General features: G+C 34.8%; 3 protein-coding genes across 4 annotated transcripts; 1 reads left to right on the top strand and 2 right to left on the bottom strand.

Moving 5' to 3' along the window:
* Positions 1–20381: 20381 nt before the first annotated feature.
* Positions 20382–23253, bottom strand: LOC103495877 (metacaspase-9). Its single transcript, XM_008457556.3, has 2 exons — positions 21219–23253; positions 20382–21131 (listed from the first exon to the last, which is right to left on the bottom strand). Exons 1-2 carry the CDS (start codon positions 21568–21570, stop codon positions 20530–20532), a joined length of 954 nt encoding a protein of 317 aa, XP_008455778.1. The 5' UTR covers positions 21571–23253; the 3' UTR covers positions 20382–20529.
* A 154-nt stretch (positions 23254–23407) lies between these two features.
* Positions 23408–25006, bottom strand: LOC103495876 (uncharacterized). Its single transcript, XM_008457555.3, has 3 exons — positions 24487–25006; positions 24065–24189; positions 23408–23862 (listed from the first exon to the last, which is right to left on the bottom strand). The coding sequence occupies exons 1-3, from the start codon at positions 24878–24880 to the stop codon at positions 23656–23658; spliced, it is 726 nt and encodes a 241-aa protein (XP_008455777.1). The 5' UTR covers positions 24881–25006; the 3' UTR covers positions 23408–23655.
* A 2351-nt stretch (positions 25007–27357) lies between these two features.
* On the top strand, positions 27358–40956 carry LOC103495875 (L-2-hydroxyglutarate dehydrogenase, mitochondrial). 2 transcript variants are annotated; one of them, XM_008457552.3, is made up of 6 exons: positions 27358–27804; positions 28249–28530; positions 28894–29330; positions 30022–30181; positions 39305–39417; positions 39893–40240. In XM_008457552.3, the coding sequence occupies exons 1-5, from the start codon at positions 27535–27537 to the stop codon at positions 39413–39415; spliced, it is 1260 nt and encodes a 419-aa protein (XP_008455774.1). In that variant the 5' UTR covers positions 27358–27534; the 3' UTR covers positions 39416–39417; positions 39893–40240. The 2 variants fall into 2 exon arrangements, with proteins under 2 accessions (XP_008455774.1, XP_008455776.1); XM_008457554.3 differs by lacking the exon at positions 39893–40240 and adding an exon at positions 40603–40956 and having other exon boundaries at positions 27360–27804.
* The last annotated feature ends 31133 nt before the right edge of the window (positions 40957–72089 follow it).

The following is a 72089-nucleotide window of genomic DNA, read 5'->3' as shown; positions in this document are numbered from 1 at the left end:
AACTCAAATCCATTTGGTTACTTCAATCCAAAAGATTTTTTTCAAGATTTTTTATACATGATATTTTATTTTTTTTACATATATCGTTTACTTTTTTAAATGATCGTTTACTTTGGCTACTCCAATCTAAATGTTTCTACACAATCTTTTTTTTTTTTACACGATCGTTTACTTTGGCTATTCCAATCTAAATGATTTTTTTTTCAAGATTCTCTTATACACAGTCGTTTAGATTTTGTTACCCAACTGTAAACGCGTAAAAAAATGGAAAGATTAAACGATGTCAAAAAGAATCAGAAAAGAAGAAGATGTAAATATTAAATGATATAAAAAATAATAAAAAAAGAAGAAAGACGGTTGAAAGAAATCACAAAATCAGAAAAGAAGAAATACGATGGAAAGAAATCGCAGTGAAAAAAAAAAAGAAATACGATAGAAATATTTAACGACGTAAAAAAAAATTGAAAAATAAGAAAGATGATGGAAAGAAATCGCAGAAAAAAAAGAAGAGGAAAAGAAGAAAGACGATGAAAGAAATTGAAGAGGAAGACGATGAAAGAAATCGCATAGAAATCGCGAGGAAGAGAAAGGGCAAACCTGAAATATTTAAAAGCTGACTAATTTTTTCATTTTCAAAATTATTCTATACCGTGGAAATATTTTCTACGTGTTATATTTTTTGAAATACCCTTTTTATTTCATGTTTAATATATATGTCAATGATTTCTCCATTTTAAAAATTAATGAATTTAGCCTATACCAATTAAAAGCTTATGAATTTGTTTTAACATAAATATTATTTTTCTTTTCAAATGTACTAAGTTCATTTCTCATATCTTGAATATGTTAGAGATAATATAAGTGGAAACGAAATAGAAAGTTGAAGAATTCGCATTTGTATTTTTAAAGTACTATATACCGTTGTTAGACAAATGTATAGTAGAAGAATTTAATCGGAACTCTTGGATTTATGCTCAAATGGCCTTTATAGGGATTTGAGCCCATTCTATTTCTTTCTCTCTTCTTTCTCATGGTCATAGGGCATTTATAAATCTAAAAGACTATGAAATATTCAACGGTAAAATTTAATTTTAATCCTAATGTCTTTGAATTGGATCATATTTACCCTCTATCCGAGACATAATATAAAAAGTTGATCCATTTAGGACATTTGTTTTCAGATGCTTCGTAATTATAATGAGACATAATGGCTACTTTCAAGTATGTAATCAAAACTTTCAATATGATGAAATAGTGAATTGTGCTCCATTCGATTACAATAAAAGAAAATACTATGTCAGAATATCGTTATTGTTGTTACCGTTACTATTATTGATATCGTAACTGTTACGATGAAAAAGTTATGACACTAACGAGAACATTTTTGAAAATGTCACAATTATTATTTTTATCGTTACCATTACCAATTGATCCTTTAACAACATAGGAATATGAACAAAACACGTTCATCCAATCACTTAAAAAATGTCTGCCTATAGTATGGTATTGCCTTAATTAGCAAGAAGTTTTGAGGTATCGTTGCTGCTTAATCCCTCTTGATTCCCTCCCCCGACCCAAAAATAAATAAATAAATAAGAAGAGAGATGCTCGCCCCTTCTTTATGCACATCCATATATATAACCAAATACAAAGGAGTACAATCCGGTCAAAATCTGGGGTACTTGTTTTTCATTCACTTATTGTTCTCTTAGTACTTTTGCTCTAGTGGATTGACAAACAATACTTATTGGATCTCCTCTGTTGAGCCTTTTTTTATCTCTTTTGCAAGCCTCGTACTCCAAATTTAAGGCATCTTAACGTTCTTCTAGACGTTATCTGTCATGGTGCTCTCCCCCTTTAGTAAGTTTGTAAAATAAAAAGCAAACCCCACCCTAGGTTGTGGCAACTTTTTACTCCTCCAAATGTAATTTTCCCTTCGCTCCAGCGTAAAATCATTGTTAGTACTGGAATTGAATATGTTTTCGGAAGGGCTACTAAGAGGAAGACTCCATTGGCAGAGGGTTCCCTCTGTGGAGAATTGGATTCCCTATCACTAGGATATTATTTCGTATAGTTGTCAAAACCCAGAGCTAATTCAACGAATGAAAGATGAAAGGAATGAAAATGACCCCCTTATTGTATTGTATTTGTCGCACCCCCTCCCGGACTACCTGCTAGCTTAGACCGAAAGATGGCGTGAAGCCGACGGACAACACTTTTCTTTACCTGTATCTATCAACTCTGCTTAAAACTTTAATATGATGAACTTGTCAATCTAGTATATAAACTAATATACATGCACACAATGCAACGAATCCTAGACTAGTCATATACATGCATGAAATGTATCTCGAAAGTAACTAATTTCACAAGTAAACCTAGAGACACCTTAACCAAAATATAACCAACAAAGGTTTACACAACCGCAGCTCCTAAAGCTTACACAAACTGTGGAGTATTTATAACATACAAGGGTGTATATACATCATAACACAACAGACTCTATGCCCAACTCGAAACACGTACTGGCAATCGATAACGTAGCTTCAGCAAACGAAGGCAGTCTATCAGGCATCGGGAACTCGATCTCTACCTGGAAAGTGTGTAAAACATTTTGGAATGGTAAGTTATAAAGCTCAGTGAGTGACTCAGTTTAAAACTAGAAATTTAAAAGTAAGAGCACGTGAAAGCTTACACTTATAAATCTGTTTATACAAGTCATGAACATAGACGTATAATAGTAAGAATAGCTTCCTAAAATACTCAGTATATACGTCATTGAAATCTAGCAAGGCCTATCAAGTATATCAAAATATTTTAACTAACATGACAAATCTACGTTGTGTAGGGTACACCCAGTACAACAACGTTTACAAGCTCTACTATGTAGTGGGGTCCGCCTAACACTTCCTTCGTTTTTGTCGTAGTGGGACCTGCTCAGCACTCACGAGAGCGTCGTTGTTACGGAGTACACTTAACGTCAACAATGGAATCTAACCTGTGTACACACGGTACCATATAGCCTCGGACTCAACACCTCAGTCATGTAGTTAATAGGAACATCAGAGAAATCGTATGAAAACATTAAAACATGCTTGCTATCTTTTTCTTTCGTAAAGCTTAAACTTACTTAGATTATTCGTGAAAAGCTGTAGTTCTTAAAACAAAACTTGGTAACTCATACTTTGTTTGAAACACAGTGGTTCAAATAATTTCCAGACTTTCAATAATCATGTGCTAGCATAAACATTCAGTAAGAATTCTAGTCTCGAAACTCATACTTTGAAAATAATCATGGACTTCAAATGAGTTTCAATACTTTGTAAATAAACATGTAGATCAATCAACCATAGTTAATATTTAGGAGAAAGAAAATATTTTTAAAAATTGGTTTTGGTCACTCAGTCTTGGACTAGTTTCCCAATGTGTAAATCCGACCTATTTCCTCTTGACCTCTCAAACAACCAGAATCGAGTATTAGAAACCTAAATATTACGATCTTCAAATTTTATTTTTAACATGGCTCACTAAAGATAATGCTATAGAAGTCCATCTTTAAAACAATAAACCATACTCAACATATTTCTCAAAATTTTCCACATTCGCAACACGACATTCAAATGATCATAACTCTTCCAATACTTAACCACAATGAGATTTCTTTATATCAAAATATTCAATTTGAGGTCCTCTAAAACTTACCTCAAGACATATAAATCTGATTCCCTGTGAATAAACCCAAATAACCCTCGAAATAGAACAACTTCAATAATCGCTCGCACATAACCCCTTTAACTTCACCCTACAATTTAACTTATTTTTAATCATTTTTTGTTCATGATTTCTTCATGAAAGTTGTAGTAAATTAAATAAGATTTCCAACCATATCAAATAGAGATCCTAACTCCACCGGTACTCTCAGCAAAACAAGAAAAATCAGAGGCCTCCTAAAATCGCGTGAAAATCAGTTGCCCTGCTTTCTTCATCAAAAATCACCCAATGAACATTTGAATTTGGTCAAACTTTATCAACAGTAAAACAATTAAACAGTCACAACAACATTAAACAGTTACAACAATATATCAGTTACATTTTATTTGAATCTGCTTGTATTTTTCAGCTGTGAATTAGTTAAATAAACTAACAAGTTCTTCTATAAAAGGAACTTGAAATGTGTAAATACAATAAGTGAAAGTAATAAGAAAAACTTTCCATATATCTTTTTTCTCTATTTGTTATGGTATCAGAGCATTTCCGCAAGAGAGAAAGTTAAAAATCCCACACGAACGCCATTACCCTCGTGCAGTCTTATCCTGACGACACCAAAGAGTTCAACAGCCGGCAATTCCAATTCAGTTCCCAACTCAAATCCGATCACATCTTTGGAACTTGACGCCCAAATGAACCCTTTCACTCTTCATCACTCAATCATCCCAACCACCAATCTGGTATCTACACCACTTGCAGGATCAAGTAACTACTCCTCATAGAGCAGAGCAATGAAACTTGCATTATCAGGGAAAAATAAGATTGGTTTCATTACTGGAACAATTGATAAACCATCAGAAGGAAGCTTACTATCAGCATGGAGATGTAATAATGACATAATTGCCTCATGGATTATCATTCAATCTCAAAAGACATTACTGCCAGCTTAGTTTACAGCGGGAGCGTCAAAGAGATATGGGACGAATTAAAAGAGAGGTACCGTCAATCTAATGGGCCACATATATACCAGTTGAGAAAAGATCTCGTGACTACTACCCAAGGAAATCTTCCAATTGAAGTATATTACGCAAAAATCACTACATATGGCAGGAACTTGTTGAATACAGACCAATGGATGAATGCACTTGTCAAGGATCAAAGAAGATGATAGAATTCTTCAATGCAAAATTTGTAATGACATTCCTTATGGGATTGAATGAGTCATATGCACAAATCAACAAATTCTATTGATTGACCCTCTACCAGAAATAAACAAGGTATTCTCTCTTATCATTCAAGAAGAAATGCAGAGATCTATTGGATCTATATCTACAATTGAGAATATAAGTCTGATGGCTAACATTGAGAAAAAGTTTACAGTTGAGAAATTCAAGAAGAAAGATACCCAGCCAGTGTGCACCAACTGTGGATATAGAGGTCATATTGTTGATAAATATTATAGGTTACATGGTTATCCACCAGGACATAGACTAGCAAATAATAATTTAGTCCATCTACAAAGGTCGAAGAATTCTATGCAAACCAGCAATGAAATGCCATCAAAAATTGCAAAAGGCAATCAGTCAACCTTCTTCGCCAGTCTTAATAATGACCAATACTCACAGCTTTTGAATATGATGCAGACACACTTGAACTTTCAACAAATTGATGAGATCTCTAACAAAGAAACTACTCACATAGCAGGTACATGTCTTTCTAATTCACTCATAAATTCTTGTTGGATCATAGATTCTGGAGCCTCCTCCCACATATGCCATGATAAATCTATGTTTGAACAACTACACAACATTCAAAATATGTCAGTTATACTGCCAACTAAAGTTCGTTTGAAGGTTGAGTATGTAGGTGACATTCTAATAGCAAAATAACTTATATTGAAGGATGTTTTATACATTCCTGAGTTGAAATACAAACTGCTATTAGTAAGTGCCCTACTTAAGGATGGAAGATATTCTATATCCTTCACTAACACCAACTGTATGATTTAGGACAAGTCAGTTTCAAAAACGATTTGGAGGGTTGAGCTAATCAGTGACTTATATTTACTGAAAGTAAATGATGAAAAGAATAAAGACTACTCTATTGAATCTACTGTCCTTTTGTGTAAAGCTTCTACAACTACATGGCATAACCATATGGGATACCTCTCTATTAGTAGAATAAAAGAATTGTCAAAACTAATAGAGATTTCTGATTTCTCAAATTGTAAACAAGTGTGTCATATTTGTCCCTTAGCTAAACAGAAGCGTCTTTCATTTCCTGCCTTAAATAATGTTGTTGAGAATATTTTTGACCTAGTGTACTGTGATATATGGGGTCTCTTTAAAACCTAAACACATGCAGGTCATACCTACTTTGCCACCATTGTTGATGATAAATCAAGGTACACATGGATACATCTTTTGAAAAATAAAAGTGACATTTTACAAGTTATTCCCAATTTCTTCAAACTTGTTGAGACTCAATTTTCAAAGAAAATAAAAAATATTCATTCTGATAATGCATCTGAGTTGAACTTCAGAGAATTCTTTGCCAAAACAAAAACTACTCATCAGTTTTCCTGTGCATACACTCATCAATAGAATTCAGTGGTTACAAGAAAACACCAACACCTCCTCAACGTGGTAAGAGCCATAATGTTTCAATCTAATGTTCCTCTCACTTTTTGGGGAGAATGTGCTGACTGCAGCATACTTAATCAACAAAGCACCACTGGTTTTACTCTCCAACAACACCCCATATACTGTTCTGTTTAACAAAACTGTTGACTATGGGTTCATAAAGACATTTGGATGCCTTACCTATGCTTCTACACCAACGGTCAATAGGAACAAATTTGATCCAAGAGCAAGACCTTGTGTCTTCATGGGATATCCATTACGTATAAAAGGCTACAAGTTATATGATATGACTAATATGAAATTTTTTATCTCCAGGGATGTCTTGTTCTTTGAAGAAAGATTCCCATTCCAATCGATCAAAGAAGACAACAAGCACATTTCACATGACTTTATTGATCAGTTTGTCATACCAAGCCCACTATTTGATCACTTGGAAAACAAAGGTATTACTAAAAATCTTGTTGATAATACCTTAGAAAGCCTATATGAGGATTGTTGGGTTTAATGTCCTAAAACTCGTAGATAGTAAATATAATCAAATTGACTGCCACTAATAAAGTGTTTTATTTTTATAATTTCAATAAGTGTTATTATTATATTATTAGTTTTGTCTTAATAACCTAAATCCAATAAACTAACATCCTAAGTTGTTTGATGAGTCTTGAACAGTATGTAAAGACATACGGGGATCAATGTTCAAGATCAGCTTAAAGGGTCTATAGTATAGGGTTAAGGTTGGGTATCTTATCCTGTTAACACTATGGATACGACTCATTTTGTATTTGATACAAATACATTGATCCAATGTGTTCATGTATACGAAATGCGAGTGAGGGTATCCTATGCAATGAGTTTGCATAAGATTAGACTTTATTATATAAATTTAATTTTGGATATGATTCAAAATTAAATTACGAGAGAATAAAATATTTGAAGTTCAAATATTAGTTTAATTTGAATTAGATTCATATTAAAACTATAAGTTAAAATTTAATGTGTATATGATACATATTAAAACTATAGGTTATGAGAGAAATTTATATTTGAATATGATTCAAATTATGGATTAAATTAAGTATAAGATATTTAATTTACAAATTAATTAATTGGAGAATTAATTAATAGTTTAGTTTAATTTGATTTAATTAAATTTGATTTAATTAAATTAATTAAATTAAAACTATAGGTAAATATGATTTAAATGAAAATATTAATTAAATATGATTTAATTAATTATTTAATTAAATTAATTAATTAGTTTAATATATATTAATTTAATAATTATTATTAAGTTAATAGGGAACGTGGGTAGTTTTCCCACGTTTCCATTTATTATCTCCAACTTCCCACTTCTTCCGTCTGAAGAAGTGGGAATTCTTTGCGTAACAATCACAACGGGTGAGTTCTACGAAGAAGAAGACTCTCCATTCTCTCTGAAAAAAATTCTCTCCTAGAGAAAAATTCCCTTCTTTCAATTTTTGATTCCCACAAACCATCTCAATCAGAGAATCGGAAAGTTTTCAAGTGGTGGTGCCCAAATTGGTGATTGGTAGATTCAGAGTCGTCAACGAGCGTAAGTTTTCTTCTTTGTATATTTTTTCAAAGCATGTTTAACCATAAAAAATTGTTTTTGTATTTTTTTTGTCAATGTATTGGTATTTTTAAGGTTTCAATTAAAATTGAGTTTCTGTAATTATTCTGCTGTAAAAGGTTTTCATCCCTTCAAGGATAACCACGGTATTGTTGATCCACAACCTCATATTGAAACCTCCAAAGAAACCAATCATCTCATCCAAACAACCATTCCCACAGCTTCAAGAAGATCATCAAGACCACATTGCCCACCTTCTTACCTAAAAGACTTTCATTGTAACCTCACATCCCATAGAAAATCCCCCTTTCCTCTTGAAAAATACCTCTCATATAACAGTTACAACCAAAACCACAAGAAATACACCCTAAATGTCACCTCCATCTATGAGCCCACCTATTACCACCAAGCTATGAATCACCAAAATTGGAAGAAAGCTATGGCAGAGGAAATAGAAGCCATGGAAAGAACTAATACATGGACTATTGTCTCCCTTCCAAAGAATTATCATACCGTAGGCAGTAAATGGGTCTACAAAGTTAAGTATAAACAACATGGAACAGTTGACAGATATAAAGCGAGACTTATAGCAAAAGGCTACAATCAACAAGAAGGAATAGACTTCTCAGATACCTTCTCACTTGTCGCGAAAATTGTCACTGTTAAAATCTTCTTAGCCCTTGTTGCATCCTACAATTGGTCTTTCACTCAAATGGACATCAATAATGCCTTCCTAAATGGTGATTTATTCGAGGAAGTGCGTATGTCTTTACCATTGGGCTATCAAACCTCACAAGTACCACGGAACGGTGAGAAACTAGCTTACAAACTTAACAAATCAATATACGGGCCCAAACAAGCCTCAAGACAATGGTTTCTCAAGTTTGCAGCAGCTTTATCCTTACATGGCTTCCATCAATCCAAGTCTGATTACTCTCTCTTTACCCAAGGACATGGACATGATTTTGTAGCATTGTTAGTATATGTCGATGACATATTACTAACCGGACCATCCCCCAAATAATCAACTTAGTTAAAGAAGTCCTCAATGGACATTTCAAACTCAAGGACCTAGGACAAGCAAAATATTTTTTGGGGTTAGAATTATCCAGATCTCAACAAGGGATCATGATTTCCCAAAGAAAATATTGCCTTCAAATACTTGAAGATACTAGATTTCTTGAAGCTAAACCAGTTATAACTCCTATGGATCCCAATTTAAAACTATCAAAGAATGGAGGAGAACTTCTAAAGGAAGATGATATCACTTATTATAGAAGATTAATTGGTAGGTTTATATATTTACAAATATCTCGGCCAGACATATGCTTCGTTGTTCATCGGCTAAGCCAATTCATCCAAAGTCCAACTAAAGATGACTTAAATGTCGCTCATCACTTACTAAAGTACCTAAAAATGTCTCCTGGACAAGGCATTCTAATTAGTCCTATCACTTCCTTTCACTTAAAAGCTTTTGTGGATACTGATTGGGGGTCATGTCTTGACACGAGAAGGTCCATTACGAGTTTCTACATATTCCTAGGGGAATCTATCATATCATGAAAATCAAAGAAACAAGCCACAGTTTCTAGATCTTCTACAGAAGCAGAGTACAAAGCACTAGCTTCAGTTGCAAGTGAGTTAATGTGGATTTCTCAGCTCCTAAAAGATCTTCAAATTAAGATCCTACTGCCCACTACTGTGTTTTGTGACAATCAAGCTACCATTGAAATTGCCTCTAATCCAATATTTCATGAGAGAACAAAACATATAAAAATCGATTGTCATTTTGTTCGAGACAAGATAGTTGATGGATTCCTTAATGTTCTTCCTATCAAGTCAAGTCTACAACTCGCAGACATGTCCACTAAAGCATTGCCTACATCTACTTTGTCTAAGCTAATATGAAAGTTGGGAATCATTGACATTCATCGTCCAACTTGAGGGGAAGTATCAATAGTAAAACAGTTAAACAGTTACAACAATATATCAGTTACATTCTGTTTGAATTTGTTTGTATTTCTCAACTGTAAATTAGTTAAACAAACTAACAAGTTCTTCTATAAAAGGAACTTGAAATGTGTAAATACAATAAGTGAAAGTAATAAGAAAAACTTTCCATGTATCTTTTCTCTCTATTTGTTAAACTTTCTTCTTAAATTTTTTTTTGAAAATGAATTAGCTTTTAGTAAATGTAAACCTCATCTCTTAATTCTTTTTGTGTAGCTCGGAATCAACAGAACGTTAGAGGTGTGCTGTGTGAATCAATTTCTGCAAAGGCTGAAACTTTGCTTACAATTCTCTTGTCTTTTTTCAACAAAACTTCTTAAACTTCTTCTTCTTCCTTCCTCAGTCTCCTTGCCTTTGAAATTCCTCTGAAAGTTGGTGCAGAAATGGTGAAGAAAGTGGGGGAAATGGATGGAGAAAACCTTGGCGGTGGAGGGAAGAGAAGAAGAAAAGTAAAATGAAAATTTTATTCTTCTTTTCCTTCCTTTTATCCTTTCTTTTTTTTCTTTATTTTACTTATTAAAAACATATATATATATATATATATATATATATATATATATATATATATATATATATATATATATATATACTTAATTTCCATTTTTCTTTTATTCATTTCACATAAATAAAATAAAATAAAATAAAATAGACCAAGAAAATATCAGGTTTACAACTTACCTTTCCCTCAGAAAATTTCGTCCTCGAAATTTAGAATGTCCTTAACTTAAAAGTACCGGGTATCTCTTCTTCATTTGATCTTCCGGTTTTCAAGTTGCCTCCTCCACTCTGTGATGTCTCCACAAAACTTTTATGAGTGGAGTCGTCTTGTTTCTCAAAACTTGTTCCTTTCTGTCGAGAATCTGAACTGGTTCTTCAACATAACTCAAATCTTCTTTCAATTCAACTGGTTTGTCTTACAACACATGTGATGGATCTGGTATATATTTCCTTAACATGGATACATGAAAAACATCATGTATTCGTGCCAGTTCTATAGGCAACTCAAGTCTATACGTTGCTGGTCCCACTCGTTCTGTTATCTAATACGGCCCAATATATCTAGGACTTAACTTACCTTTCCTTCCGAAACGAATAACACCTCGTCATGGAGATAACTTCAAGAAAACTTGATCTCCAACTGGAATTCTAAGTTTCTTCATCGGTTATCCACATAACTTTTATGCCGATCTTGGGCTATCCTCAGGTTTTCTCTAATTAACTTAATATTGTTTGTCGTAATCTGAACAACCTCAGGATCTACTAACTTCCGCTCTCCCACTTCATTCCAGCACACAAGAGTTTTGTATGGTCTGGCGTATAAGGCCTCATATGGTGTCATACCGATACTAGACTGATAGCTATTATTATAAGAAAACTCTATAAGTGGCAAGAGGGTATCCCAACTTCCTTTAAGTTGAAGGACACATGCTCTCAACATGTCCTCTAAAGTTTGGATGGTCTTCTCAGACTGATCATCTGTTTGGGGATGAAATGATGTACTAAGCTTTAGCCCTGTTCCCATTGCTTTCTGCAAACTAGGCCAAAATTTAAAAGTAAACCTCGAATCCCTATCTGAAACTATGGACATTGGTACTCCATACTGACTCACAATCTTATTGACATATAATCTAGCTAGCTGGTCTTACGTAGATGTCGCTTTAACCGGTATAAATCGTGTCGTCTTGGTGAGTCTGTCTACTATTACCCATATGCCATCATGTCCAATGGATGTACGAGGTAATCTAAACAGGAAATCCATAGTAATATGCTCTCATTTCCACTCTGGCATTGGTAAAGGATTAAGAAATCCTCCTGGCCTCTATTTCACTGGTTTAACCTGTTACAAACCAAACATCTATCAACTTATTCAACTATCTCTTGCTTTATATCAGGCCACTAATAAGTCTTTTTTAAAGTTCTGTACATCTTGGTGCTACCTGGATGCATAGCGTAAGCTGAACTGTGAGCTTCTTCTAGAATAGCATTCTTAAGCTCACTAGTATTCGGAACACATAATCTTCCTTGTTTAACAATAGCTACATCTGTTCTTAGTTCAAACTCCACCTCTAAGCCTTTCTTGGATTTCTCAAGCTTCTTCTGTAAATTACTATCCTCTGACTGTCTTCTTACAATCTCAGCTACTAGAGAAGATCGAACCTGAAATTAAGCTAAGAGACTTCCTGAATCCTCTATAGTCACTACTGCCTTGGAAACTATTAACTCACTCAACAAAGCTACTCGAATTCCACACAAGGCACTCTTCGGAAGTCTTGACTCCTACTTAATGCATCTGCTACTACGTTAGCCTTACCTGGATGGTACTCTATAGTACAGTTATAATCTTTAATCAATTCTAGTCATCCCCTTTGTCTCAGACTTAGCTCTTTCTGATCAAAAATATACTTCATGCTCGTATGATCTGTGAAAATATGACACTTTTCCCCGAACAAATAGTGTCTCCAGATTTTTAATGCTAAAACAACTGCTGCTAGTTCAAGATCATGGGTAGGGTAATTACACTCATGCTTCTTCAACTGCCTTGAAGCATAAACTATTACATTCTCATCTTGCATAAGCACACAACCTAATCCTAGCCTTGAAGCGTCACAAGAAATCACATAGTCCTTCCCTGTTACAGGAAGTGCCAGAATAGGTGTTGTGACTAATCTTTTCTTCAATTCCTAAAAGCTTTGCTCGCATTTATCTGACCACTCAAACTTAGCATTCTTCCTTGTTAAAGTGGTCAAGGGCAATGCTAATCGTGAGAAATCCTCAATAAAATGCCTATAGTATCCTACCAAACCCAGGAAACTACGTACTTCTGCCGTACTAGTTGGTCTTTCCTAATTGACAACCGCTTCCATTTTTTATGGATCGATACTAACTCCTTTTGCTAAAACTACATGTCCCAAGAATACTACTTGTTCCAACCAGAACTCACATTTGTTGAACTTAGCGTACAACTATTTATCCCGTAGAGTCTGTAGAACAATTCTCAAATGTTCCTCATGGGCTTCTCTATCAACCGAGTAAACTAATATATCATCAATGAACACGATCACAAACTTATCTAAATACTGATGGAAGATCCTGTTCATGAGATCCATGAAAACCGTTGGCGCATTCGTTAAACCGAATGACATAACTCCAAACTCATAATGCCCATACCTCGTTTGAATGTTGTCTTAGCAATATCTGATTCTCTAACCTTCAACTGGTGGTATCCTGACCTTAAGTCAATCTTAGAGAATAATGTTGCTCCCCTTAGTTCATCAAATAAGTCATCGATGCGTGGTAAAGGATACTTGATACGTATTGTAACCTTGTTTAACTGTCTATAGTCAATACATAATCTGAGGGTACCATCTTTCTTTTTCACAAATAGCACTAGTGCTCCCCAAGGTGATACACTAGGCCTGATGTATCCCTTGTCAACCAGTTCTTGTAACTGCATCTTCAATTCTTTAAGCTTGCTTGGAGCCAATCTATACGGTGTCTATGAAATAGGTGTTGTTCCTGGTAACAATTCAATGGTGAACTCAATCTCTCTATCAGGTGGCAAAATTGAGAGATCATCTGGAAATACATCAAGAAACTCTTTCACCACAGGAACATCTTCTGGCTTCAGCTTTTCTCTCTACACTACTACAACGTGTGCAAGAAACGTTGTGCAACCTTTCCTCAGCAATTTCTCAGATTTCAAAACTGAAATTAAACTTCAAGAAACGACCTTCCTCATACCTCTAAAAACCACTTCAGCCAAGCCTGGTTTTCTGAAAACCACTTCCTTCCTATGGCAACCCATAGATGCATAGTGAGCAAATAAGAAATCCATTCCCAAAATTACATCTAACCTCTGTAACTCTAGTGGCATCAAGTCCACTAGCATACTGATACCTTCTACTAAAACTTCACAATTACGTAACACCTCATTGACAAGTAAAACGTCACCAACTTGATTGTAGATAGCTAACTCCTCAGATAAAGGCTCTAACATCCTATTTAGTTTAGTCAGAAATATACTAGAAACAAAGGAATGCGTAGCACCAGGATCAAATAAAACATTTGCAGGTACATTACAAATAAGAATCGTACCAGTAATAACGTCTGGTGCATCCTCCGCTTCTTGTTGAGGCATAGCATCGACATTTCCCTGTTGCCTAGTTCTTCCAACAACTCCCTTTTGCCTTACACCACTAGTGCCCTCTGTTGGAACCACTGAAACTCTCGATTACTCAACTGTCTGGGACCCAACTCCCTGATCTTTCTGAACTGTTCTGTTCAACTACGGGCAATCTTTCTTGAAATGTCCTGACTGTCCACACTGGTAACACACACCAGCACCCACTAAACACTGACCTCGATCGTTCTTACCATAACTCGTGCATGGGGTTCGCCTGACAGTACTAGCAATGGACTCCTGACCTGGCTGCAATCTTATTGTTGATCTAGTGGGTTGACTAGGTATTCTCTGGCTATGTCTCTGAAAAACACTACCATAACTCACATTGCTCGATGCTTGGCCTCTAGACCGACTCTTAAAGTCTTGACGACTTGAAATATTTATCCCAGGTGTGAACCTCCGCTGCTCACAACCTCTAAATCCACTAGCTGTTGAAGTCCCACGACTAAGCTATACTACTGATTTCTCTTCTGTTATACTCTGCTCCACACGAAGGGTAGTCTCCACTAACTGAGAAAAATTCGTCCACTTAGCAATGGCTGTAACTGGGGTATGTATTTCAAAACGCAACCCTCTTTCAAACCTTTGGTACCTGTTACTCTCAGAAGCCACAATAACGTCAGCATACCGTGAAAGCTCGGTATACTTCCTCTCATACTCAGCCACTGAAAGTGATCCTTATTTCAAGCCTAGAAACTCATCCCTCTTGGCTTCGCAGTATGTGCTGGGATAATACTTATCTTCGAATATGCCTCTAAAAGTATGTCAGTCTAAAGCACGTGCATCACTACGCATAGCTAAAATAGATTTCCACCATCCTTCAGCCTCTTTTTGCTACAAAAATGTAGCCAATCTAACCTTTCGCTCCTCAGGACAATTCATCACATCAAAACACTTTTCAAGCATATTCAACCAGTTCTCTACATCAGCTGGATCTGTAGAACCTTGAAACACTGTAGCCCCTAACTTCTTCAGTCGTTCAATTTCGTATGCCTTTTTTGGATCACTAGGCTCTGCTCTCTCTGGCCTTCCTATCTCCTATGCAATTCTCGCAAACTGCTCGTTTCCTGCTCTACCTCGAACTCTTGGGGTACTAGATTCCCCTACAGACCAACCTTGGGTAGGACCTTGCATCCCGTCCTGATTCTACCTGCGTCGTCTACTAGTACATAGTGGCATGACTCCTATAATATGTCAACACATTAGACATACTATAGATACTTAACTCAAATGCATTATACTAAATGTCTACTCACACGTTAATCATAACTGGACTTGTCTAGCATTACCTAGACCATACTCCACTAGTTCCCTCTAAGTTAACTTGACTTCCAACTATTTACTTTCCAGTTTCTTCTTAGAGCTAACCGCTCTATCTTAATTCCCATGGAGCAAACCGCTCTAATACCAAATTGTCCCACCCCCTCCCGGACTACCTACTAGCTTAGACCGAAAGATGGCATGAAGCCAACGGACAACGCTTTTCTTTACCTGTATCTATCAACTCTGCTTAAAACTTTAATATGATGAACTTGCCAATCTAGTATATAAACTATTATACATGCACACAACGCAGCGAATCCTAGACTAATCATATACATGCATGAAATATATCACGGAAGTAACTAATTTCACAAGTAAACCTAGAGACACCTTAACCAAAATATAACCAACAAAGGTTTACACAACCGCAACTCCTAAAGCTTACACAAATTGTGGAGTATTTATAACATACAAGAGTGTATATACATCATAACACAACAAACTCTATGCCCAACTCGAAACCCATACTAGCAATCGATAACGTAGCTTTAGCAGACTAAGGCAGTCTATCAGGCACCTGAAACTCGATCTCTACCTGGAAAGTGTGTAAAATATTTTGGAAGGGTAAGTTACAATGCTCAGTGAGTGACTCAGTTTAAAACTAGAAATTTAAAAGTAAGAGCACGTGAAAGCTTACACTTATAAATCTGTTTATACAAGTCGTAAACATAGACCTATAATAGTAAGAATAGCTTCCTTAAATACTCAGTATATACGTTATTAAAATCTAGCAAGGCCTGTCAAGTACATCAAAATATTTTAACTAACATGACAAATCTTCGTTGTGTAGGGTACACCCAGTACAACAACGTTTACAAGCTCTACGATGTAGTGGGTCCCGCCCAGCACTCACGACAGCATCGTTGTTACAAAGTACACTCAATGTCAACAACGGAATCTAACCTATGTGCACATGGTACCATATAGCCTCAGGCTCAACACCTCAATCATGTAGTTAATAGGAACATCAGAAAAATCGTATGAAAACATTAAAACATGTATGCTATCCTTTTCTTTCGTAAAGCTTAAACTTACTTAGATTATTCGTGAAAAGCTGTAGTTCTTAAAACAAAACTTGGTAACTCATACTTTGTTTGAAACACAGTGGTTCAAATAATTTCCAGACACTCAATAATCACGTGCTAACATAAACATTCAGTAAGAATTCTGGTCTTGAAACTCATACTTTGAAAATAATCATGGACTTCAAATGATTTTAAATGCTTTGTAAATAAACGTGTAGATCAGTCAACCATAGTTAATATTTAGAAGAAAGAAAATATTTTTAAAAACTGGTTTTGGTCACTCACAGTCTTGGACTAGTTTCCCGATGTGTAAATCCGACCTATTTTCTCTTGGCCTCTCAAACAACCAGAACCGAGTATTGAAAACCTAAATATTACGATCTTCAAATTTTATATTTAACATGGCTCACTAAAGATAATGCTAAAGAAGTCCATCTTTAAAACAATAAACCATACTCAACACATTTCTCGGAATTTTCCACATTCACAGCACGAAATTCATATGATCATAACTCTTCCAATACTTAACCAAAATGAGATTTCTTTATATCAAAATCTTTATTTTCAGGTCCTCTAAAACTTACCTCAAGACATGTAAATCTGATTCCCTGTTAATAAACTCAGATAACCCTCAAAACAAAACAACTTCAATAATCGCGCGTACACGACCCCTTTAACTTCACCCTACAATTTAACTTATTTTTAGTTTTTTTTTGTTCATAATTTCTTCATGAACGTTGTAGTAAATTGAATAAGCTTTCCAACCATATTAAATAGAGATCTTAACTCCCAAAGACCTCCTAAAATCGCGTGAAAACCAGCTGCCCTGTTTTCTTCATCAAAAATCACCCAATGAACATCCGAATTTGCTCAAACTTTCTTCTTAAAATTTGTTTGAAAATGAATTAGCTTTCAGTAAATGTAAACCTCACCTCTTAATTTTTTTGGTGTAGCTCGGAATCAATAGAATATTAGAGGTGTGCTGTGTGAATCAATTTCTGCCAAGGATGAAGTTTTGCTTGCAATTCCCTTGTCTTTCTTCAACAAAACTTCTTGAACTTCTTCTTCTTCCTTCCTCAGCCTCCTTCCCTTTGAAATTCCTCTGAAAGTTGGTGCAGAAATGGTGAAGAAAGTGGTGGAAATGGATGGAGAAAACCTTGGCGGTGGAGGGATGAGAAGAAGAAAAGTAAAATGAAAATTTTCTCTTTTCCTTTCATTTATCCTTTCTTTCTTTTTTCTTTATTTTACTTAATAAAAACATTAAATATGTGTGTATATATATATATATATATATATATATATATATATATATATATATTATTTATACTTAATTTCCATTTTTTTTATTCATTTCACATAAAAAAATAAAATAGACCAAGAAAATATCAGGTTTACAGTATTACTTTCACATTGAACCACTTAGGTGTTCCATTCAAACCTTTCTCCTGGAGAGTGCATTCTCTCTCTATCTCTAAGATGATTTTACTATTCCCCCAGCATTACTTAACTTATCAATGGTAAGCATAGGAGTTCCAAGTTTAAGGCACTCAAGAGAAGTTCATAAAGTACGTCAGGGTAATAGGATTCTCGTTATTGAACTATCGAAAGAGGATGAAAACAAATTATTATGTTTGCAAAATATTTAGAGAAACATGATCAAAAGCAACCTAGTTATGTCTTTTAATTGAAAGACATTATGATTGATTTATTAATAGAATCTCATTATGATATACCACTTTTTACTGCTAATCAGTATACACGTTCTTGTTGTTTTATGATTTTAAAAGTTTCAATTTCAACTCTATATATTGGATTCCTGAATAGTGTTTATTGAAGTAAGAATAAAAAAATAACTAGATTGTCTAAGACTATAGTATTAAATTTTTGTGGACATGTTTGATATTTTCATAGATTTGACATGAATAATATGAAAAGCCAATCGATATCTCTATTATATCCTTAGAAAAATCCATGAATCATAAAAAAATAAATATCTAAATACTACTAATATAAATACAATCTAAATAATTGATATTTTCACTCGTCAAATCATAAAATGTTTATTTACTAATTTAAATATATTTTATATTTTTTATATAAATTAATGTCTAACAAAATTGATATGTTTTTCATCAAAATTTTCATAAAATAAAGACATTAATATTTCGTTGACGTCACCATTTTAAATGTTAAACGTTGAATAGGATATAGTGATGCAACAATCTTCATATGTCAATTACTCAAGACGTAGTTATGATATTAAAGGTTAGCTATTTAAAACTATAAATTATTGATGGGAATGTTTATATATCATATGTTGATGGCAACTTTAGTTGGTCAAATGTTAAAAATTGCTCTTGATTTTCTTAATACTGGTTAGATAACAAAAAATGTAATTTGTGAAATCACTTTGAAAAAACTTACTTTTACCAAAAGTCATTCAAATGTTACTCATTAAATCAATAACTTAACCAAAATTATGGATGAAGTTAATTCAAAAGTCAATCAAGGATGGAGTTAGATAAAAAAAATTAGTCTTATAATAATGAACCTAAGCCTTCTATGTTATAAATTACAAGCTTAATTTGTGAACTTCTTTGTTTCCTAAATCTGAAAAAGTACTTATAAAATTTTTGAACATCCAATGTTGTATCTAACAAATTCACCAACTTCTCTTAAAACATTCCACTTTACAACATATTCGTCAACTTCTCTTAGAATGTTCAACTTTAAATTTAATAAATTTTTTATTTTTCAATTTTGCATCTAATTAGATAATTAACGTATTCAACTTTTCTTAAAATTTACTTAACCTACGATTTTAAGCTTAGAGATTCTAAATTTACTTAACCTACCATTTTAAGCTTAGAGTTTTATTAGAATGTATTTCTTGCATCAATTAATTTTTAGAAATTCGAATACGTTAAAAACTACAATAATTATAACCTATTAAATGCAAAAATTAAATTAATCGAAAGTTTTAGGAGTTTTTTATGAACACCGTTTAAAGTTACCAATTAAGTACAAACTTGATTGTATTTAGCTTCCTCAATTGTTTATATTTCTTAAAAATTATGTGACCATCAAATTAGAATTCAGTCAGTTTAGAAGTTTCTAATAATTTAAACTTTATATAACTAACTTGTCTGAATATAAATATTTATGACGCAGGTAACAAAATCGATAAATTCAATCATTTTTTGAATATTTCATATTTGTCTTTCTATCCTTTTCTCCTCTGCCATTTTTATCGTCTTCTTCCTCTGTATTCTTCATGCGATTTCTTCTACCTATTTCTTTTTATCGTCATTCTCGTTTTTCTCTCTTTTTTTAGCCATGTCTTTCTTCCTGTTTCTTCTTTTTCTTTTTTTTCATTCACTCCATTGCATTGTATCGTCTTCTTTTTTTCTTTTTTAAACAGGTGGTGTAGAAAAAATCTTGAAAAAAATTGGTTGAGCATAACCAAAACTAAAAGATTATGTATAAAGAATATTGAAAAAAATACTCTTACTTCTTTTCTTTTTTATGCGGATGGTGTATAAATAATCTTCAAAAAATTAGTTAGACATTAGAGTAACCTTAAAATATCGTGTATATAGAATATTAAAAAAAATCGTTTAAAATTTTATACCAAATTTTGAAGAAAAAAAAAATCGTTTAGATTTGGCCGATCGTAATAGTATAGGTGTAGCCAAATCGCGTTATGCGTATTGTTGACAGAGCATTTTTTATTTTGCACAGGACTCCAGGCTTTTTTCATTTTTGAAATTGTTCTATACCATGTAAATACTTTGTCTTTTTATATTTTTTAAAAGACCTCATTCATATATATATATATATATATATATATATATATATCAAAATAAGAACTGCCACACTAAATTACAATGAAATTCTTGTTAATAAAAATTTTAGAACTTTATCTATAGTTTCCTTTTTATTGAATAAACCAATCAGCAAGTTTAAAAATTAGTAACAGTAATCATAGTACATTTGATTTCATTTATTTTATCACAAGTTTGTTATATTGATTGAGTTGAGTCAAGCTCAAGTGTGCTGGCGCAAGAACACTGCCTCAGCATTCTCGTCGCTGCAATACAAGCAAGGATGCTGCTGCCCCAAGCCTTGCTGCTTCAACCTCTCTCTGGCCATCACCACCACCTGCTTGTTCGAAAGTGCAGCAGGGTTCTTCTCGAGCACGTTTTCAATCGCATTGCTAAATGCGCCATATGCTTTCCCACCTGCACTATCCGGGTTCATGTCTGCTGAACTCTCGTTTGCTTGGCAGCCACTCAATAGAATCCCTGCATCAGGCTTCAGCAAGTCCACCATGTCGAGTTCACGTGGGTGCAGCTGGAACTTGAGACTGGCGTCTTCTCCAAAGGATTCAAGCAAGTGGGTGCCAATGTCTGTTGTGTTGATGTTGGTAAGTGATGATAGGTGCTGTAGAATTGATTGGAAGGGGATGGTTTTTTCCTTTGCAGTGTTTGGCATAGATGGGAGTGAGAGCTTTTCACCGTTAACGATGGTAGACGGTCCAATCTGCTCCTTCTCTTTGTCTATCAGACCTCCACTATGGCACGAGTCTGAAATCATAGTGAAGCTTGCTCCCTTAGGCATGCGGTTTACAAGATGACGAAAATCGATATCTGCAAACACAACAAAGATTTCAGCTAAAATTATTGCAACTTCAAGAATTACTTTTCCTAATCTAAATAACCAACAGATAAACAAACCTGTAATGAGATTGAAGTCACAAGGCACAATGGCCTCATCTTGCCGAAGGAAGTTTCCATGTTTCATAGATGGAACTCTGGTTCCATGTCCACTGTAGTGAAAGAAGAGCACGTCTCCCGATTCTGCCTTACTGACCATTCGCCCCAGCGCACGTTTGATGTTGGAACCAGTTGGCATCAGCAACGAGCCTGGCTCATCAGTCAGCACCTGAATATTGCTCTCTTCAAAACCGAACCTGCTCATTAGCTTCTCTCGCATGGCCATCACATCATTTATGCAGCCATGTAACTCATACTTGGTATTAGGGTAATTGCACCCCACCAGAACTGCCATTCTCTTCTTTGCCTCCATTGTTGCACCAATATCTCTCTATCCTCTCTCTTTCTCAAACTAGTTTGATATGATGGGCTTCAGAATCTAGCTTTATTTTATACACATGCAGAAACAACTATATCTTAATGTCTAACTTGCATTATGATACAAGCAATCTTTTTGCTTGCTCCCTTGCTTTAGTTAGCTTTCAAGCTTAACCATCAGCACATTTCACATACGTACAAGTTAAGTCCCAATGAAACAGGTGTTCTAAACTTAAGCCACTTTTCTTTCAAGAGGAGCGTTGACTAACAATAGAAGGTTTGAAAGTTTACCACTAATGGAAAGCTTTCAAGATGACAATTAGATAAAAGGTTCCATGCATAATAGAACCTTTTCAATCTACAGTTCTACACCTAATCTTGTCAAAACATTCATTCATGCTTGTGCGTGCTAAAACCTTTTCACTACTTGGGTATTTTCATCAAACAAGAAACTAAAAAAGCATGTTCAATAGACTTTTTTTCTCATAGAAGAGTTGGAAGCAATAGAGGACAAGAGGAAGACTATCTGTAGATAAAGGTCCTAAGCGAAAGGATTGCAGAAAAACTTTCCACGTAGCTGATAAATAAGAAGATACGTGATTAAAATTTATAAGAATAAGTTAAATTTCAAGAGGAAGAAGCAACAAATAACTGTAAGATTCCAGATGTCTTCCCACTTTCTAATTTATTCTGCAAATTTCTTCTGTTCTTTTTTCAACCAAATTTCCACAAAAGATAAATGCTTCTCCAGGTAATTGTGAGCCAACTTACTGGAAAGTCCTTCCGAGGCCCAGCACCAATGTCTCACAAGATGCCAATTTTAACATCCTTGGAGAAACTTGATCGCATTTAAAACCCTGAACAGCTTCAACCAAGGTCTCTTTTGAGTAAAAATATAATCCCAAAAAAGATAGCTGGCTGCTTCAACATTTCTACAACAGAAAGAAAGCTGAAAACACTAACAATAAAATTTCAAAACATGAGCAATTCCAAGTGCCAGAAGAAGATGGAGAACTACATTGTGATGGGAATGTGAGAATTTGCAAGACTTTTATACAACATTGTGATGCTAAAACGAACAGAACTTGCAAGAAATGTGCCACAAATTCAGTTCAGTGACCAGAAACTCAGATGTCAAACTCTTCTCTACAGAACTATTCAATTTATGAATGAAGAAGCTTGTATAAAAACGAGAGAGAATTAGAGAAGTTTGAGTTTCAACTGCACTAATTGTACAAGCTTTGTAAAGTTTACAACTGAAACCCATGTACATACACTGTTTTAAAAACCTCAAAATGTCTACACCTAGGCTCCAACAAGCATTGCTTGAGCATACCCCGCTCCAGGGCAAATTTTTCAAAAAAAATACAATAGCGGCTGCAGATAATAAATAAATGAATGAATGAACGAATGAAAAGCTTAAACAAGAACTGCTGATTCATCTTCTCCATCTGACAATCTCCTCTGGAAGCTCTCTCCCTCCCTCCAATACAATACTTGTGGAGGCACATAAAAGTTGTACTAGAAGAGGAAAATGAGAAGGGGATAAGTGACATAAGTCTAATGATGGGAGGAAGCATAGATGAAGTCCTGTAATGTGAAGAAAACTTCTAATTTTTTAAATATTTGCAAGGTAATTTGGTAAGGTACTTTTAGGATTTTGTAGAGGTTGAAAGTTTAGCAATACTTTAACTTTCATTTCTCAATCTCATGATTGATACTGGTTACCTATATATGTATAATTATGCATTGATATTTTATTTATTTGCACTTAGTCTAATTGACGGTTTCACAAATTTTCCACTTCACAGTAAAGATCCAGATTGCCATCGTGCTTTAGACTTTAGTGAATTTCACACTGTATAAAAAGAATACTGTATACAAAGATGTAATAGTTTATCTCATCTCATCACCACTTGGCTCACAAATTCCCTAGATTTGGAAGTACAATGATATCCCCTCAACCTAGCAAAAATCCCCACATGTTAGGAAAAGGGAAATAGAAGGGAAGAAGAAAAGCCAAAGATCATTCTTGTCAAGACCTTTAGTTGCTGAGTTAAGAGAGGTTATTGTATTGCAACTAAAGATCTTTCCAAACTTTAAAATCTGAAGTTGAACTGTTATAGTTTATACTACCATCTTGACACCCCAGAAACAATGTAGTCCGTACGGGATCTATGTTTATCAATGCATGGGCTGTTCCTCTTGGACTCGCTGCAATAGCAACCTCATCCGCACCAATTATCACTTCAGCATATCCTTTATCACCTACGTTGTTATTCTCCAACTGCATAGGGTGCATAAGGAAACACAGAATCCAAATTAGCAACAGGATAAGACAACTAATCAACTTAGGCATATTTAATTCTGAAACCTAGCATTTTTTATTCAAGGAAAGAGTTCCCAACTTTATGCTACATCCATAAAATGCGTGAAATAAAACAGATAAAATAAACAAATGATTTCCAATCTCGTAGTCCTTAGCTTACCCTGAATTTTGTTCTAGCCCCCCAAAGGACAAATGTCTCGTTACATGTATGATGCCTGTGGTTTCCCCTCATAGCACCAGGTTGAATTTCTCCAATATGAACAGAAGCACAGGTCACTGCTCCACCTACAAGAATAACGAAATGATCACTGTGATGAACGTGGGCTTCACTTGGAAATCACAATGCCGTAAAACAGGAAATTGGAATTCAAGAACTGACTGAGTATGGAGCACTTATAGGATTAATAAACAACTGGGTTTGGGATTCAGTAGCAGCGGATAGAATTTTCATGCGGTTTCAAGCTCAAAGAAATGAACAAAGGCGTATAACTTTAAACTCAGATAAGTCATAATAGCCGAATTCAGCGCAAACTAAATGGAACATTTATGATTTAAAACCAGAAGCGTAGCCGATGGGAGTACCAGTAATGCCAGAACCAAGAGCGAGAGAAATAGGGTCGAGTAGCCAGCCCCTGTTGTCCTTGGCAATCGGGGAAGGAAATCCAGACTTGAAACGAACGAGGTTGGCCTTGAGATCATCGTCCCTGCTCCAGGAATCAGGAGCCTGGTGATACCGAGAGGAGAATTGAGAAGAAGAGTGCTGAATTCTAAGAGAAACCCAAGTGAGTAAGAGGAAAATAGAGAGAAGGAAAGGGAAGGCGTGAGGCTTCTTCAGAAAGTTCTTCAGATGCGAGAATGATAAGGCTAACGAGAGCGAAAGGCTTCGGGCTTGGGATTGGCTGTGAAATGGACTCTCTAAACTTTGAGGATTGGTGGAAGATGAGAATGAAATGGAGTTCCTCCTAGGGTTCGCCATTGTCGTCTTCTCTGACAAAGCTTCGCATACTAACCACTGCCCAAGTGCCCGCTATCAAATTCTCTCTCTTCCTATTCTTTTCGCGACATTGATTTTATGTCTTATTCAGAAAACCAATTTAAATTTAAATCTTTTTTAAGGCTAAGCTATATAAAAACAAGATTAATTTAAAAAATATAAAAAAACGACAAAATATTTATGTATATATATATAGAACAATTCCAAAAACAGAAAAGATGTAGAGGTGTAAAATACCAAAAATATTCCGTCAACTACGCAATAATGCAGGTGTAATATGTTTGCGATCGTTTAGATATGGTTCAATATATACGCGATCATTTAGATATGATTTATACGCGATCGTTTAGATGTGGCTAAAACGCGATCATTTAGATATGATTACAACCCGATCATATGGTACAACACAATCGTTTAGATATGACTATAATTTATACGCGATCGTTTAGATATAATTATAATTTATACGCGATCCTTACATATGACTACAATTTATACGTGATCGTTTAGATATGGTTACAATTTATTGTTTAATTTTGTTACACGATCGTTAAATGATCTTTTTAAAAAATTTGGTATACGATCATTTAGATTGGGATCGTTTAGATTTATTTATACGATCATTTACATTTTTTTTATTTACATTTGGCTACTCAAATCCAAATGATTTTTTTTTTTCAAAAATTTTTATGCACGATATTTTATTTTTTTTACATTGATCGTTTACTTTTTTTTTAAACGATCGTTTACTTTTTTAAACGATCGTTTACATTTGACTACTCCAATCTAAATGATTTTTTTTCAAGATTCGTTATCTTTCTTTTCAAATGTAAATGCATAAAAAAAATAAAAGAAGAAAGATGATGGAAAGAAATCGCGGAGAAGAAAATCAGAAAGACGATGGAAAGAAATGCGAAAAAAACGAAGAGAAAAATAAGAAAAACAATGCAAAGATTAAACGATATAAATAAATAGTTGAAAAAGAAAAGAAAAAGAGAAAAGAAGAAAGACGAAATCGTAGGGGAAGAGGGAGAAGACGAAATAACATGACGAGGACGAATCGCGAGGAAGAAAGAAATATGAAATGGCAAACCTGTAATATTGACTAACTTTGTGTGTGTGGTCACACACAATTCGACCTCTGTTGCACATTTCTCTTTCGGCCAATATGCAATCGTCTTTAATTGGTCATTTGCAAATTCCACTGTATTCCTAATAACCTCGATTGTTTCAAACAATTGGCCACCTCGTTTCCTCTTGCTTCCAGTTGAAGCATGTTTGCTTTCACTAGATCGACTTGCTCGTGTTTTCATCAGCTCATCAGGTGACATATCCAATCCCTAACTATACATTGTCGGGTTCTTCGGATCATGCAAATCATCGATGGAAAAATCATCGAAGTTGTCTGGTACATTAGACCCTACATCAACAAAGGTCTCTAATAGTCCTCCTAGAGCCAAATCTTTGCCAAAAACATAGAACATATCATCGTAGGAAACAATTTGTTTAGGAGGCCCATAGTTGCATGATGACTCTGTGCAAACATTTCAATAGATTAGTTGTTGATTAGGATTATAAACATACAAAAGAGAAAGAGAGATAATAGAGCTAGATAGGAGAGAGCAAGAGTGTACTTCTTTTGTGTCCACATACATTTTAGTAATTCACTCAAATTTTAAAAAGTATGATTATTTAACATATTTTTTTTCCTAATTTTTGGGTCATCATCGGCTAGACTCAATAATTACGTTGTGATTCACTGATAACATTATGATAGACTCCTTTTAACTTATCGAAACCAAGAACCAGAAGATGGAAAATTGTCATAATAACACATAAGTTTTCATCTTAAAAAACTAGCACCAATTTTGAAAACTCGTAACAATAGTTGTTGTTAGTACATGTCGATCATCCACCGAAATTTACTAGAAGTTTAACCTTTTCAATTGGGCTTTTTTAAAGAATAATAAAAAAATACAATAAAATCTATGACAAAAAATTATTAAAGGACAAAAACTCATTACATTTATTTTGCTGTAGAGCTTATTTTGCCATTCTTAACAACTTATGGATTGGTTTGGTTGAAATCTCTTGGAGTATTAACTAGAGAATTCTTAAAATTTTATATTATTCAAAATCATATGGCAAATCTTAACAAATTTTCAAAACTTCTCAAAATTTGACCATCTCTGTCAAAGCTTATATTAAAATTTTACAAATTTTCTAAATCTTTATCCTAATTTAAAAGTTCTTTAACCTCCAAATAACAAAACCAACGATAAACTTTCACAAATCCAAATTAAAATACATTCAAGTCACCACAATCAGACTTTAAAAAAAAATTACACGAATCTAGCACATTTAACACCATAAAATTTAATATGTTTGGACTTTTACACTAAAATCTCATATAAGATCAACACCGAGATTCTATCCCAATCTTATCATTTTCTTTTGCAAAATTCGATATTTTTCAAAATTTTAAAATGATAAATCAATATTTGAAAAATCTATTTTGATGATTGAAACTCGAAAATTAATGCCGTGAAAAGAAAACAGAAAATTGGTTATATTTTGATGATGATTATGTAACGAGACAGAGGAGTTGGAAGTGGTGAAATCTGGAGAAGAAGAAGATGCTGAATCATACTGTTCAAACTTTACGGGGTAGAACGGGGATCATGGCGAGGAAGATATCATCAATGCTCAACGGTACTGCCAAAGAGAAAGTGGACTGCCTCGTCATCGGAGCCGGTTTGGTCGGAATTGCAGTGGCCAGGGAGCTTTCTCTCAGAGGCAGAGATGTTTTGGTGCTGGAATCTGCTCCCACCTTCGGTACCGGAACCAGTTCTCGCAACAGTGAAGTCATCCATGCCGGCATTTACTATCCTCGCAATTCTCTCAAGGTGAGCTCAATCTTCCAGTTCCTCTCCTTCTTGAATTTCTTCTGCTAACAGTTCGTTGATTTCAACTTCGACTACTGATCATGCCGAGCTGTTTCCGATTGAAAATTAGGTTATGGTAGTTGATGAACGGATTGTTTATTCTGTATAAGGTGGTAATGCTATTGCTGAACCGCAGAAAGTAAATTTGTAGTGTACTTATTGAATAAATTGATTATCTGATTCCTCTATCACATAAAGTTACGTGAATAAAAACGAATGCTGCAATAGAAGAGAAGAGAAGAGAAGAGGAAGTGATAGTCATAGTTGTATAAATAAAAGGAGTTTCTAATAGTGAAGTGAAATTGTTGGGGCGACCTTCTAATCCTTTTCTGAAATCTCTTCTTAAAAGTTCATAGTTTGAGCGGGTGATGGTTGTGAATTTACGAACTCGATCAATTTTTGCAGGCAATTCTTTGCGTAAGAGGAAGAGATTTACTCTACCGGTATTGTTCTGAACGCCAGATACCTCATAAACAAATTGGCAAGCTTATAGTTGCTACTAGAACATCGGAGGTTCCAAAATTGAATGAGTTATTGATTCGGGGAGTTCAGAATGGGGTTGAAGGTTTGAGGATGGTTGATCGTAATGATGCAATGAGAATGGAACCTGAATTACAGTGTGTTAAAGCCTTGCTGTCGCCTTTGTCTGGAATTGTTGATTCTCATTCTTTGATGTTATCTTTAGTGGTGAGTATTAAAAGCATGTTTGATAATGATTTCGAACTTGTTAAAAACTTAAAATTACTTCATGTTCGTTACCACTCTTAAACATGCTTTAATCATTAAAAATTAGTTCAAAGTTTGATTTTACAATTTTAAATGTGATTTTCGTACATGAGAATTGATTATGAATGATTAAACCATGTTTCAGAATACATTTTAAATATGACAAAAGTGATTACACTTCAAAGCATGGCCTAAGAAATATATACATGGATAACTTCATCCACAATATATTTATTCGTTATCTATGCTTGCAGCGATGTTGTATATTTGATCACTTTAATTTACTTGCATATTGACAGAAATATCACTCGCTTGTGGGTCCAGGGGGAGGCTGAAAATCATGGGGCTAAATTCTCCTATAATTCTGCTGTTATTGGTGGTCATGTTCAAGAAAATCAAATTCACCTCCACATATCTGATTCGAAAAATCTTGAAAATTCGAATGGGGTGCATCTACCAGTGCCAGAGCTCACGTTGGTTCCTAGACTTGTAGTGAATTCGACAGGGTTATCTGCGGTTCCCCTTGCAAGGAGTTTCGATGGTCTCCATGGTGGAGTCATTCCTCCCTCTTATTATGCCCGTGGATGCTACTTTACACTGTCAAATGTGGGAGTCCCGCCATTTCAGCGTTTGATTTATCCTCTGCCAGAGGATGGTGGAATTGGTGTGCATGTTACGTTGGATTTAGATGGTCAAGTCAAGTTTGGTCCTGATGTTGAATGGATTGATGAGGTTGATCAAATCTCAAGCTTCTTGAACAAGTAGGCATTCTATGCCATTTGTCTTGTTAATTTTATTTTCTCATTGAGTGTTTCATTATTGAATTTTTATTCAAATTGTTGGCTTCTGGTAGTGATGGATTCATACTAGCTGAAATAGAGACTCCATTTCTCTGGTTTCAAAATTTAAATTCTGGTACAATATAATGATATGGGTCAAAGAAACATCTCTTTTCTGGTTTCATCTTTCCATATGTTATGAGATAGGTCGTTGGCAAATTATTCAAATTCAGTCGATGTTTCAATTGCTGATTTATTTTTATCTTCCATTGCTCTAATAATAGCCCGATCCTTAGGGCTCATGTCTTAGTTTTTTCTTTTTATTTTCCTTTCTTTTTCACTTGTTCTTGTTGAATCCGTACGGAAAGCTTGCTGTGATTTGGGGATTTGCCAGAACTCCTTCAATAAATTGTATGAATATGGACTCATCTGCTGCCCCCTATGTGGCCTTTTCCTGTTACCTTTCTTGTTTTTATACACTTCTCTTAGTTTAAATACATGAATCTATGTAGAGTGTTGAAATCCTTGAGTTTTATGAAAATAAAATGATATAAGTTTAAAATGATTTGTCTCGGAAGATTAGTCGAGTTGGAATGCATGTAAGTAAGCCTTGAAACTCAAAGATGTAAAAGAAGAACGATGTTCATCAATTTAGTGATATTTTTTTCTCTAGGTTTGACTATTCTGTGCGTGGTAGTCGTGCTGAGCGCTTTTATGAGGAAATAAGAAAGTACTACCCCAGTCTGAAGAATGGATCTCTACAATCAGGATATGCAGGAATTCGGCCAAAACTCTCAGGGCCTCGACAAACTCCAGCTGACTTTGTTATACAGGTCATTTCTAAGATCTTTATCTAGAATTATGCATATCCCATGCGCTACCATCCAATAATCTTTGACCTGTGATTGGTACGGATAGACAATAAGTAGTTTTCTTCTGCAACTAACTCACCTGTTTACTTTGAAATTTGTTAGAAGTTTGTTCTTAAATACAAATTTAAAATTTGGATAATGCCAATGGATTTATTCTTTCAACAAACGGATGATGTTGTGGCAAGACTTCCTTTGACGATAAGGTGTTTTACAGGGCGGAAAATAGACTAATACAATAAATCTGGAGATAAGAGAAATGTGGAAAATAGAAGGAACAGGAAAAAAATAAAAAAAAATAAAAAAAATAGTTGCGTTTCAAATTTCAAGTTGCTAGGTCACCCATGAAGCGAGTACATAAGAGAAGGGGCAAAAAGGAGATTACACCCCCAACAAAGGGGTAGTTGGCTGTGGTCCCGAGGGCTGAGGTGGCAAAAGAATGTTGGTATTTATATTTTAGTTTTGTGCTAGAGTTAGTTATCTTGGTTTATGTGTTTTGGAGTTGAACAATAGCTCACTGTGGAGAACCCTCTTATTTGGCTGAGTGTTACTTGGTTATTATCAATATAGTACTTATTGAAAGCAATAAACATGAAACTGGTTTACGTGGAAACCCGAGAACCGGGAGAAAAACCACGATGTTTTTAGTTTTATTATTTTCTGATATGAATACAATAGGTACAAAGGGAGAGAATAAATAGAGTACAATAAAAGTAAGAAAGGAAAATATCTGGGAAATATTTAGGAAATAAAATCTTATATATTATTCTTTCCAAAAATAATTCTAACACTCCCCCTCAAGTTGGGACGTAAATATCAATGAGGCCTAACTTGCTAACACAAAAGTCGAAGTTTGGTCTGAGAAGCCCCTTGGTGAGGACATCAGCAACCTGTTGGCTCGAAGGGATGTACGGAATGCATATGCTCCCACTGTCAAGTCTTTCTTTGATAAAATGCCGATCAATCTCAACATGTTTAGTTCTATCATGCTGAACTGGGTTGTTAGCAAAACTAATAGCAGCTTTATTATCACAAAAAAGCTTCAATGGAGTCTCACATTCCTGAAGAAGATCAGACAGGACTTTCTGGAGCCAAATTTCCTCACATATTCCCAAACTCATAGCTCTATATTCAGCCTCAACACTGCTTCTGGACACAATATTTTGTTTCTTACTCCTCCAAGTTACAAGATTACCCCAAACAAAGGTACAATAACCGGAGGTAGACTTTCTGTCAACAACAGATCCTGTCTAATCCGAGTCAGTATATGCCACGATGGTCTTTTTGTCTGTCTTTTTAAACATCAACCCTTTGCCAGGTGTCGTTTTTAAGTATCTCAGAATTCTTTTGACAGCTTCCATGTGTTTCTCATAGGGAGCTTGCATAAACTGGCTGACAGCACTAACAACAAAGGAAATATCAGGACAAGTATGAGATAAGTAAATCAATTTACCCACAAGGCGCTGATATTGTTCCTTACCAACTGGAACTTGATCATCAGAGTTTCCTAGTTTACGTTTGAATTCAATAGGAGTGTCAGCGGGATGACATCCCAACATACCTGTCTCGGTTAGCAGATCAAGGGTGCATTTTCTCTGAGACACGGAGATGCCTTCTTTAGATCTGGCCACCTCCATTCCAAGGAAATATTTCAGATTTCCCAAATCCTTGATTTCAAATTCATTACCTATTCTCTGCTTAAGTTGACTAATTTATGCCTGATCATCTCTAGACAAAACGATGTCATCCACATAAACTATCAGAATTGCAATCTTCCCTGTCTCGGCAACTTTTGTAAATAAAGTGTGATCAGAGTGTCCCTGACTGTATTCTTGGGACTTGACAAAAGTAGTAAATTTGTCAAACCATGCTCTGGGTGACTGTTTCAGACCATATAAGGATTTCTGGAGTTTACAAACCTGTTGACCGAACTGGGCTTCAAAACCAGGTGGAGGGCCCATGTAGACCTCCTCTACTAGATCTCCGTTCATAAAAGCATTTTTAACATCTAGCTGATATAGAGGTCAATCTTTGTTTACAGCAACAGAAAGAAGGACTCTGACAGTATTCAACTTAGCAACAGGAGAAAAAGTTTATGAATAATCAACGCCATAGGTCTGAGTAAATCCTTTTGCAACTAATCTTGCCTTGTGTCTGTCAAGAGTTCCATCTGCTTTGTATTTGAGAGTCAACACCCATTTGCATCCCACGGGCTTGTGTCCCTTGGGTAGGGCACAGATCTCCCAAGTGTTATTCTTTTCAAGAGCTTTCATCTCTTCCATAACAACATTCTTCCATTAAGGGCACTCTAAAGCAATATAAATATTTTTCGGTATTGTGGTAGAGTCAAGGCTGGCAGTAAATAAAAGCTCTGAACTGTGGTGATAGATTCTCGTATGACACATAATTAGATATAGAGTGCTTTGTACAAGACCTAGTACCTTTTCTCAGTGCAATAGGAAGATCAAGAGAAGGATCATACTCATCATGTTTCCTTGTATGGCCCTATTCAGCTTCATCGTTACTGGTTTCTATTCTAACCTCAGTTTCATCACCATGGTTCTTTTCTTCCATATTTTCAAGAACAGTAGCATCAGACTTGTCATTCTCACTCATCGTATTATTAGTACAAGGTTCTGTAGGGTTTTCCATACCTTGGTCTCAAGGAGGTTCGAAGTCTTGGACTGGAGCCGGCGGTTGATTAGTAGGGGACCCGACTTCCTTTTTGAGATTCCTCCTGTAGTATGTTTTCCAAGGAACTTGGTTTGTAGGTAGGATTATAGGGTGAGGATCAATGTCAGACACGGTACTAGGGTAGGTTTGATAAATTCAAAGGTGCTGTTAGACTCTTCACTCACACTCTCCCCCTGAAGATGGCTAACGGGAAAATAGGGTCGGTCCTCACAGAAAGTAACATCCATAGTGATAAAGTATTTCCTGGACGGCGGGTGAAAACATTTATAACCACGTTAGTGAAGGGGATACCCAACAAACACACAAGCCTGAGCCCGAGGGGTAAATTTGGTCTGATTAGGGCAAAAACTATGGACATAAGCGGTACACCCAAACACACGAAGAGGAACCTTTGAAACGAGACGAGTAGAGGGGTAGGACTCCTTAAGGCATTCCAAGGGAGTTTGAAGGTGGAGGATACGAGAGGACATTCTATTGATTAAATGAGCTGCTGTAAGAATAGCATCTCCCCACAGGTATGAAGGAAGGGAAGTGGAAAGCATAAGGGAACGGGCTACTTTCAAAAGGTGACGATTTTTTCGCTCGGCCACTCTATTTTGTTGAGTGTAGGCGCACGAGTTTGGGTGAACAATCCCCTTAGAGGCTAGAAATTCACTAAGGTTATGGTTTTGGAATTCCCGACCGTTGTCACTTAGAAGAATAGCAATTTTTTTATGGAATTGTGTTTCAATGGTGTGATAGAAGTTTTGGAAAATAGCAGAAACCTCAGATTTATCGGTGATAAGGTAGACCCAGGTAAGACGGGTATGATCATCAATGAAGGTTACAAACCACCTTTTCCCAGATGAGGTGGTGACCTTGGAGGGACCCCAAACGTCACTGTGGATAAGGGTAAACGGTTGTGTGGGTTTATATGGTCGTGAGGGAAAAGAAACACGATGTTGTTTTGCCCGAATGCACACATCACAAGATAACGAGGAGACATCTATTTTAAGAAAGAGATGGGGAAACAAATATTTCATATACGTAAAGTTTGGGTGACCTAATCGAAAATGCCACAAACATAAAGTCATGTTCAGAGGTGCTAAAATAGGAAGACAGTAAACTAGTCGTAGAGATACTACTGTCGGAGGTATCATCATTAAGGATGTAAAATCCTCTGCTATGTCAGGCACTGCTAATCGTTCTCTCTGAATTCAAGTCTTGAAAGCAAACAGACTCAGGTAAGAAAGTAGCTTTACAGTGCAGCTCACGGGTGATCTTACTGATAGATAACAGATTGTAAGAAAGCTTAGGCACATGCACAACATTATGGAGGGAGAAACCATCAAAGAGGACTATTTGTCATTTTCCAGCAATCGGAGCTAAAGAGCCATCGGCTATCCGGATTTTCTCATTATCGACACAGGGGTATAAGTGACAAAATGCTCCGAGAAACCTGTCAAGTGATCTGTGGCCCCCGAGTCCAAAATCTAGGGATTTGTCCCATCAACACTAATAAGGCCAGAGGACTGAGACATACCTGATTGAGCAATGACGCTTAGAGTAGGACAGCTGGTCTGACTAGCAGTAGGGCCAATGGGCTGAGAGGTGCTAGCAGTCTCCCTAACATCAGTACGCCCTAAGTTCTGTTGCTCCTTGGAGGAGCGTTTGTTACCTCTTGGGGGCCGACCGTGGAGTTTCCAACACCGATCCTTGGTATGCCGTTGTTTCTTGCAGTGCTCACAAACGAGAATTGGTTTCTCATTATCATGGGTCAAGGATTGAGCACTAAAGGCAACAGAGTTAGTTATATAATTTGAAGGCACATTAGGAAGCGAAATTACCGGGTTCTTGGAATACATCGGTAGATCGGTCTATGCCAAGGATGTACTAACTTCAAAGATAGCTCTCCTATAGGTATGATTAATCCCGAGACCATGAACATATGGCTGTCCATAACCGGAGGGTACCGATGGCTCGCCCACTTCAATCCACAATCTGTTATGGTGTTGGTCAGCCCCGTTCCTATAGCAGAAAGGTTGCTGTAAAGGATCGACGCACAGATCTGCATTGCTGTACAGATTTGACAGTTTTGAAGGTTGCTGTCCGGCGGCGCGTGCGGCGGCGGATGACCGGAAGGGTGAGACGGTTGGACAGACGACGACGCGTAGAAGCGGATGGGATGGGCGGTGAGATTAACGGGCGGCGGCGCGTGGGCCCACGCGCCCGACAGAGGCGGCGCGTGAATTGGTTCTTGGCCGGAAAGTTGCGCAGACGGTGGTGGGGCTTGGCCCATTGGATAGATCGGCGGCGTCTGAATCCGGTGGAGTAGTTTTTCCATGGTGGTGTCCACGGCGGCGACGGCTGTTTTGGTCTGGGTTATTCCTAAAATTTTTTCTAGGGTTTCATTGTTGCTTCACTTTGATACCATATTGAAAGCAATAAACACGAAACCGGTTTACGTGGAAACCCGAGAACCGGGAGAAAAACCACGATGTTTTTAGTTTTATTATTTTCTGATATGAATACAATGGGTACAAAGGGAGAGAATAAATAGAGTACAATAAGAGTAAGAAAGGAAAATATCTAGGAAATATTTAGGAAATAAAATCTTATATATTATTCTTTCCAAAAATAATTCTACAGTACTGCAAATCTTTGGTTGCTCCTTGTTCTCGTTTTATTTTTCTGTTGTCATCTTCTTCAAGTGTTTTCGGTCTTGGCAAGTTGTATCAGAGTCGTTCAAAAATCTGGGGAGATGGAGGAATATGACACAAAAACAACTCGAGGAGAGACTTAATGCGACGGAAGCAGACTGATAGAACACTAGTATAGATGTTCTTTATTCAATTGGTAAGAGAAACTTCAGTACAAAGAAAGATTGATAGATTATCAATTTAGAAATAAAACACAAAATACTATAAGAAAAACAAGAACAAACACACTCTATTATCCTCCTCTCAAGGGTGAACAGCCCACTCACAAATAACTGATCCCCCCTTCTTCCCTCTCCAACTTCTTATTAATAACAACTACAATATGTAACTATCTAAATATCTAATTAGCCTTATACCCCTAACCCTATACTAATCTAGGTATGTAACATGGACATTAGAGCCATCAAGCAAGAAATACAGAGGATATCAACACTTGAGAAAACGCTGTAAAAAATGCACGTCATGTTATCTGAGATGTATGAAGACCAGCAACGACTACAAACAACCTTAGAAATAACGGGGGTGAGTACGGGAAAGAGGAGGATGCGAATCGAGGACGAAGATTCGGAAACAAAGGAGCCGGAGGAGGGGGAATCTTCCCAACTCCAAGAAGGGGCAGCAGGGCAAGGTAGGACCTGATCTAGTTCAAGAAGTTGGAGATGCTGGTGTGTCACGCTCAGTCCGCACGCCTCCTTAACCTCGTTATGAGGCATGCGACGCAACTTGAGCAGCCCACGCTTCTAAAGCGAAATGCCAAATTGCTCACTTAAGTTCTTGAAGCTTGGCTTAAATCGCCTAGTTCGATCTTAAGTCCTTTTAAACTACTAAGCGATTAAGAAAACATTATACAGCGGAAATAACAAAACTTCTCTTTTATTAACTTAACTCTACGCGTTCCACAAATACACTATACGTGCTTTCTCTATACAACAAGACTTAAAATAAACTTCAGACCTTCAACGTCTAGCTCAACTTTTCAAGTTTAAACCTAGATCGCCTAGCTAACGCCTCCACACATAGCAACTTGCTTTACTCTTCTTAACTTGGCCCTAACGTTTGGTTACTTGGGGAAGAGAAACTTAAAATGTAAGTTGAATACTTAATGAGTGATACTTTTAGAAATCTTTTTGGGGAATACAATTCAACCAACACATTCATTTTCATAAGCAAAAACAGGCTTCATGCCTCATTTCATAAAATCACATAAAACACATATTAGTCTCTACTCATTCCTTTCCGTCAAGAACAAGAACTATTCTCATGCATAGACTACTATGATGATTGCATCATCATCAGCATCTCCTGAGAATCTCCCAATTGATTTCTTGTTGCTCAGGCTGCTAACACAATTGCATTGGTCAGCTTCTTATCGCCAATGGTTGCCTTGACTCATTATGTGCACATAATAGCTAGTTTTTTGGTAGGAATAAGACTAATGGTTTACTTACAAGCATAGCATACAATCAGTAAACACGAAACTCATCCTTTTAACACATAAAAGCTTTCTTTAGAAATCATGCTTCTCATAAACATTAATGTATTTTACAATATACAATATACCATGAAATTAGAATGAAAGCTTCAAAATCTGTAAACATCTTTGTAAAATCACTCACAAACACTAAGTAATCCTTTATCCTCAGAATGCCTAGTCCCCTTTCTTCTCGCTTAAAAGCTTCTTTCTTTCCGCAGAATAACTTTTGAAAATTTAGCATAATAATTCTTTCTACTGACCCTTCACCCCTATTTACACTAATCCCAAGCTAGATTAGTCGCTCTTAAGTACTTCTTAACTTTCTAGCTCTTACTTATAGTGGCACACATGTTAGCTTAATCTTTCTCATGACCATGCTTAACCTTAACCTTAACACGTAGTCCACTAAATAAGCACTAACAGGAAATTTCCTAGAATTTTCCTAACACGCCTCGTTTGGCTTCATCTCGCCTTGCACCAAAAAGCCATCTTCTTTCCTCCCGTTGCCTAGCTTCAACGCAAACTAGCAAGATGCTTAACTCCTCAAAATGCATACTTTGTCCAAAACACCTTCTTCAAAACCTTCGTTTAAAACTTTATTTCCAAGTGACCCTTCTTTACTAGACATGGGTTTCATATGGTGTTTAATGGAGATGACTTGGATGGGTGGTTCTATAAGGCAGAACACTATTTTCAATTGCATTTTTTGAATGAGAAGGAGAAGTTGAAGATTGGGATTGTGAGCCTTGAGGGGAGGGTTTTGAACTGGTTTTGATAAGCAGAAAATCGGAGGAGGTTTAGGTCGTGGAGGGAGTTGAAACAGAGGATCTATACCCTTTTTCATCCGCAACAACAAGGGACTCCTTGTGCTCGGTTCTTGACTATTAAACAAGAGGTAATGGTGAAGGATTATTTTTAGAAGTTTGAGGAATTATCGACACCCCTATCGGACATGGCAGAGGACGTATTAGTTAACACGTTTATGAATGGGTTGGACCCAGTGATACAGACCGAGGTTTTTCAATGAAAGCAGTGGTGCCTGGAAGATATGATGGACACGACCCAATTAGTGAAGGATAAAATAGAAACAGCTTGAATGGCCCACAGACTGTATGGGAAAGACTGGAAATCGGTTCAAAAGCCAGCAGTAAAAAACGTAGAGGGTTTGGTCACGCATATGGTCACTTTGCATAAAAGATCCCACACCTTGGTATGGCCACGTCTGGCTCTAGCACAACTGGAGGAGCAAACCAGCAGGAACATTCCTTCAGGAGGTGGGTGGACTCGAAGTTGCATGAAAGAAGAGACAATGGGTTGTGCTACCAGTGCGGCGAACCATACAGCAAGGGACACCACTACGAGAACTAGGAACTGTGGCTTTACATAGTTGTAGATGACCTTGAAGATACAAAGATGGAAGATGTGCCCACAGAGGAGCAAATGATGGAGGTTAGGCCTATAGTCGAGTTGTTGCTGAACTCAATGGTAGGGTTGACAACACCTGGTACGTTCAAATTCTAGGGGATGCTCGAAGAAGAGATTGTTATCATGGTAGGTTGTGGGGAAACTCACAATTTTATATTATTACGCCTGGTGGAAATCCTCAACCTCCTGGTGACTGAGACAACCAACTATGGAGTCATCATGGGTTTGGGGAAGGCAGTCCAAGGGAAGGGAATGTGCATGGAAGTCACAGTGGGTCTACCGGTGATGGTTATAGTGGAAGACTTCCTTCCATTGGAATTTGGCTACCTAGACATGGTTTTGGGAAGCAATGGTTGAGAAAACAAGTGTATGACCATCAATTAGAAGGAGCCAACGATGACCTTTGCTATAGGAGATGCCAAGGTAGTCTTGAAGGGGGATCCATCTCTATCCCGAATGGAGGTGTCTTTGAAGATGTTGTCCAAAACGTAGCAACGGGAGGATCAAGGATTATTGATTGACTTCTGTGCCATGGGGGTTTCGAAGGAAGATAGAGAGTTGGTGGTCACAAAATTGGTTTAGGAATTACAACGGGAGTTGGAAGAGTTACAGTAGGCTTATGATGACTTTTTTAATTTTCCTGATGGCCTACCTCCATAGAATCCAGTTGAAGGATGGGATAGACCTAATTAATGTGAGGCCGCGGTACCCCCATGCCTAGAAAATCTAGATTGAGAAGCTTGTCCCTGATATGCTTGCAACTTGCATCATTTGACCTAGTAATTGTTTTTGCAGGGGGAGGAGATTCATAAGGTTTCTGGTCTCATCAACCTTTTTGGAATTGAATCACCTGGGCTGACTTCAAGCCTGGCCATTGCAGAGCATATAGCTGCAAGATATATGTAAAGGTAAGACTCCGTCTAATAATGGTTTCGCTTTTAGCTTTCTGTTTTTTTAAATTGAAATGACTTGACTGGCTATTTCTTTGTTTGACAATTTTTTTTTAAAGATTTGACTAAATTTCAAAAACGAAAGCATATGGTTTCTAGAGCTATTTTCCTTGGTTTTAAAAATTTGGTAAGAATTTGAAAGACGTTCTAAATTCATATATTATAAAACAAAGAAAATCTTTGGTAAATTAACTTTGGGAATCAAAAAATAAAAAACAAAAACATTATTGGATGACTTGATCTTGAACAAGTTTGCATTTGGTAACCCTGAGGTTAGTTGTGCTTCTATTTTCTATTAAGAGAAAATCAAGCTAGGCTTTTCAATGTAATGAAATAGGACCTATCAATGGAAAACCAAACCAAATTTTAATAGAAAACAAAATAATTGCATGAGAAGTAAAATGATAATTTAAAGGACGCGTTTACTCTCCAGGAATTGGAGGAAAAAACATTCCCTTCGAGGATAGTGTTTACCAAAAGGACCCAAACCAAGGATGAGAATCAAACGTGAGGGTGAGACCCACTCCAAATTTGGCCATCTCATTCCATCAAATGTCTCGTTTAAAGTGAGAATGCTATTCATTTGATGTTGTTAACTAATAGTTGTCTTGAAATAGAATAAAAAAAACAATGATGTTGTTTACTTCCATCTAGAATCGGTGTGAAATATAGATGATTACCCGAACGTTCTTTTAAAATAAAACTAATAATTTCTACAACAAGTTTGTGTTCTACTGTAAAATGAGCTTAGTTATTAAACAAAGGAACTTCCCTCCCTTAATTCGTTTCCTTTTTCTCTCCTTATTTCCTTTTTGCATTCTCTTTGTTTTTTTTGCTGTTAAATTGCATTTTATCTTTGTGATTCGCATCATAATGCTCTCTTTAATGTTTCACATAGTCAAACTTCACCAAGGTAATGTATCACTCCTCTTTCCCTTTCACTTTCGTTTCTATTGCTTTTTTAAAAGTTGTTTTGATTCAATCTATTAGATGTGCTTCCCATCTCCTGATTTCAATATATTCTGAGGGTTGAATGTTGTTTTCGATGGAGTGGGTATGTTATGTTGTATGATGTCTTTGTGGTGTCATTTGGTTAATCACAAAAGTTAGGGTAAGGGTTTAGTTGTTTGATTTTGTATGTAGCTGAAGCTTCATGAGGTGATTGAGATTTGAAGGGGGGATTTGCAAAGTAGCAATACTTAGTGTGCAACTTAGGCTACACCCAAGTTCATGCCCCCTTTTCCTCCCCAAATAAAAAGTATTTTTGTTTTTTTTAAGAAAACCAATTGTCATGTGACAATTTTTAATTGGGTGCAATAAGGGTTATGTAATGGATGGGTGCAGCTTGATAGAATTTGATTGAAAGTAAATAGAGTCTAAGCGATAGTTTGAGCGAGAGCAAGAGTAATCTTTTGACAAATTGCTTGAGATGATGACGTTGTGAACTCGCCTATTTATTGAATTGGTCTTGGTATAGTTTAAGTTTATTACGTTTTAGATTTTGTCTTTATTGTTAAAATCTAAGAAATCAATTGAAAATATATGATCTTGGTCCATCATGAGTTATCCTCAAGACATTTCCTTTTTCTTGAAAGAGAAAAAATTCAAAATTTATTTGTTACCTTTGTTGCACTGAAAAAGAAATTATGATTTGGATATTCTTTGTACAACTTGCCTATACATTAATAAAAGATAGTTTTAAGTGAAACTAATCAAAACATCATGAAAGACTGACTGCTTAGCCAAATGTATGAGTAAGTTCATTATACTTTGTCTTTACTTTATGAATCACAATTGTCTTGTTAACGAGTGATTTTTTGTGTATGTACTTTGAGATGATTCTAATTTCATTTCTATTAAAGTGATTTATTTTTAAAATTAAACGCACCGTAATAGTTTTGTTAATAGACGATTAATAAATGTCAATGTTATGATAATGTGAGTTTGTGAATCGATGTATGAATAGCTCGGTGTCTTTTAAGTATAATCAAACTACTTTTTGTAACATTCATTATCATATGAGTATTGTGATACATTCTCAAGGTTCCGGGCGATCATGAGAGTCTTTTAAGTAACACTCATGGCCATAGCGACCTTGGAAATACATAAATAAAATTGGCATAGATATTAAAAAAATATACTATTATTCAAGTGAGTTTAACATGTGATAGTTGATATGATATTTCATCTTAGAAAAGAGAGGTTCGATCTACCATTTCTACAATTGTTGTAATAAAAAAACATACTATTAAAATTGACACAAAGTTGTTCCCTAGCGTAAATTGATGATAGGAGACAAATGAACGTAATTTCGTGACGATTACCAAGCCTAAAAAATTATATAATTCTCTTTAAGAAACCTACAATGTATAATGCAAAAATGTCAACCTTCAAGCCTTCAAAATATAAAAAGAAAATGAAAGGTTTTAGTATGAATCTTATTTCTAGAAAACTAGAGGGTGTTTGGACATTCTTAATTTAATGTAATGAGTTTGTAATGCTGTTTTGATTAAGAGTCTGATTTTGATTTATAATACTAAATTCATACAATTCACACCGTTTTCAATACAACCATTTTTTCTACCAAGACATGCTTCTCAATTTCATTTGCGTTCTGCTTTCGATTTGTTGTGCATTTGAACTTTTACATTTTAACTCTCTAAACAACATTTAAACAGAGAGGTGAGGGGTGCCAAACTATTGTTGATAAGATAGATTGAGATGCATGATAGTTTGATAAGATAGATTGAGATGCATGTAATATAAGTCGATTCAAACAAACACGTTGAAGAGTAGGAAAAACATGTGTATACTACAATCAAGATATTGAATTTCTGTCCGGGTGTTGATATTTTTACATTTTCAATAAATTTGACGTGGTTAACTATTTTCATTATATTATAAAAAAATTAGGAGACATAAAAAAGCAATATTACTCCTATAAATAATAAACCTGTTAACTTAGGATTAAATATTTATGGAATTATTTTTTATTTTAATAATAAATTTTAGAAATATTCATTTATATCAATATTTCAATTGATATTTCTTTCAACACATTCGTAAAATTAAGACAATATCTTATATTAGATAAGGAACTTGCAAGTATAGTCTTTTAACAATATGGGCGAGGAACTTGCAAGTGTAATCTTTATAATATAACACGGGTAAGGAACTTGCAAGTGTAGTCTTTCTTTTCCAATTTTTACCGACTCGGCTAGAGATGTCCGGGGGGGGGGGGGGGGGTTGGGGATGCCCGTCCTCGTCCTCGTCCCCCTATCTCATTCTCCATTCCCACCAATTTTCCCGTGGGGAACGGGGCGGGGATTCCTCGTAGGGAAATATTTCCTATTTTTTTAAAGTTTAATCTCATTTTCTAGTCCACATTTACTTGAAATATATATACATTTTCAATGTTGTTTTATTTTCGATAGAATATTATCAATTCTCTTATTTAAAACAATTCAAAATGTCAACTTATCATTGTTAATAACAATAAAAATTCAGCTATTAGAATGTATATTTAGAAAGGAAAACTTACATAAATGTAACAAAACACCAAACTATTTACGACCCGTGTAACAAAGTCCATAAAATTAGTCATTTTTTAAATATTCCAAATTTGCCCTTATCTTCATCGCGATTTTTGTGCGATTTCTTTCATCATCTTTCTCTTCGATTTGTTTCATTGTCTTTTTTGTTTTCCTCTTCTTTTTCTTTGCGATTTCTTTCCATCGTATTTCTTCTTTTCTGATTTTGTGATTTCTTTCAACCGTCTTTCTTCTTTTTTACATCGTTTAATATTTACATCTTCTTCTTTTCTGATTCTTTTTTACGTCGTTTAATCTTTCCATCGTCTTTTTTTATGCGTTTACATTTGGGTAACAAAATCTAAACGACTGTGTATAAGACAAAGAATCTTGAAAAAAATCATTTAGATTGGAGTAGTTAAATGTAAACGATTGTGTAAAAAAAAATAAAAGACTGTGTATAAAGAATCTTGAAAAAAAATCATTTAGATTGGAGTAGCCAAATGTAAACGATCATTTAAAAAAGTAAACGATTGTGTAAAAAAAAAAAAGATCGTGTATAAAAAATCTTGAAAAAAAATCATTTGGATTGAAGTAGCCAAATGTAAACGATCGTGTAAAAAAAGTAAACGAGAAATCTAAACGATCGTGTACAAAAGAATTAAAAAACATCGTGTACCAAATTTATAAAAAAAAATCATTTAGATTTGGGTCTCCAAATCTAAACGATTGTGTAACAAAATTAACGATGAAATTTAAAAAATAAATTGTAGCCATATCTAAGCGATCACGTTGTAGCCATATCTAAATGATCGCGTATAAATTATAATAATATCTAAACGATCGCCTTGTAGCCATATCTAAACGATTGCGTATAAATTATAGTCATATCTAAACGATTACGTATATATTGAACCATATCTAAATGATCACGTATAAATTATAACCATATCTAACGATCGACTTGTAGTCATATCTAAACGATCGCATATAAATTATAGTCATATTTAAACGATGGTGTATATATTGAACTATATCTAAACGATTGTGTATAAATTGTAGCCATATCTAAACGATCACAAATATATTACGCGTGCATTATTAACGGGGCATTTTCGGTATTTTACATAGTGAGCCTCTAGGCTTTTTTCGTTTTTGGAATTGTTCTATATAGTGTAAATATTTTGCCGCTTTTTTATATTTTTGAAAAGACCCCTTTAGAAATCTATCCATAAAATTAAAAAATCCATAAAAAAAGAATCAAAGATCAATCCATGAGTATTCTAACAAAGCCTTCAATTACATTATATTTTTTTTAAGACATAACAACATATTTTTTAAAGAAAAGTTTAGAAATCACAACATATATATCCACTTTTTAAGAAAAGTTCACAACATACAAATGAAATTAGGGAAAATAAATAAAGAAATGAAATAAAAAAAAAAAGAAAGGAAGAATATCAAAATATGTTTTTTTTACTCATTTACATATTATTAAATAAGTAAATAAATAAATATTATATTTATATTTAAGGATATAACAAACTATTAAAATATTTCGGTCCGTATAGCAAAGCCTATGAAATTAGCCATTTTTTAAATATTCCAAGTTTGCCCTTCCGTCTTTCTTCTCCTCTTGGCTGCAATTTTTTCTATCGTATTTCTTCATTTCCTTTTTTTCATTGCGATTTCTTTCCGTCTTTCTCTTTTTTTTTTTTTTTTTTTTTATGTCGTTTAGATTTGGGTAACCAAATCTGATTCTTTTTTTTTTGCTGCGATTTTTTTCCATTGTATTTCTTCTTTTCCATCTCTTTTTTTTTTACTTTGTTTAGATTAGGTAATTAAATTAAATCTAAAAGATCGTGTATAAAGAATCTTGAAAAAGATCATGTATAAAGAATCTTGAAAAATATTGTGTATAAAGAATCTTGAAAAAAATCGTTTAGATTAGAGTAGCCAAATTTAAACAATCGTGTAAAAATAAATAAATGATCGTGTAGCAAAAAAATTAAAAAAAGAATTGTTTAGCCAAATCTAAACGATTATGTACCAAAGAATTCTAAACAAATAAATGATCGTGCAAACAAATCTAAACGATCGTGTACCAAAAGAATCTTGAAAAAATTCGTTTAGCCAAATCTAAACGATCGTGTACCAAATTTTGAAAAAAAATTCGTTTACATTTGGGGTAGCCAAATCTAAATAACTAAATCTAAATCATCGTGTAATCAAATTTAAACGATTGTGTAACCAAATTAAACGATAGAATTGAAAAATAAATTGTTTAGATTTGGCTATCAAATCTAAATGATCATGTACTAAACAATAGTCAAATCTAAACAACCGTGTACCAAATATATTACGCGCGTTGTTGACGGAGTGGTTAATGGGGCATTTTGGTATTTTCCATTGTGAGTTTTTTCTGTTTTCAAAATTGTTCTATACAATGTAAATATTTTGCCGCTTTGTTATATTTTTGAAAAGAGCATTATATTTAATTATATAGATTTGGCTATATATATAATATGTTATATTTATGTTCGGGGTGGGGGTGGGGTCGAGGCCGGGGAATGTATTCTCCGTCCTCGACCTCGTGTTGCCAACAGGAAAAAAATTTCCCCACTCCCTCCCCCATTCCCTGTGTAATTGAGAATTCCCCGTCCCGTTCGAGTGGGTTCCCATAGAGCCCCGACCCTGTAGGATAAATGGACATCTCTAGACTCGACCTCGAGTTTGACTTTCAAGAAAAAGTGAAGAATATTGTGATTGAGAATCAGCTAAATTAAAACAAGAATTTAAATATTAATCTCAATATCAATTTCAAAATTTCACTTTTATTGATATTCAAGTTTGCAAGTGAAGGAATTTATAATAATTATTTAAATTAGTAATTTAGTTGTTTTTACTCTGATACAAAATTATAAAAGTAAGGTTCACTCAATTGACAAAAAAGATTTATGTTTTAAAATTTTTATTCAAACTAAGTTATAGATAACTAAACAAGAAATTTATGGGTGGGTTGTGAATTGTAATGAAATAAGTTTGTAATGTAATGTGATTTAAAACTCATGTTTGAATTAAGTGTTTTAGATCTGATTAGTAATATTAAATTGATTACGTTCTGACAGTTTTCAATTTAACCATTTTTCTATTATTTTCATACTTTAAGATTCCATTCTATTTTGTCCAGGATTTTTTATATATCCCAACGTTCTTACATTCCAACACTCCAAAGAATCTTTAGATGTGAAAATAATTAGGCCACTTGCATTTATGCCAAAATATAAAATGAAAATTGAATATGTGATCTGACGCTTTAAAATTTGTTGGAATGACAAATTAATAAGTCCAATCCAACTGAAACTATTGAGATCGAAATGCCCTCATAGATAAAATAAGTTGGTCGGATGCATTGAAAGGAGCGCATTCGAGTTAATAGCCTCAACGACAGGAATTGAACATGGAATTCTTTAAGGGATGTTGCTGATGATGCGATCATTGCAGTAGTCTATGCATAGGCATGATCAATGTCTTGGTGGAAAGGAATAAGTAGAGGCTAATGTGTGTTTTATGTTTTAACACATAATGAGACGTTGTGAAATAATCTTTGAAAAATGATCTTACTTGTTTGATTGTATTCTCCAAAGGTTTTCCTAAAATGTCACTCACTAAGCATTCGACTTACGATCTAAGTTTCTCCTTCCTTAGGTAAACAAGGCATTGAGGACAAGTTGTGAAAGGTAAAGTGAGCTGCTAGGTGTCACGAGCATGCTTGTCCAAGGCGTTGTTTGCTTATGGCTGTATGTCCGAACAACCCCAAATCGCTTTGTCTTTATGTTTTGTACATAGTTTAGGTCATTGCTTTCCTTTTTGTGTCATCGAGCTAGAGTATGACGTTTCAATATTTTCATATGCAAGCCTGCCAAGGCTAAAAATGTTTAAAGTGTACTATAGGGGAGACATAGTAGTTGAATCCTCGATCAAGCCTTGTCACATTATTTGCAAGCTTAGATTTTCTTTGCAATTGATAGTATTCAATGCTTTCATTTATGATGTTTTCAATGATTTCCTTTCTCTCTCATATTTTATAAAACGATTTTTCCAAGAAAGTGAAGGGAGGCTACATCATATCGCGAGTTTGTCCGCGACCTTTAGATTTTATATGGTTGACTTGTTGACGGAGAAGAATAAATGCAACACAATCATGTTTGAAAGGCTACGATTGTGACAAGTGGTATCAGAGCCAAATTGGCTAATCGATAGTTAAGACAAAAACATGTCGACAACAAATCAATCAGGCAAGGCCCAAAAAGACCGACTAGTAGAGCTAGAAGAGCAGATGCTCTATCTAGTGGAAGTTTCTGACTCCATCTACTTATCGAAGTCTCGTTTCCAAGAAATTTTCAAGAAAGCTGATAAAATTGATGCAGTGGTTGGTCGTGTCGAAGGATTACCAATACAAGAGTTATTGGCAAGAGTCGACACTCTAGAAGTAAATGTTGGAAGAACTGGTAACTGTAGGCGTGGGGACAGTTCACCGAGCTTTGTTCGCACATAGAGGGACGTGTAATGAGCAAGATAGCTCTCAGAAGACACTTTTAGAGATGATAAACGGCATGTTTGAGGAATTTCGAGCTACCCTCGATGTCGTTAGGAATGAAATCACAGATGTGAACATGAGACTGAATCTCACAATGCGAGCCATGGCAAACCAAGCTCCGGTCGGGGGCAATTCCTGTCAGTAAAGTACAGATTTTGGAACCCAAACCCTTCTGTGGGGCAAGGGATGCAAAGACCCTTGAGAACTCCATATTTGATCTCGAGCAGTACTTTAAGGCCACAAACACAGTCACTGAATAAGCTAAAGTGACATTGGCAACGATGCATTTGTCTAAGGATGCCAAATTGTGGTGGAGGTCCCGATACATTGACATACAGGAAGGGCATTGCACAATAGACACTTGGAACGCTTTGAAGAAAGAACTTCGCTCGCAGTTCTTCCCCTAGAATACGGAAATCCTGGCTCGGTAAAAACAACGTGAACTGAAACACACTGACAACATTCGGGAGTACGTAAAATAGTTTGCGGGGTTGATGTTAGACATACGCGATATGTCAGAGAAAGACAAAGTTTTCTGTTTTGTCGAAGAGCTGAAACCGTGGGCAAAGACCAAACTATACGAGCAAAGGGTCCAAGACCTCCCATTAGCATATGCAACAGCCGAATGGTTGTTTGATCTGACTAGTGAATCTCAATATGTGAGACGTCACCGAAGTTCCCCACTTGGAAGAAATAGGAATAGTCGCCCGAGTCCTCCCAAAGTTGTCGGGGGAGATAAACGTCCCAATAAAGACTGCAGGCCTTCCCAATCAAATGCAGAGAAAACCTGGCAAAGGCCCAATAATCAAGACTAGTGTCCCCTCAGTTGCTTCATTATGTAAGAGACCGCATTTAGCAAGAGAATGCTCGAGTAATCTATGCTTTTCATACCTCTTTAACGTTAGATTTAGACGATAAATCGAGTCAAGCCGAAGGGTAAATGAACCAGATAGAAGAAGTTGAGAACCCTAGAATAGGGGCCTTAAAATTCCTATTGTCTGTCCAGAAAAAGAAAGGCGAGACAAGCGTGCTAGCAGAAAGGGGTTTAATGTATGTTGACACTTGGATCAATTAGAAACCAACCAAGAGTACAATGGTTGATTCCGGTGCAACTTATAATTTTATAACAGAGGTAAAAGCTAGACGTCTAAGACTTCGTTGGGAGAAGGATTCGGAAAAAATGAAGGCCGTGAATTTTGTTGCTCTACTTATCGTCGAACTAGTGAAACAGACGATGATGAAGTTGGGAGGAAGAAAAGGCCCTGTAGACTTTGTGGTTGTAAAGATGGATGACTTTGATGTGGTATTGGGAATGAAATTCCTCCTTAAACATCAGGTCATACCAATGCCTTTAACCAAATGTCTAGTGATTACTGGATCTTTCCTTGTTGTTGTGCAAGCATAAATGTGTCAGCCTAATCGGTTTAAAATGATATCAGCCATGCAACTAGATAAGAGTCCCATCCGAGAGGAACCAACACCTGTGGCCATTCTGCTTGAGGCATTGAGAAAATCGGGGGAGACAGTCCCCAAAGACACTCTATGTGTCTTAGAGAAGTGCCATGGTATGATGCAAAATAGTTGGCCCAAATCCTTGCCATCGCAAAGGATGATTGACCATGAGATAGAATTGCTACCAGAGGCAAACTCGCCTGCGAAGAACGTTTATCGTACGACACCACCAAAGTTAGCTGAACTTCTAAAAGAGTTGAAGGAATTATTGAATACAGGATTTGATAGACTTGTACAAGCTTCGTATAAAGCCTCAGTCCTTTCCCTGAAAAAGAAGCACAGAAGCTAATGGTGGTGTATTGACCGCCGTACCCTGAACAAGCTCACAGTTCACCGTAAATATCCACTTTCTATACCCATTGACTCGTTTGAACGTCCACATGGGGCAAAGTATTTCTCGAAGTTAAACATTTGATCGAGGTATCGTCAAGTAAGAACGACAGAGGGAGAGGGACCCAAGACGACTTGTGTCACATGACATAGAGCTTTTGAGTTCCCCGTAGTGCCATTTAGTCTTACTGATGCCATTGCAATCTTTTGTGTGCCAATGGATCATGTCTTGCAAGATTACCTTCACAATTCTGTCTTGGTCTACCTAGATGAAATAGTGACTTATAGAACCCAAAGACCACATTTAAAAGATTTTTCAAAAACTAAAGGAAAACCAACTGGATGTAAAGAGAGGAAAGTGTTGCTTTGTGCAAGGACAAATAAACTTGCTGGGTCATGTGGTGGAGTTTGATCGGATTGGTATGGGAAAAAAGAAGATTCCAGCTATGTGTGTGATTGAGAAATACTGAAATCAGTCACGGAGTTACGCTCATGTCCCAAATTAACTAATCACAACAGGAAATTCATGGAAGGATACTAAAAAAGATCAAGCTCGCCGACTGAATTGTTGAAGGAAAACATCAAGTGGGGTGGGAACCCTAAGTGTTAGGCCGCCTTTGATGGTCTGAAGTAAGCCATGACTGAGGGACCAATTCTTGGCGTCGCCGATGCGACAAAGCCTTTCGAAGTTGAGACTGAGCGATTCAATTGTATGCTCGAAGAATAACTGCATCATTTTTTATGGTAGACAAAGAATTGGGTTTAACTGCTGAATGTAGACCAATTCGATCACAACGCACCGGGAGAAGTCAATTTGAGATTGATGATAGTAGACAAAGAATTGGGTTTAACTGCTGCTTGTTGATCGCCCTTATGTGGGGAACAACCCTTCGATTCACAGATTTGCAAAGGAGTGGGGGCAGATGACTGACATCGCTGAAGCTGGCCTAGAAAAAGCTTCGAGGCAGATGGAGAAGAGGGCGGATCAAAAGCAATACCCCTTGAGTTTCGAGTGGAGGATCAAGTTTCCAATCAGCAGTGCAACAATGCCGTACAAATATCTATTGACCTGAAACAGGAAGAAGATAGAGAAGTCGAAGAAATCCTTGCTAACAAAGTAAGATAAGGTAGAAGTCCCACGGGAGAGATACATAAATTCCTAGTGAAGTGGAAGAACCTCCCCTTTGAAGTAAAGCTGAGAACGTGTCGAAGACCTTGAAGCGTGGAAGCAGAATATCGAAGAGTTCCAGCTTCGCCAGTTAACAGGGACTTTAACCGTTTAGGTGGGGGAGAAGGTCATGGGCATGCTTGTCCAAGGCGTTATTTTCTTATGACCATATTGTTGGGTTTTATGTCCTAAAACTCGTAGATAGTAAATATATCCCATTAACTGTTATTAATAAAGTGTTTTATTATTTTAATTTCAATAAATGTTATTGATTATATTATTATTTTTGTCTTAATAACCTAAATCCAATAAACTAACATCCTAAGCTGTTTGATGAGTCTTGAACAGTATGTAGAGACATACGGGGATCAATGTTCAAGATCAGCTTAAAGGGTTTATAGTATAAGGTTAAGGTCGGGTACCTTATCCTGGTAACACTATGGATACGACTCACTTGATACAAACGCGTTGATCCAACACGTTCATGTATGCAACATGCGAGTGAGGGTATCTTATGCAATGAGTTTGCATAAGACCGGACCACGAAATAGTAATCACTAGATGTAACTCCGTTAACTAGTTGAGTTTCTATTTCATTAGGATGACCTAGGTAACTTAGTCTTAATGCTGAGTGTATTATGAACTGCAATGCGTGAGAGATTATCTTTTGATTTGTATGGGTGAGAGTGGCCAGATTGTCGACTCAATGTACTTATCATTTTAGGGACAAGATTGAGTGAGGAGCTGGAAACATAATCACACAATATGGAATTTACTCATTCCCGACTTTAGGATAAGTAGATAAGTAGATAAGTGTTCCCTTAAATGGTGTCTCCGGGACTTGAACAAAGGGTCTTACCCTTTTTGTTTAGTGGTTGGACCATAATCAGGTTGTTCATTAGAGAGGCACTGGTATTTAAGGACTAGAAGTAACCTAGGGGCAAAACGATAATTTCATCCAGCTAGTGTTACGAACACTTGTGAAGGACTTATTTACTGGTATTGGTCTATATCCGGGGACACAAAAATATATCTACAGTGAGAAGAGTTCAGTTGTGAGTCTTTAATGGAGTGTACACATAGTTAATAAATATTGATTAATGTGGTTAATGAGTTTAGTCAATTAATCTCATATCATTGTAGCTTATGATCTGTAGGTCCATTAGGTCCCCTTCCTAGCTCGTAAAGGGTAATGAGATTTAACTGGATTGGTTGTAATTTGGAATGTTCAAATTTACTTTGGGAATTGTGATACATTATAATATAAAATTTATATTTTAATTAAACTTTATTATATAAATTTAAGAGGTCTTTTCAATAATATAACAAAGCAGCAAGTTATTTACACTCTATAGAACAATTTCAGAAACGGAAAAAGTCCATAGGTCCACAATGCGAAATACCAAAAATATCCCAATAAACGCGCGATTAATCTTCCGCGTGCGCCTGACTAATGTTAACAAACAATTATTAGAGGACATCGTGTAGAATAATATATAATTGATACACGATCTTGTAAATTACCAAATACATAAACGATAAAAAATAAATGCTAAACGATAACAAAATACTTTAACGATTATCTTTAACGATCGCGTAAATTATCTTTAACGATTATCTCATATATGTGTCTGATCACTTTTAAAAATATAAACGATAATCATACACAATTCTATACATTTTATAAACGATAATCATATATATAAACGATAAGGTAATAAACAGTAAAAGATGATGAAAAAGTTTAAGTATACATGATCATATAGAGAAATTTCAACGATCGTTTATATAAGTATAAACGAACATTTACAGAAACTCCAATAACTCGTAATTACAAAAATACCATCAAAATGAAGGAAAGGGCTATAAAAAGGTGAAGGAACTTGCTCAAACTTTTTCGTTTATTATCTTCCTCGTCAATCGTTTATATCATGGTAACTACTTCAACAGAACTATCGCGATCGACGATCTGACTTGCATACAAAAAGGTTTGAATCTATGTTCATTTTGATCTATCTCCATCATCTACATATATTTACCACGATCTATATCGCATATACAAAAAGGCCTGAGTCTATATTCATTTCGATCTATCTCCATCATCTACATATATCTACCACGATCTATATTGCATACAAATAGGTCTTAATCTAAATTCATTTCGATCAATCTATATTTATCACGATCTATCCCACATACAAAGACGTCTGTTTCTATACTGATTGTATATATTTCATCGAATATAATTTATATTAGTTTTTCTTTTTTACAAATAGATGGTGAGCAAGAATCAACAAGCATCGTGTAGCAAATCAATAAGGTGTAAAGCAAAGACAGAAGAAAGAAAAATGAAGAAAGAAAAAAGAATAAAGATAACAAACTAGAATGTGAATATCTATCTGTATAGTGTTGTATATTTGTGTATCTTTTTCTTTATAGCACTCTGCATTTGTAAATTTGTTAAAACTTACCCTTGTTTGAAACATACTGTTTATTATGTCATTCAACAAGTGAAACACTATCCATATGGAAGATGAACAAACCAAACCTTAGAATTACTGTATACTACAGTTTAGAAACATTGAACCAAATCAAGTTAAAAATAGACAAATGAATTCTTTCTCGAGTTTTGACAAACAGTCCTTTTGGCCAGTTTCTTAACATTAAAATGGCCAAAATACCAACACAATTTTTGAATTTTCTATTAAGAAAACAATGTCATACGAAAAAAACTAATGTTATCATGTTGGAATTTATCCATGGGAAAGGTTATCCATGGGGAAGGTTATCATGTTGGAATTTGTCCTAAAACTCGTACTTTGTTATTTGATTCAATAAAATTTATTATTGAATGCTATAATCTTAAAACCAATAAATTATGGTCCTGAGGCTATTTTACTAAGTTTGTCAATACACTTGAACTTTATGTAGAGACATAAGCATGGAGTAAGTTCGAGTTAATAGCCCAAATAGTCGATAGTGTATGAATAAGGTTGGGCGCCTTATTCTGGAAAAACACTATGGATGTGGTCCGCTCTGTAGTTAGTACAAACAATGCAATTCTGAATCATTCATGTAGAGATATGGGAGTGGGGGCGTCCTATGTAAATGGTTTGCATAAGACTGGAACCACAAAATGGTCACTTTTAGCTATAACGCCGTAAACTATAAACTGACTTTTTTTATTTTTAAATGACCTAGGTGATGGAAAAAAACATCAAGAGACATGCTGCAGCGGAATAATAAGGATCATGCTTTACTCTATATGCATCTAAACAATTTAGAAGTTGACATGCATGTGCTATGCGATGGACTCAAATGAAGAGTATAAGAGGTAAACTATGAACGTACCTTTTATAGTTCTAAACTTCTTCTTCGATCCAAAGCTTCTTCTTTGCCAGAATATCACGAGCAAGGACAACCACTAAGTTGACCTACTAAGCTCACGACCAAGAACAGAGTTGTGGGACTCGGTTTTGTGAAGTAAAACTTAGAGAGAAAAGAAAGGAGGTAGAGTATCGTTTATGTAGTTTTTCGGAAAAACATCATCTTCTCTCATTCTGTAATGAGAAATGTTTTATATGAAATTTACATGCAAATTGCATGCAAATTATTTCATATAATCTCAATACCTAATTAATCCATTAACTCTTAATGGAATTAGTGGCTTCTATATCACAATATGCTGCGACATTGCCCATTAACTTTTAATTAATTAAGTAATTAGACAAAGGGGCATTTTGGTCATTAGACCAATTAAGTCAAAGTTAAACTTTGACTTTTCATAGTCAAAAGTCAACTTTTTGACTTTTTACTATTTTTTTCGTCTTGACTAATTCTAACCTTCCGAATATGAATCCACATTCATTTTTTTTAAAATTCAAATCATATTTGAATATAAATCCGGTCAAAGTTTTGTTTCTCAAAGTTAAAAATCAACAAGTTGACTTTTACAACTTTGACGGTTTCAAAACTTTCCATGCTTTTAAATATGAATCTATATTCATATTTATTTAAATCATATTTAAACACAAAGCTTAAAGTTTATATCTACCGACTTATATAATATATATTTTTCAGTTTCTCTCTATTTTCTTAATTCGAACAATTTGAGTTACTTAACCATATTGTTCTTAGTTGAATCCATATGAGCTAGTAGGGGAACCTAATGGACCTATAGATCATGAGCTCCAATGATTCGAGATTAACTGGCTAAACTCTTTTAGACCAAGCTTAATCAACATTTGTTAACTAAAGAGTCATTCCACTAAAGACTCTTAGTTGCACTCCCCTCACTATAAATATATTTTTGTCCACCTGATATAACCATGATGAGTAAGTTGATCATTCACAGGTTATTCGTAATCTTGGCTGGGTTAAAATACCGTTTTACCCCCAAGATTGCATCTTGCTCCTTAAGACCCACTGATCCACTATTAAACAATTTCTTTAAGGTCCAACCTATAAACCTGAATCCTCCTCGGACCAATGAGAAGGTGGGACCCCTTGTTCAAGACTTGGATTCAGTCCTTAAGGAAACAACCTATCTACTATCTCAGAAATGGGTAGGAGTGAATTTCGTCTTGCACACTATTCCCTAACTATCCACTCGGTCTTATTCCTGAAATGGGAGGCTTATTGGGTCAACGATGATGAGGCTGCCTCACCTATAAAGATCTAAGGATACTACCAAATTAACTAAAGTTCATAGTTAGCTCAGAATTAAGATCAAGTTACCTAGCTCAGGATTATAACAAAAAGTGACTATTTTGTGGTTCTGGTCTTATTCAAACCATTTACATAGAATGCCCCTACTCCCATGTTTCTACATGAACAATTCAGGATTACATTGTTTGTACTAACTACGGAGCGGGCCGCATCCATAGTGTTTATCCAGAATAAGGCGTCCAACCTTATTCATACACAATAGACTATTTGGGCTATTGACTTGAACTTAATCCATGTTTATGTCTATACATAAAGTTCAAGTGTATTTGACAAACTCAGTAAAATAGCTTCGGGACCTTAACTTATTGGTTTTAAGATTATAGAATTCAGTAATAGAATTTATTGAATCAAATAACAAAGTACGAGTTTTAGGACACAAATTCCAACACTAGGTAACTTGATATTAATCCTGAGCTAACTATGAACTTCTGTTCAGTCGATAGTATCCTTAGATCTGCATAGGTGAGGGCAGCTCATCATCGCTGGCCCAATAAGCCTCCCATTTCAGGGATAAGACCGAATGGATAGCTAGGGACAGAGGATGCAAGACGGAATTCACTCCTACCCATTTCTAGGATAGTAGATAGGTTGTTCCCTTAAGGACTGAATCCAAGTCTTGAACAAGGGGCACCACCTTCTCATTGGCTCGAGAAGGATTCAGGTTTATAGGTTGGACCTTAAACCAATTTTTCAATAGTGGATCAGTGGGTCTTAAGGAGCAAGATGTAATCTCGGGGGTAAAATGGTATTCTGACCTAGCCAAGATTACGAACAACCTGTGAAGGATCAACTTACTCATCATGGTTATATCAGGTCGACAGAAATATATCTATAGTGAGGGGAGTGCAACTAAGAGTCTTTAGTGGAATGACTCTTTAGTTAACGAATGTTGATTAAGTTTGGTCTAAAAGAGTTTAGCCAGTTAATCTCGAATCGTTGGAGTCCATGATCTATAGGTCCATTAGGTTCCCCTAATAGCTCATATGGATTTAACTAAGAACAATATGTTGGAATAATTTGAATTGTTCGAATTAGGTAAAGAGAGAGAAACCGACCAGTGTATATGATATAAGTCGGTAAATATAAACATTAAGCTTTATGTTTAAATATGATTTAAATAATGAATATGGATTCATATTTAGAAGCTTGGAAAGTTTTGAAACGGTCAAAGCTGTAAAAGTCAACATGTTGACTTTTCACTTTGAAAAACAAAACTTTGATCGGATTTATATTCAAATATGATTTGAATTTTAGAAAAATGAATGCGGATTTATATTCGGGAGGTTGAAATTAGTCAAGACGGATAAAATAGCAAAAAGTCAAAACGTTGATTTTTGACTAAGAAAAGTCAAAGTTTGACTTTGACTTAATTAGTCAAACGACCAAATTGCCCTTTGACTAATATACTTATTAACTAAATGTTAGTGGGAAATGTAGCAGCTTATAATGAATTTAGAAGCCACTAATTCCATTAATAGTTGATGGATTAATTAGGTGTTGAGATTTCATAAAATAAATTGCATGCATTTTGCATGTAATTTTTCTATATATAAACTTTCATTTATAGAATGAGAAGATGATGATTCCAATAAAAAAAATCTCTAAACGATACACCTACCTCCATCCATCTCTCTAAAGATTTCCTTCACAAAATCGAGTCCCACAACTCGGTTCTTAGTCCTGAGATTAGTAGGTCAACATAGTGGTTGTTCAGGCAGAGAAGAAGTTTTGGAACGAAGAAGAAGTTGAGAACTACAAAGGTAAGCTCATCGTTTATCTTCTGTACTCTTTGTTTAGGTCTATCGTTTAGGTATAGCATGTTAATTTCTAAATTGTTTAGATGCATATAGAGTAAAGCATGATTCTAGCCTTTCGCTGCAGGTTTCTCTGTTGGTTTTTTTTCCTTCATGTGGTATCAGAGCATGCTGAGTTTTACTCGTATGCATAGGTGGGTTCTTACAATTTATATGATAAATGGTTATGGTTGAACTAAAATGGATTAGTTATGGATTTGGATCTAAATTAAGTTGTTTATTTGCATTACTTATTGTAATTAGTCCTGTTGGTGGCTTAATTTACTTTTTGCAAAGAGTCTGTAATTTGTTGGAGTCATTAGAGTTGATTTTAGGTTGTAATTGCTTCATTCGGGAAGAAGAAGTGCTATTTTGAAGCTCAGACCCAATAAGAAGTTGTTTCAGACCTACCGTTCACCCTCTCAACGATCGCGTATGGTACGCATATCGCTTATGCCCGTGAAAACCATCTACCTGTTCAGCGATCGTGTAAGGATTAACAAGCGGTTTTTGATCGATTTATGTAACATTGGTGTTATTCCAGTCGGTTCGAAGTGCTTGAGAGCGGTTCATGTACTTCATCAAATTATTATTGTAATAATTTAGTTTTAACTTAATTTAGAGAGCCAAAACCAATCCATTATAGGGTGTTTTAATTTTTTTTTACATATGATGTATGTCTTATTTATTACTAAAATTGTATGTGCATATTGTATGACATATAGTTTTAAAATCCCACCATAGGTTAACATGTTCATGCATATTTAGTATGCTTGTTGAGTAATTAATATGGATATTAATTAATATGATTAATTAGTTGTTAAAATTTAAATTAATATGATTAATTTAAAGATTAATTGAATTAATTTTATTAAATATGATTTAATGAAATTAATTAATAATTTGATTTATTTTAAAAGTTAAATAAATCAAAAATATTAATTATTTGTTGAATTTCGAGATGAATGTTATAGGTTTGTTTAAGAGTTTTATAAGTGTTATAAAATAAATTAGATTTTTAAAATCTATAATAAAGATAAGATGCATGCTCACCTAGGTTAATACCATATCTTCCAAAATTAGATTTAGGTCGATATCTTGTAAAACTAGGTTACAAGAGGCACACCTGATTCGATCTTGTCAACAAGTCAGATAAGATGACTAAGGAGTGGAGGTTTTTAAGTTGACGGTTTACGGAACACCTCCTACTTGAAGATCGTAATCAGTTCTTGAGCCTTATTAACCTAATTTTATGAGCATGCACGAGAGATGTAAGGTAATAAAATTGGTTTATCACCTAGACATCGTAGGTTAAATCCAGTATAAAAGTTATGTTTGGATATTTTACCTAAATTTAGGATTTGTTTAAGTTAGCCTAAATAAAATCCTAAATAATTTACCCAAAAATCCTTTTAGCACACTTCAGCTAGAGAAAGGTATTGTACTTTGAGCTCTAGCGTCCCGAAGAGTTCACACCGTGAGGTTCATGCAGGGCTTTGGGTCGTGCATAGGAGTGGACTCCATTCGGGAAGTGTTTGCATGGGCTATGAACAAGGTGAATGGGGGAAGTAGTTCATAGTAAGTGGGTGAGGGATATATAACAATACATCCCACGGTCTCTTCCATTGGGTCGCACCGTGATATTCTTATAATGCACCTGCTCGTCTGTCCTGAAGCGATGTGCCATTCGAAGGGCTGTATTATAAGATTTGGAACACTCGAACTCCATATCTGGATAGGGCCTCTTAGATAAGTTTTCATATTGTCTTTCCACTTTCGGGAGCATAATGATTCTCATCTTTGAGAACCAAAAATGGAAGGTCACACTTACAAAAATTACTAAATAATTAGTATATTCTTGACCGAAGTAATGGTAACTAAATGCTAAGTAAATATAAGATATTTATGAGTTAGCATTTGGTCAAGATTGTCTTAATTCAAAGGACGAGTAATCGGCTATCCCTCGATAGAGGTTATTCTGAACCTTTGAAATATCGTTGCAAAACATAATAAAGGGTACATTATTAAAAGTTTTGCTAAAAAGATTGGTTTATTAGGATTATGGTTTCTAAACAAAGTATGTTTGTTTTTCAGCATGAATAGCTCGATAGTTCAATTGTTAACTTCCAAAAAACTTAACGGCGATAATTATGCGGCATGGAAATGAAATCTTAACACAATAGTAGTGGTTGATGATTTAAGATTTGTCTTAACTGAGGAATGTCCTCAAACCCCTACCTCAAATGCAAACCAAACTAGTCGAAAAGCATACGATCGATGGATAAAAGCAAATGAGAAAGCCCGTGTCTACATCCTTGCTAGCATGTCTGATGTTTTAGCAAAGAAACATGAATCCTTAGCCACGGCTAAAGAGATAATGGATTCATTAAAAGGAATGTTTGGGCAACTAGAATGATCCCTAAGGCACGAAGCAATTAAATACATTTACACTAAGCGAATAAAAGAGGGGACCTCTGTTAGAGAACATGTACTGGACATGATGATGCACTTCAATATTGCTGAGGTAAATGGTGGTGCCATTGATGAGGCTAATCAGGTTAGCTTTATCTTAGAGTCTCTTCCGAAGAGCTTCATACCATTTCAAACAAATACGTCTCTGAACAAGATAGAATTTAATCTGACAACCCTTCTAAATGAGCTCCAGCGTTTCCAGAATCTTACCATGGGTAAGGGAAAAGAAATAGAAGCAAATGTTGCTACTACTACAAAAAGAAAATTCTCAAGAGGATCGTCTTCTAAAGCTAAAGCTGGACCCTCAAAACCTAATCGAAAGATAGAAAAGAAGGGAAAGGGGAAGACTCTCAAACAGAACAAGGGAAAGAAGACTACAAAAAAAGGTATGTGTTACCACTGTAGTGAAAATGGGCATTGGCTAAGAAACTGCCCAAAATACCTTGCTTAGAAAAAAGCAGAGAAGGAAGCACAAGGTAAATATGATTTACTAATAGGGAACGTGGGTGGTTTTTCCACTTTCCCATTTATTCTCTCAACTTTCTACTTCTTCCGTCTGAAGAAGAGCGAAATTTTTTTGCGTGATAAAACAGAAGAACTATTCTGTGATTTTGTATAAGCTCCCATTCTCTCTGGAAGAAAAAAAAACTCTCACTCTCTCAAAAGAATTCCCTTCCCTTCCAATTGGTTTCTACAAACCAAATAACCCAGAGAATATGAGGGTTTCCAAGTTGTGGTGTCTCCAAATTTGGTGGTTTGTAGATTCAGAGTCATCCATGATAGTAAGTTTCCTCTTCTCTTTAATTCTCTATATGTTATTTCTTGAAAGCATGCTTAACAATAGAAATTAATTTTTGTAATTTCGTTTCCCAATGTATTGGTATTTTTAGATTCTCTATTAAAATCGAGTTATGGTCTTTGTTATTTTTTTGCTGTGTAGGGCTTTCATCCCTTCACGTATGTCCGGACAACCTCGAATCGCTTTGTCTTTATGTCTGGTACGTAGTTTAGGCCATTGCTTTTCTTTTTATGTCGCCGAGCTAGAGTATGACGTTTCGGCATTTTCATATGCAAGCCTGCCAAGGCTAAAAATATTCGAAGTGTACTATAGGGGAGGTGTAGTAGTTGAATCCTCGATCAAGCCTTGTCGCTCTCTTTGCAAGCTTTGCTTTTCTTTGCAATCGTCTTCAATGCTTTCATTTATGATGTTTTCAATGATTTCATTTCTCTCTCACATTTTATAAAATAATTTTCCATGAACGTGCACTACTACAAATTTGACCTTTTTTTATGTGCAAAGCATGTAAAAAATTGTCTACCTTGATGGTCATTGTCCATCAAGTAGGCAGACATCAAGAAAGCCCGTCCATTGAGAAAACTAATTTTCTTGATGGTCATAACATGTCATAAAAAACCATTTTTGATGGTATGGAACATCAAGAAATGAAAAGCTCATTAAGAAGCTAGGTTTCTTGATGGCCAAACCAAGTCATCAAGAACTTTTTCTTGATGGTTTTGATCATCAAGAAAGGAAACTTTGTTGTCTTTTTCCCATCAACAATATGGAAAAGTCCATCAAGATAACCATTTTTATTGACATATTTTGCTCATCAAGTATTATCCTAATATTAACAGTTTTGCACCATCAACTAAACTCTTTTGTCGATGTTTTTTAATCGTCAACTATAAAAATTAAAAAAAAAAAAAAAAAAAATAGGGGTCATGACGACCCTACGATATACGTGTTAAATTACTGAAACGTCAAAATATGAAAAATCCACATACATACAATTATACAACAACTTCTGCAAAATATCGACAATCACAAATATTATAACATTTAACAAAATTAAAATGTATCAACAACTTGATACAAAATTTGTTCAACATCATTAATAAAATGAAAATAATAAATTTGTAATCAATATTACTTGAACATCAAAAACTCTCCAAGTTTGAAACAAGTTCAAGTAACCCATTCGAACTTGCCGTCATATATCTTGATGATTGCTTCTTTACACCTATTAACAAATAAATAAAACAAATGTTATTATTACAATATAAATATAAAACTAACAATATCACTTTAATTAAATTTGGTAGCCAATTTAATTGTGAAAAGAAATGTTATACATAGTAGGAAGTCTCAATTTACGTCTAAGGCACACTTACAACTCAAACTAAAAGAGAAAAGAAAAATATTGCATTGTTATGTATAATAACAATATATTATACTTATATAACATTATCAAGAAAAAACAAAAAATGAAGATAAAAGGATTGTAGCATAATACTATAATTCAATTACTTGCCCTCCTCTTGAGTCCTTTGTGAGAAGAGTTTTGAAGAAGTGGTAAATATCCATAAAAAACTAAATAACTAAAAAAAAAATTCAAGAATCCACTATTCAAATACAAAATTCCATTAGAAAATATGGTATGAAACCAAAAGGAGTTACCTGAATAAAACAATTTGTAGAAACGTGATTAGTTGGCGGCGATTAAACAAGAAAGTAAATTCCAATTATTGATTATTACAACCTAAATACATATTTTATCAACAATAAAAAAGGAGATTAAAAACTCTAAGAAAAACACTAAGAATCAATATCACTATTATTAACAAACATAAATTGAATTAAGAAAATAAAATTAACAATAGAAAGTTATAAACTAGAATTTGGTAAGCCTATGCGAGAGTATCAAGAACCTAGAGAGGAAAATATTTTGGTGTTGAGAGAAATCTAAGGCATGAAAATAGGTAGAAAGAGAGAATATTAAATCCACGAAGAGGATAGTGGGAGGCAATAAAAATAGGGTGGGTGTTGTACTAAAATATAAGTCTAAAAATAAGGAGTAGGGAGTTAACATTTACCATTTACTTATTTTGTTAAAATATATATATGGAAAATTCAAATTTACCTAATTTGTTAAAATATATATAAAAAAATCAAAAATTGAAGAAAGCCGTTCTTTTCTAACTAAAATGATAAATGTTTTTTTATGTAGAAAAAAATGTTAGTTAAGATTTTACTTTAATTAATATAATATCATTTTTTTTACTAGAAAAATAAAGGGGGCTTTTGCAAATAGCAAAACAATTTATGAAAATAGAGTCCATGTCACTACATTTTCTAAATTGCAAAAGTAGCAAATTTAAAAGTAGATAACTCTCTGATAACTTTTCGATAACCCTCTAATAGCCATATGATAACAATTTGATAGCCATCATATTTGCCATATTCACAACATACAAAAAAGATGTACTATGAGCTGTTTTTTTTTTCTAAATTTCTTTGTCATCTTATGCAATTTCACAAAATAAAGTTACAACGTATAAATTAAAATATACTTAACACATAAAAGAAATTGTTGCAACTAGTGAGTGACGGTATATACAATATAACATTTTTTAAAACGTTATATTACTAAATAGAGCTATTTATTTATTTATTTATTGTGACACTTTTAAACGTTATAAGTAATTATTGCAATCGACTTTACTGCAACCATTACTAAAATTGTTGCAACTTTAAATGTCAAACTTCGAAGAGATATCTCCAGCAAACTTGAATTTTTAAAAAAAACAAAATTGAAAAAATACTAGGGTAAATGTGAGGGATGGTCGCTTACCTCACTTAAATCATTTCTTTATGTTTTTTTTTTAATTATTATTAGTAGTAGTAGTAATTTATTTATTATATTTTATATTCAAATGTGACATGATTAGTTCATGTCATAATTGTTTTTCACCAGAGAATTGAAAAAAGAATGAAGCAGGTCAAAATTTTCCAATTCCATTAAGAAAAGAAAATTTCCACAAATAAAAACTTTTATAGAAAAATGACATTAATAAAATAACAAAATATATATGGCAAAAAGAAGTGAAACAATTTGTTGAAAATTATATCCTTAAACTCGTAGTTTGTAATCATATTCTATTCAATAAAGTCGTTATTGAGATATTGAATACTATAATCTTAAATCCAATAAACTAAGATCCCAAGACTATTTTGAGTAAACTTGAACTTTATGTAGAGACATAAATATGGATTAAGTTCGAGTAAATAGCCTAAATAGTCTATAGTATATAAATAAAGGTTGGGCACCTTATTCAGAGATACTATAGATGTGGCCCGCTTTGTAGTTAATACAAACGATGTAATCCTGAATCGTTCATGTAGAGACATGAAAGTGGGGGCATCCTATGTAAAAGGTTTACATAAGACAGAACCATGAATTAGTCAGTTTTACGTTATAATGTTTTTACTGTTTAAAATTGACTATCTCGATTATTATTGACCTAGGTAACTTAATCTTAATCGTGAGCTTATTGTGAACTTCTTTTCACATGAGATTATCCTTAGATCTGCATAGGTGAGGGCAACTCATTAGCGTTGGTCCAATAAGCCTCCAATTTCAAGAGTAAGATCGGGTGGATAGTTGGGAACAAAAGGTGCAAGACGGAATTCACTCCTACCCGCTTCAGGGTTAGTAGATAGGTTGTTCCCTTAAGGACTGAATCCAAGTCTTGAACAAAGTGGGCCCACTCTCTCATTAACCCGAGAGGGATTCGATTTATAGATTGATCCTCAAAATCAATTGTTCAATTGTGGATCAGTGGGACTTAAGGAGAAAGATGTAGTCTTGGGGGTAAAACAATACTTTTCGACCCAGCTAAGCTTATGAATAACCTGTGAAGGAGTAACTTACTAATCATGGTTATATCAAATGGACACAAATATATCTATAGCAAGGGGAGTGCAACTACGGGACTTTAGTGGAATGACCTGTTAGTTAATGAATGTTGATTAGCTCGGTATAAAAGATTTTAGCCTGTTAATCTCAAATCGTTGGAGCCCATGATCTATAAGTCCATTAGGTTCCCTTGCTAGCTCATATGGAATAAACTTAGAACAATATGATAGAATGAGTCGATTTATTTGAAATAGAAGAGGAGAGAGAAACCAACATGTATATGTGATATACCTGTCGGTTTTTAGATTACTAATAGAGCTTTATGCTTAAATGGGATTTAAACATTAAAGATATGAATTTGGATTCATACTCGAAAGCTCATAAAAGATGGAAATAGTCAAAGTTGTAAAAAGTCAAAATGTTGACTTTTGACTTTGAAAAGTCAAACTTTGACCGGCAATATATTCAAATGTGATTTGAATCTTGAGAAAATAAATGCCGACTCATGCTCGAAAGGTCAAAATTAGTCAAAATGGACAAAATTTTAAAAAAGTCAAATGTTGACTTTTTGGTTTGAAAAGTCAAGGTTTGTCTTTGACCAAAAGACAATTTTACCCTTTGACCAAAGTTAGTGAGAAAATCCAACATTTTGTTGGATAAACTCACTAACTATAGTGGGCTAGGTGTTAGCAAACTATGAAGACATTAAGTCCACTAATGGTTAGTGGGTTATGTGTTGTTGGCCCATGTGTTGTCTGTGCACATGCAACCTTGCATGTAGAGTCTTTATAAATTGGGCTTTTAGGGCCTCAAGGAAAAAGGTTGGCATTTTTTCTTAAAAACAAAATTGGGCTACTGTTTTTATAAAATAAAAAGTCCAACCCCTTTTCCATATTTATTTTCCATCTTTTTTCTCTCTCCCGGTTTCCTTCATCCAATGGTCTCACAACCCGATTCTGAGTCTGGAGGATAGTAGGTCAAAACTAGTGGTGGTTCAAGCATCAATCGGAGCTTCAAATGTAAGTTTTTCTTAAAAAAATCCTATATTTAATCTTATTTCGGTTTAGGGTTTATTGTTAATTAATTGTAGTTAGAGCAGAATTTCGGTCTTTCTTCCGCTCTGCTCGTTTAATCTATATCACAATTAATAAAAATATAAATGTTAATTTTATATTTTCCTTGATGGTTGTTGCCCATGAAGAAAGGTTTTTCTTAATGGTCGTTTCTTATCAAGAAAATAAATTTGAAAAATAAATTGCTTATTTCCTTAATGGTTCATGCCCATCAAGTAAACTAATGAAATTCATTCCTTTGCCCATCAAAGGAAATCAAATTATTTTTTCACAATTTCTTGATGAGAAATGCCCGTCAAATAATATGATATTTTTTATATGTATTGTCCATCAAGCAATGCTTTTTTTGATGGTTTTTTACCGTCAACGTAATCGCAACCCAAAAACTCACGTATTTTACCATTTTTGCATGTGTCCACAAAATAAAGTATCTTTTCTTGACGATCAAGACCGTCAAGATAACCATTGCACAAGAAAAATATTAATCTTGGTGGCCTTTTGCCATGACTAAAAAAAATCAAAATTTATGTGCATCAAGAAAAACTAAATTTGTAGTAATGGTGAAGGAAGGCTACATCATATCATGAGTTTGTCGGCGACCTTCGGATTTTATATGGTTGACTTGTTGATGGAGAAAAACAAGTGTCGCACAATCATGTTTGAAAGGCTACGATTGTGGCACTAGGCGATGAGGCGTTAAGGCATGCAGTGAGAGCTATAGTAAGAGTTGGAAGCCTGAAGCCTTAGATTTAATTCTTTTATAAGTAGTCTGTATCATGTAATCAACGTTTTGATTTATGAATAAGAGTTGTTAAGTTCCTCATGACTAAGTGTTATGAATGCATATCGTCTGACAATGTTTAAGTCCAAGTTAAGCGTTAAGGTTAAGATTGGGCGTTTTAGCGTTTCATCTAGAGGTGCCAAGGCTGCCTAAGTCACGTCTGCATCTGTAATGTGAGAGGGAGATGCGTTGCGGGGCGGGGCATGAGATAAGTAGTTTATGAAGGGAGTTCATAATTGTGAGACTTTTTGGGGAATAGAAAGGTCATTTTGAAATAAGAGTTCTTATTGAGGGATTTTTTAAGAATGCGTTTGGGGGTTTTAGGCATTTTGTGAGGATAAGTGTTGAAGTAGACATTATGAGTATTTGATCACGTTGAAGCAAGCCAACATGAGGGAGGAGAGTTGAGATTAAGATAAAGTAGGCGTTTTGAGGTTCAACGTAAAATGAAGCTAGGCAAGGAAATGTCTAATCTTGATTTGACAGTTGTTTACATGTAAGGTTAATGTTAAGCATGGTCATGAGAAATATTAAGCTTACACATGTAGCACTTAAGCAGGAGTTGACAAATTTATGGGAGCTCAAGGATGACTAATCAAACTTAGGATTATAATAAATAGGGGTGAAGATGAGTAGAAAGGAATACTATGCTGAAATTCTTATGACTCTAGTGAAAAGAAGGAAGAGCTAGGCGAGGAGAAGATTTTGGGGACTAGGCATTCCGAAGAAGGGAATTAACATAGTGAGTTATTTTTCTAAAGTGATTTTTTTTAAAAAATAAACTTTCTTTCTAAATCTAATGTTATCTTGTAATGTTGTATTTCACGTTAATGTTTATGAGAAAGCGTGATTTCTAAAGAAGGTCTGTGTTATGTTTCAAGTGAAGATTAAGTTTATTGATCATATGCTATATTTGTGAGTAAACCATTAGTCTTATTCCTATCAATGAGCTAACTATTATGTACATATAATAAGTAAAGGTAACCATGTAGAAAAGGACTGAATGGTAGAGTGAAGCAGGCCAATGCGTAAAAAGAGCCTATTGAGCTTAGTGGCCTAAGCAACAGGAAATGAACCAAGAAACAATCCAAGGGATGCTGTTGACGAAAAGGACATCACTGTAGTCTATGCTTGAAATGGTTCATGTCTTGGCGAAAGGAAAATAAAAGATTAACGTGTGATTTAAGTTTTATTAAAATGAGGTGTTGAAGCTTGTTTAAAAAATGATATTATGTATTGTATGTCTAAAAGGTTTTCAAAAGCTATCACTCAGTAAGTATTTGGCTTATTGTATAAGTTTCCCTCCCTCAGGTTAACAGGCATCAAGACTAGGGTGAGAAGAGTATGCATTGAGGCAAGCAAGCTAGGTGTTTTAAGCTGGAAAGTTATGCAAAACGTTATATGCTTAATTTAGAATTCATGTAGTTAAGGAAGTGTGAGATTGTTCTCATAATTATCCTGCGTTGTATGTATTTTATCGCCTAACAGTTAAGTTCAAGTTTCTGATTAAGTTATTTAAGTTTGAATTAGGCAATAAAGCCAAGATTAAAGGACTTAAGTTGAGCATTTTGGCATTTCATTTTGAGGCATCAAGGCAACTCAAGTTGCGTTGCGTGCCACATCGTGAGGTTTAAGATGCGATTGGGGCAAAATGTGACAATAATACCAACCATAAATTAAAAGACACAAAAACTCATTACAAATTTTACCAACCACGATAATCAAATAGCAATCAAATAGAAATAACAAAACTAAAAATCTAATGAAAATGACATGATAATTAGATGATAATTAGATAGTAGTTTAATATCAATTAGATAGCTATCACATCACAATTAGACAAAAATCAGATATCAATTTAATAGACATCATATTTGTATACTTTTTTTTTTTTTACTTTTAAATAGTGGTTACGCTTATATGTGATATTTTAGTATAAAGTGTGTCGTTAAAGCCCTAAAAAGTTTCGATGTAGTCAAAATAATTTATTGCATGGAATTTTAAAAGTCATTCTGTTATAAACGTCAAGTAATATGTATTATTTCTTGACGTTTTAAAAGCATCAAATTATATCTATTAAATCCTTGACGGTTTAAAATTTCAAGAATGTTTATGAAAAGACGGTTTAAAAATGTCCTGAATTACTAAGTATTTTTTAAATAAAATATTATTTTTATTAAATATTTCTTAACCTAAATTGATCAAAGTTTTTCAAAATTTCCCAAAATGTCCAAACTTCTTACGCGCACCTCTCCCAAGTTTTTATTCACTTTCGTCGACTATTGCTCCGTCTTTCGAACTTCATCCATCGAACGTCGTCCGTCGTCGAGCGTTGTTCTTCTTCTGCTTGGTCAAGGTCAAGCGTTCTTCTTCTATCGAACGTTCTATTCCTTGACTAAGCGTTGTTCTTCTTCAACTCGTTCCGAGAGTTCTTCTTCAGCTTGGTCAAGCATTCTTCTTTAGTCGAATGTCATCGTCGAACGTTGCTTTTTGCTCTGTCGCCGAAAGCTTTCAGGTCTTTCAGCCTTTTTTCTGTTGTAACTCTCTTTCTGGTACTTCAACATCTTTTTGTTCTTCTTTAGGTTTTTTTATCATTCATCATGTGAAAAAAATTGATTTAGAAGAGCAGGAAAACTTTATAGCTTCTAATATATGGTGATAGATTGATATTCGATCTCAAATTTATTGTTGACATTCTCAAAAGGCCACATAGAGATGGGCAATGGAATTTAATTTTGCTTCTGTTTGTTACTGAGGCTTTTGTTCATTCTTGTTAAAGTAGTGGATTCATTGAGCTTTTGTTCAAGCAATTCTAAGAGATCTAGGTTCTTAGTTCAGTTGTGATTATTTGTAGGCTTTTGTTTATTCTTGTTAAAAACGTCAAGAATTACTAAGTAATTTTGCTTTTGTTTGTTACTATAGTTTGGATGAGATTTGGAGTTTATGATGTTGGAAAACCAAAGAAAGTGAAGATTGTATCACTTGAATCACCATATATTTTTTCTTTGACTGATATTAGAAATCATGATGCGGTAATGGAGATTAGTGTTGTTAAGGAAAGGGATGAAATGGAAGCTTTTGTTGCTATGTTTCCTTATTTTCTTCATTTGTTTCCTTGGGGGGGGGGGGGGGGGGGGGAATTTGTGATGGGGGCTTGAAGAAACCTAATGTTGTGTAGGAATTTATTTTGTTTATTCGGTTAGTTGAGTGGAAATTTAATCTTGTTAAGCGAATGTTTGTTCAATTTCCATATTTGTTTTCTCTTTTAATAATCTCAACAAGACTTTTTCAAATAATTTAATTTACTTTATTTGTCACTTGATTTACAATTATGGCTAAATCATTGATGCAAAAAAGTAGATTATCCAAAGAATATGAGTTAGGTGTGGAAAATTTCATCAAATTTGGATTTTCAAATACAACTACCTCCTACATTCGTTGTCCTTGTTTGAAATGTGGGAATTGTGAAAAATATAGCAGAAAGGGTGTTAGGGATCGTTTATATGTAATGGTATTGATGAAAGTTATAAAATTTAGTTTTGGCATGGTGAAGAACTTCCTAACTCATCTTTCAATGGAGAATATTCAAAGTTTGACACACATACATGTGAAGATAATGATGTTGGAAATGTAAAAGAAATGATTGAAGTTGCTCACGAGGAGTATTCAAAAGACCCAAATGGATTTGAGAAGTTGCTTATTGATGCTGGAAAACCATTGTACGAAGGATGCAAAAAGTACACCAAGTTGTTTACTCTAGTTAAATTGTATCATTTATAAGTTACGTATGGATGAAGTGATACCGGTTTTTCAGAATTACTTAAAACTTTGAAGAAAATTCTGCCAACTACCAATGAACTCCCAAATTTATTGTACGAAGCAAAGAAAACATTAGGTGCATTAGGAATGGAATATGAAAAGATTCATGCATGCCCTAATAATTGTTGTCTCTATAGGAAAGAATTTGCTTATGCAACTGAATGTCCTGAATATGGTCAATCGAGGTGGAAAAACGTTAAGGATAGAAATGAAGAGAGAAAGTAAATTTCCTTAAAAGTAATATGGTACTTCCCACCAATTCCACGATTCAAAAGGCTATTGAGAAGTATTGAATGTGCTGAAAACCTAACTTGGCATGCTAGTGAAAGAATTGAGTATGATAAGTTACAACATCCAGTAGACTCTCCAACATGAAAGTTAGTAGACTTTAAATAGCCAGGCTTAAACCTAGAAATCTTCGTTTAGCATTGTCAGCCGATGGAGTAAATCCTCATGGTGACATGATTTCTAAATACAGTTGTTGGTTGGTAGTGACGATTATTTATAATCTTCCACCATGGTTGTGTATGAAAAGAAAGTACATAATGCTATATATGCTAATTTCAAAGCTAAAACAACCAGGGGATGATATAGACACATACTTAGCACCACTAATTGAAGACTTAAAATTTTTATACGAAAATGGTGTTAAATGTTATGATGCTTATCGAGAATAAGTATTCAACTTAAGGTCAATTTTGTTATGGAAAATCAATGATTTTCTTGCATATGATAACCTCAGTGGATGTCGTGTTAAAGGACATGCCCAATTTGTGGAGATAATACAAATTCTATAAGGTTACGACATGTGAAGAAAATTGCATACCTAGGACATAGAAGATTTCTAGCACGCGATCATTCGTACCTATGACAAAAAAGTCATTCAACAGTAAAAAAAGAACTTGGTACAATTCTAGAACCACTTTTCTGGAGAGGTTGTGTACTTCAAATTGAAAGATCTTGAATTTCCTAGAGGAAAGAAGAACCATAAGAAGTTGTCGATGAACAGAAGTGAAAAGATTTATTGGAATAGGTTATCTTCCTTTTTTCAGTTGCCATACTGGAAAGATCTTCATGTTAGACATTGTTTAGATGTGGTACACAAAAAAAAAAAAAAGATGATTGCATGAATATCTTAGGTATGCTTCTTGATATTTCTGGTAAAAGTAAGGATGGGTTGAATGCTAGACGCAATTTAGTTAATCTAAAACTTCAACTGGAGCTTGCCCCTATTAGTAGTGAGAAGAAAATATTCATTCCTCCTGCGTGTTATACTTTTACAAAGGAAGAAAAATGATGTGTTTTAAAGACTTTGTCCAAAATAAAGGTTCCCAAAAGTTACTCTTCCAAAGACGCAATTTAGTTACGATGTGTTTCAATGACAGATTTAAAACTTAATAGTTTGAAATCTCATGATTGTCATGTGCTTATACAACAGTTGTTTCCCATTGCAATAAGATCGGTACTACTGAAACATGTTCGTTATGCTATGACTAGGTTGTGCATATTTTTCAATTTTGTATGCAACAAGGTATTAGATGCGCAAAAATTAGAGAAGTTGGAAGAAGATATTGTCGTAACATTGCGTTTATTTGAAAAGTATTTTCTCCCTTCATTCTTCACAATCATGATTCATCTCATAGTACACATAGTTAGGAAAGTCAAACTTTGTGGCCATATATATCTTCGATGGATGTATCCCTTTGAAAGATTCATTAAAGTCATCAACAACTCCATGAGGAATAGATATCGTCCAGAAGGTTGTATTGCTGAAAGTTATTTAATAGAAGAAGCTATTGAATTTTGTTCTGATTTCTTATCTAGAGTAGATTCCATTGAGCTTGGGACTCGCAAGTTACAAGACCATTTAGACACTTCAAATATTGGTAGATCGTTGTCCATGGGAGTTTCCATAAGAGTTCCATTTAAACCTGAATAAGAACTTCTACATCAAGCTCATCGATATGTCTTGGAAAATACAATTGATGTCCAACCATATACGGAGTAAGTTTATTCATTGCTTTCTTCATTGTTTCATTGACTTTTATATAATTAATCTAACTATATTACAATGTTTGAATCATGACTACAAAGAAAATATATGAAGACTTTGTAACTATAATATCG

The sequence above is a fragment of the Cucumis melo genome, chromosome 8, assembly GCF_025177605.1.
Source record: "Cucumis melo cultivar AY chromosome 8, USDA_Cmelo_AY_1.0, whole genome shotgun sequence".
NCBI lineage: Eukaryota > Viridiplantae > Streptophyta > Magnoliopsida > Cucurbitales > Cucurbitaceae > Cucumis > Cucumis melo.
The sequence above is the reverse complement of the archived record's forward strand: the minus strand, read 5'-3'. Positions and strand labels throughout refer to the sequence as shown.

Excerpts from the sequence above, each read along its gene's own strand:
- LOC103495877 (XM_008457556.3), bottom strand. The coding sequence starts at position 21,570 with ATGGAGGCAAAGAAGAGAATGGCAGTTCTGGTGGGGTGCAATTACCCT. Across the intron at positions 21,132-21,218 it reads TGACTTCAATCTCATTACAG|ATATCGATTTTCGTCATCTT; the intron begins GTTTGTTTATCT and ends TTGTGTTTGCAG.
- LOC103495876 (XM_008457555.3), bottom strand. The coding sequence starts at position 24,880 with ATGGCGAACCCTAGGAGGAACTCCATTTCATTCTCATCTTCCACCAAT. Across the intron at positions 24,190-24,486 it reads TCTTGGTTCTGGCATTACTG|GTGGAGCAGTGACCTGTGCT; the intron begins GTACTCCCATCG and ends TTATTCTTGTAG. Across the intron at positions 23,863-24,064 it reads GGGCTAGAACAAAATTCAGG|TTGGAGAATAACAACGTAGG; the intron begins GTAAGCTAAGGA and ends CACCCTATGCAG.
- LOC103495875 (XM_008457554.3), top strand. The coding sequence starts at position 27,535 with ATGCTGAATCATACTGTTCAAACTTTACGGGGTAGAACGGGGATCATG. Across the intron at positions 28,531-28,893 it reads CTTTGATGTTATCTTTAGTG|GGGGAGGCTGAAAATCATGG; the intron begins GTGAGTATTAAA and ends TTGTGGGTCCAG. Across the intron at positions 29,331-30,021 it reads ATCTCAAGCTTCTTGAACAA|GTTTGACTATTCTGTGCGTG; the intron begins GTAGGCATTCTA and ends TTTTTTCTCTAG.